The 72,089-nt window shown below is 45.5% G+C and overlaps 1 long non-coding RNA gene across 1 annotated transcript; it reads left to right on the top strand.

Moving 5' to 3' along the window:
* The first annotated feature begins 17,752 nt into the window (after positions 1-17,752).
* On the top strand, positions 17,753-47,566 carry LOC134980066 (uncharacterized). The gene is made up of 3 exons (XR_010190324.1): positions 17,753-18,055; positions 43,896-44,156; positions 47,158-47,566. It is a non-coding gene; the product is annotated as an uncharacterized LOC134980066 (long non-coding RNA).
* Positions 47,567-72,089: the final 24,523 nt, after the last annotated feature.

Genomic DNA, 72,089 nt, shown 5'->3' with positions numbered 1-72,089 from the left:
TGTGTAGTCTGTAGACAGTAGCTGTACTGTCGGTGCTTATGTCAGGAGCTAAACAGATACATGTCGGTGATTTATTTGTATGAAATTCGTATGGATTGAAATGCAATTTGTTCCAACTTTCTGACAATTCCTAATTAAAAAAAAAATATATATAATAAAAAAAATTAATAAATAATAATAGTAGTAATAATAATAATAATAATAATAATAATAGCAATAATAAAAGTAAGAATAATATTAATGCAGTGCTACTAACGGGTGGCATTCACGTGACCGCCGGTCAGCTGACTGACAGTCACATGACCTCCTCCACCAGCCCGACGGGTCACTGTCCCGATGGTTGGCATGCCGACCAACAGGGACTATTTCCACTCGTGGGTGTCCACGACACCCATAGAGTGGGAATAGAACCCGTGGCGAGTGCAGGTCGCCACCGAGCCCGCAAGGGGCTTGCTGCACTCGCCCCTCCCCGCCGGTATGCTGCCGGGATCCCGGCGTCGGTAAGCTGACCGGCGGTCAGGAGACCGCCGGTCAGCCGTACTACACCCCTACTAACAACAACAACAACAATACTACTACTACTACTACTACTACTACTACTACTACTACTACTAGTAGTAGTTAGTAGTAGTAATAATAATAATAATAATAATAATAATAATTATAATAGCAATAATAAAATTAATAATAATATTATTATTATTATTATTATTATTCTCTCAGCAATGAGAATATGGCCCATTTCAATCTGTATAAAATTATCTCTACTTCCATTTGTCCCATTTATTTTCTGAATTAATGTTAAACAAATGTTTATCTGCAGTGTTGTGTTTTATCAATGCCAGTCTATTACATATTTTAATTATAAACTTGTATTATTACTACATTGCCATCAGCGTACAGGTGTTTATTTTTAATTAGTGTGAAGACCTTTATTCCCTCTAACTCAAAGACTCTTACATTGTTCCCCCATTCAACCGAGCAACAGATTTGGGGATAAAGCATGCTATCTCTTGACTACAGCCACATAGTTTGCAGATAAGACAATCATGATAACCTGCAACCTCAGGGCATCAATGTTATAATGTCCCTGACACAGCCCCTACTATCCACCACCAGGAGCCATGGCTGCCTAAGAGGCCACAATTATAATAGGAGACGTGTGGAGACTCCATAGAGGGGGAAAAAGTGAGGCTGTACAGAGTGAAAGAACCATCCATACAATACATACCAGCTGCTACGCAGTCTGAGACAGAGAAAGTGAGCGCCTGAGTGTTGACTACAGCTCCCACAATCTCCACTGAGGCCAGTCTGAGGGTAGCAAACAGCCATTTAAAGACAGTCCTTCAGAGACTAGCTGCAGGAAATCAGAGTGCCTGAGAACTGGATTGCCGTCGCCAGTACAAACCGTTTCAGTGTAAGCTGTATCCACTGTCAGGAGGGGAATCTGTATCTCCTTTGAGTTTTGCTCTGGGTGATATAAAATCATTGAGAATATATATATATATATATATATATATATACACACACACACACACACACACACACACACACACACACACATACAGTAGGTCATCATTTTGTGGGAGAGACGTTGTTGCTTTCGGTACTGTATATATATAGATGTATCTATGTGTAATACCCTGAAGCTATTGCACCATGGAGATCCCCTTGTGATTTTTTTTTTTGTTTACATTGTGGAACTACAAGTCCCAGAGTAGATCGTGGGCTGAACTTTATGTGACCCTGTCAGATTGGGACAGGGATTTTGCCGCCAATTCTCTGGTCCTGTCACTTCTTAGCCAGCAACATAAATTTTTGGCGTCACGAACAGGATCAGAGAATCGCAGGCGGGCCTGTGCTCCAGACACAATGACTTGTTTGCCAACAGAGCTGTACCCAGTTCAAGGCTTATGTTAACCGATGTATAGTGTTAAGGTGTATACGTGAGGACACGTATAATTTTAGGGGGGAAGAATGTAATACCCTGAAGCTATTGCACCATGGAGATCCCCTTGTGATTTTTTTTTTGTTTACATTGTGGAACTACAAGTCCCAGAGTAGATCGTGGGCTGAACTTTATGTGACCCTGTCAGATTGGGACAGGGATTTTGCCGCCAATTCTCTGGTCCTGTCACTTCTTACCCAGCAACATAAAAAGTCTGGGAAACATGTCCCCAGCTGATTGGGTCCCCTGGGTTGTAGGGCAGAGTGACCAGGAGGTAGTCTGTTGCTGGGGCCCCAGCAGCCAGTCATCATAGAGGAGAGGGGAGGTGGAGGAGCACCAGGACCCTTAAAAGAAGCCTCACAGCACAGGAGAAAGAGACCTGGAGGAATGGGAATATGTACCTGGGGAAGTGGAGCCATGTAGTGTCCAGAGCCTGAAGACTGGAGTATGCAGCGCTGGGAGGATCGCTGCCAGAGGAGCCCTGGAGGAATGGGAAGATTACCTGGGGAAGGTGTCGCCATGTAGCCCCAGGAGCCGCCTGCCAGTGTGTGAGGACCGTCTGCGCAGAGAAGAAGCCGAGGGGAGAACCAGCGACCGGAGCACCAGTGCCAGAAGAATGCCGGAGACCCTGCCTGAGGAGAAGAGCTGGCCGCGTCAGTGCCAGCGGGGATGGAGTGCGGAGAAGAGCCGCCGCTGCTGAGAGACTGGAGCGCTGGGCCGGAGGAACCGCAGCCCGTCCAGCAGAGCAGTGATGACATCCGTCCCCTGGATTCCAAGGAGCGGCAGATGAGAAGCGCGCAGGCACCGCGAAGGACGACCCCGGGAAGAAGACCCCAGCGAGGACCCCTGGCGGCTGGAGTACGGCGAGGACCCGAGAAGACCCCAGCGTAGAGATGACGGCGCGGACCGGAGTCTGCTGCACAAGAGGAGTGAAGACCCGGAGACGGCGCGGCGGCAGCTGAAGAGGAGTAGACCGGACCGGAGACTGAGGAGGGAGACTCCAGACAGCCACGCTGAAGATGCGGAGGATCGGAGGTGGCAGAAGCGCCGCAGCGATGGGTGAGAACTTGCAAACAACCCTTCCGCTGCCAGAAACTCTGCCCCTGTTGTGCCCTCCGCTGCAAAAACTCTGCTAATAGGGGACATAGTATTTGAAAAAAGGTGTAGACACCCCTAAGATCCCCTGTGTCCGGTATTTAACCCCTTCCGCTGCATGAACTCTGCATTTGGGGAACATATTTACTAAGTGGGTAGGTTGCCCTTCATGAGTGCCCCGGTGAGACAATTAATAATAAAAGGGGTGGGCTCCCCTCATCACAGTACCCCCGCAAGTTTAGATAATTAGGAGTTGCGCTCCCCTCATTTGTATGTGCCCGGCTTAACCCCTTCTGCTGCAAAGACTCTGTAATCTGGGGGCAATATATTGTATTCCAGGGGAAGAGGCTCCCCACTAGTGCTGTGCCCCGCATATTTGTATTGGAATGTTGTAAAAGGGGGTAGACTGCCCTTATATATTTGTGAATGTATTTATCTGCTATTAAGGAATGCTGGTACTGATAGTTCTTTTTATGCAAGTTCCGCCCAGCAGTGTGAAAGCTAATGTTAATGCATTTATCTGCTATTAAGGAATGCTGGTACTGATAGTTCTTTTTATGCAAGCTCCGCCCAGCAGTGTGAAAGCTAATGTTAATGTATTTATCTGCTATTAAGGAATGCTGGTACTGATAGTTCTTTTTATGCAAGCTCCGCCCAGCAGTGTGAAAGTTAATGTTAAAGCATTTATCCGCTATTAAGGATTGCTGATACTGATAGTTTTTTTTATGCAAGCTTCGCCCAGCAGTGTAAAAGCTAATGTTAATGCATTTGTCTGCTATTAAGGAATGCTGGTACTGATAGTTCTTTTTTATGCAAGCTCCGCCCAGCAGTGTAAAAGCTAATGTTAATGCATTTATCTGCTATTAAGGAATGCTGGTACTGATAGTTCTTTTTATGCAAGCTCCGCCCAGCAGTGTGAAAGCTAATGTTAATGCATTTATCTGCTATTAAGGAATGCTGGTACTGATAGTTCTTTTTTTTTTATGCAAGCTCCGCCCAGCAGTGTGAAAGCTAATGTTAATGCATTTATCTGCTATTAAGGAATGCTGGTACTGATAGTTCTTTTTATGCAAGCTCCGCCCAGCAGTGTGAAAGCTAATGTTAATGCATTTATCTGCTATTAAGGAATGCTGGTACTGATAGTTCTTTTATTGCAAGCTCCGCCCAGCAGTGTGAAAGCTAATGTTAATGCATTTATCTGCTATTAAGGAATGCTGGTACTGATAGTTCTTTTTATGCAAGCTCCGCCCAGCAGTGTAAAAGCTAATGTTAATGCATTTGTCTGCTATTAAGGAATGCTGGTACTGATAGTTCTTTTTATGCAAGCTCCGCCCAGCAGTGTGAAAGCTAATGTTAATGCATTTATCTGCTATTAAGGAATGCTGGTACTGATAGTTCTTTTTTATGCAAGCTCCGCCCAGCCGTGTGAAAGTTAATGTTAATGCATTTATCTGCTATTAAGGCATGCTGGTACTGATAGTTCTTTTTATGCAAGCTCCGCCCAGCAGTGTGAAAGCTAATGTTAATGCATTTATCCGCTATTAAGGAATGCTGGTACTGATAGTTCTTTTTTATGCAAGCTCCGCCCAGCCGTGTGAAAGTTAATGTTAATGCATTTATCTGCTATTAAGGAATGCTGGTACTGATAGTTCTTTTTATGCAAGCTCCGCCCAGCAGTGTGAAAGCTAATGTTAATGCATTTATCCGCTATTAAGGAATGCTGGTACTGATAGTTCTTTTTATGCAAGCTCCGCCCAGCAGTGTGAAAGCTAATGTTAATGCATTTGTCTGCTACTAAGGAATGCTGGGACTGATAGTTCTTTTTATGCAAGCTCCGCCCAGCAGTGTGAAAGCTAATGTTGATGCAAGTTCTTTTTATGCAAGCTCCGCCCAGCAGTGTGAAAGCTAATGTTAATGCATTTATCTGCTATTAAGGAATGCTGGTACTGATAGTTCTTTTTATGCAAGTTCCGCCCAGCAGTGTGAAAGCTAATGTTAATGCATTTATCTGCTATTAAGGAATGCTGGTACTGATAGTTCTTTTTATGCAAGCTCCGCCCAGCAGTGTGAAAGCTAATGTTAATGCATTTATCTGCTATTAAGGAATGCTGGTACTGATAGTTCTTTTTTTTATGCAAGCTCCGCCCAGCAGTGTGAAAGCTAATGTTAATGCATTTATCCGCTACTAAGGAACGCTGGTTACCTGAGACTGTTGTTTACAAGCCATAACCAGCCTGCTTTAATTGTGCACAAGTTACCTGCTTACCTGCTACTTGTATTGATAACGCTGGTTACCTGAGACTGTTATTTAGAAGCCATAACCAGCCTGCTCTAATTGTGCACAAGTTCCTGCTTACCAGCTACCTGTGTTGCTGACGCTGGTTACTTGAGACTGTCGTTTAGTAGCCATAACCAGCCTGCTTTAATTGTGCACCAGTTTCTACTTACCTGTTACCTGTATTGCTGACGCTGGTTACCTGAGACTGCTATTTAGAAGCCATAACCAGCCTGCTTTAATTGTGCACAAGTTCATGCTTACCTGCTACCTGTATTGGAGACGCTGGTTACCTGAGACTGTTATTTAGAAGCCATAACCAGCCTGCTTTATTTGTGCACCAGTTCCTACTTACCTGCTACCTGTGTTGCTGACGCTGGTTACTTGAGACTGTCGTTTAGTAGCCATAACCAGCCTGCTTTAATTGTGCACCAGTTTCTACTTACCTGTTACCTGTATTGCCGACGCTGGTTACCTGAGACTTTAGTTTAGAAGCCATAACCAGCCTGCTTCAACTGTGCACCTGTTTCCTGTTTACCTGCCACTTGTAAATTTTGTTAGGATAATAAAATGGAGTTGGATACTATATTATGTTTGTGTTGTCATTGTGTCTGAGAGGTAAAGCAGGTCTGCCGCTCTGATCACCCGAACCTGATTCACACTAGCACCCCACAATTTAGTTCAAGTTTTCGGCACCGTAAATGTCATGTGTTTGTTTGTGGGTGGACATTACACATGGTCTTCTGATCTCGGCTGTGCGCAGGAACATGCAATCATTGGGAATGCATTGGTGCGCACACAGCCGCTGCTTTAGACAAGTAGGATATACAGTACAGTATGCCCACATTTTAGAAGCACAGTGTGATAGGACTGTAGTTAATATAGTTAAGTTTAGACATATATTCTATCTCAAGTATTTTATTAGGTCTGTGCTTCATTTATATGCACGGGTTACAATGTATAGATAGACAGTGTATAGATAGTCAATAGGACGATCCCATATGGTTGACATGCATTAGGGTGACAGTGTCAAAAGTTTGACAAGTAAATTGTATACACTGCTTAAGGTCAACAGCATCAAAAGGTCGACAGGTAAAAGGTAGACTTTGCTTAAGGGCGACAGGTACAAAAGATCAGATTTAAAAGACCGGCATGACAATAGTCAACACACATATGGTCGACACAATTTTTTTTTTTTGGGGGGGGGGGCTTTTGCATATTTTTCAACTTTTGTTTGATTTATCAACCACGTGGACTACAATTGGGAATAGGTACCTTTGTGGTGAGAATAGTGACACCCAGAAGAATGAAAAAGCTTATTTGTCAAACTTTTTTGTGTTGACCATTTCCATGTTGTCCCTGTCTACCTTTTATACTGCCTACCTTTTGACCCTGTTGACCTTTTGACTATGTCAAGCATGTTGGGTCATCCCGATGACTGTCTATCTAATTACTGTAGATCTTCCATATCAAAGCCTGTATGTACACCCCATGGGTCTGTAGGTTTGCATTGTTTAAAAGTAGAGATGAGCGCCTGAAATTTTTCGGGTTTTGTGTTTTGGTTTTGGGTTCGGTTCCGCGGCCGTGTTTTGGGTTCGAACGCGTTTTGGCAAAACCTCACCGAATTTTTTTTGTCGGATTCGGGTGTGTTTTGGATTCGGGTGTTTTTTTCAAAAAACACTAAAAAACAGCTTAAATCATAGAATTTGGGGGTCATTTTGATCCCAAAGTATTATTAACCTCAAAAACCATAATTTACACTCATTTTCAGTCTATTCTGAATACCTCACACCTCACAATATTATTTTTAGTCCTAAAATTTGCACCGAGGTCGCTGTGTGAGTAAGATAAGCGACCCTAGTGGCCGACACAAACACCGGGCCCATCTAGGAGTGGCACTGCAGTGTCACGCAGGATGTCCCTTCCAAAAAACCCTCCCCAAACAGCACATGACGCAAAGAAAAAAAGAGGCGCAATGAGGTAGCTGTGTGAGTAAGATTAGCGACCCTAGTGGCCGACACAAACACCGGGCCCATCTAGGAGTGGCACTGCAGTGTCACGCAGGATGGCCCTTCCAAAAAACCCTCCCCAAACAGCACATGACGCAAAGAAAAAAAGAGGCGCAATGAGGTAGCTGTGTGAGTAAGATTAGCGACCCTAGTGGCCGACACAAACACCGGGCCCATCTAGGAGTGGCACTGCAGTGTCACGCAGGATGTCCCTTCCAAAAAACCCTCCCCAAACAGCACATGACGCAAAGAAAAAAAGAGGCGCAATGAGGTAGCTGTGTGAGTAAGATTAGCGACCCTAGTGGCCGACACAAACACCGGGCCCATCTAGGAGTGGCACTGCAGTGTCACGCAGGATGTCCCTTCCAAAAAACCCTCCCCAAACAGCACATGACGCAAAGAAAAAAAGAGGCGCAATGAGGTAGCTGACTGTGTGAGTAAGATTAGCGACCCTAGTGGCCGACACAAACACCGGGCCCATTTAGGAGTGGCACTGCAGTGTCACGCAGGATGTCCCTTCCAAAAAACCCTCCCCAATCAGCACACGATGCAAAGAAAAAGAAAAGAAAAAAGAGGTGCAAGATGGAATTGTCCTTGGGCCCTCCCACCCACCCTTATGTTGTATAAACAAAACAGGACATGCACACTTTAACCAACCCATCATTTCAGTGACAGGGTCTGCCACACGACTGTGACTGATATGACGGGTTGGTTTGGACCCCCCCCCAAAAAGAAGCAATTAATCTCTCCTTGCACAAACTGGCTCTACAGAGGCAAGATGTCCACCTCATCATCACCCTCCGATATATCACCGTGTACATCCCCCTCCTCACAGATTATCAATTCGTCCCCACTGGAATCCACCATCTCAGCTCCCTGTGTACTTTGTGGAGGCAATTGCTGCTGGTCAATGTCTCCGCGGAGGAATTGATTATAATTCATTTTAATGAACATCATCTTCTCCACATTTTCTGGATGTAACCTCGTACGCCGATTGCTGACAAGGTGAGCGGCGGCACTAAACACTCTTTCGGAGTACACACTTGTGGGAGGGCAACTTAGGTAGAATAAAGCCAGTTTGTGCAAGGGCCTCCAAATTGCCTCTTTTTCCTGCCAGTATAAGTACGGACTGTGTGACGTGCCTACTTGGATGCGGTCACTCATATAATCCTCCACCATTCTATCAATGTTGAGAGAATCATATGCAGTGACAGTAGACGACATGTCCGTAATCATTGTCAGGTCCTTCAGTCCGGACCAGATGTTAGCATCAGCAGTCGCTCCAGACTGCCCTGCATCACCGCCAGCGGGTGGGCTCGGAATTCTGAGCCTTTTCCTCGCACCCCCAGTTGCGGGAGAATGTGAAGGAGGAGATGTTGACAGGTCGCGTTCCGCTTGACTTGACAATTTTGTCACCAGCAGGTCTTTCAACCCCAGCAGACTTGTGTCTGCCGGAAAGAGAGATCCAAGGTAGGCTTTAAATCTAGGATCGAGCACGGTGGCCAAAATGTAGTGCTCTGATTTCAACAGATTGACCACCCGTGAATCCTTGTTAAGCGAATTAAGGGCTCCATCCACAAGTCCCACATGCCTAGCGGAATCGCTCCGTGTTAGCTCCTCCTTCAATGTCTCCAGCTTCTTCTGCAAAAGCCTGATGAGGGGAATGACCTGACTCAGGCTGGCAGTGTCTGAACTGACTTCACATGTGGCAAGTTCAAAGGGCATCAGAACCTTGCACAACGTTGAAATCATTCTCCACTGCGCTTGAGACAGGTGCATTCCACCTACTATATCGTGCTCAATTGTATAGGCTTGAATGGCCTTTTGCTGCTCCTCCAACCTCTGAAGCATATAGAGGGTTGAATTCCACCTCGTTACCACTTCTTGCTTCAGATGATGGCAGGGCAGGTTCAGTAGTTTTTGGTGGTGCTCCAGTCTTCTGTACGTGGTGCCTGTACGCCGAAAGTGTCCCGCAATTCTTCTGGCCACCGACAGCATCTCTTGCACGCCCCTGTCGTTTTTTAAAAAATTCTGCACCACCAAATTCAAGGTATGTGCAAAACATGGGACGTGCTGGAATTTGCCCATATTTAATGCACACACAATATTGCTGGCGTTGTCCGATGCCACAAATCCACAGGAGAGTCCAATTGGGGTAAGCCATTCCGCGATGATCTTCCTCAGTTGCCGTAAGAGGTTTTCAGCTGTGTGCGTATTCTGGAAAGCGGTGATACAAAGCGTAGCCTGCCTAGGAAAGAGTTGGCGTTTGCGAGATGCTGCTACTGGTGCCGCCGCTGCTGTTCTTGCGGCGGGAGTCCATACATCTACCCAGTGGGCTGTCACAGTCATATAGTCCTGACCCTGCCCTGCTCCACTTGTCCACATGTCCGTGGTTAAGTGGACATTGGGTACAACTGCATTTTTTAGGACACTGGTGAGTCTTTTTCTGACGTCCGTGTACATTCTCGGTATCGCCTGCCTAGAGAAGTGGAACCTAGATGGTATTTGGTAACGGGGGCACACTGCCTCAATAAATTGTCTAGTTCCCTGTGAACTAACGGCGGATACCGGACGCACGTCTAACACCAACATAGTTGTCAAGGCCTCAGTTATCCGCTTTGCAGCAGGATGACTGCTGTGATATTTCATCTTCCTCGCAAAGGACTGTTGAACAGTCAATTGCTTACTGGAAGTAGTACAAGTGGGCTTACGACTTCCCCTCTGGGATGACCATCGACTCCCAGCAGCAACAACAGCAGCGCCAGCAGCAGTAGGCGTTACACGCAAGGATGCATCGGAGGAATCCCAGGCAGGATAGGAATCGTCAGAATTGCCAGTGACATGGCCTGCAGGACTATTGGCATTCCTGGGGAAGGAGGAAATTGACACTGAGGGAGTTGGTGGGGTGGTTTGCGTGAGCTTGGTTACAAGAGGAAGGGATTTACTGGTCAGTGGACTGCTTCCGCTGTCACCCAAAGTTTTTGAACTTGTCACTGACTTATTATGAATGCGCTGCAGGTGACGTATAAGGGAGGATGTTCCGAGGTGGTTAACGTCCTTACCCCTACTTATTACAGCTTGACAAAGGGAACACACGGCTTGACACCTGTTGTCCGCATTTCTGGTGAAATACCTCCACACCGAAGAGCTGATTTTTTTGGTATTTTCACCTGGCATGTCAACGGCCATATTCCTCCCACGGACAACAGGTGTCTCCCCGGGTGCCTGACTTAAACAAACCACCTCACCATCAGAATCCTCCTGGTCAATTTCCTCCCCAGCGCCAGCAACACCCATATCCTCCTCATCCTGGTGTACTTCAACACTGACATCTTCAATCTGACTATCAGGAACTGGACTGCGGGTGCTCCTTCCAGCACTTGCAGGGGGCGTGCAAATGGTGGAAGGCGCATGCTCTTCACGTCCAGTGTTGGGAAGGTCAGGCATCGCAACCGACACAATTGGACTCTCCTTGTGGATTTGGGATTTCGAAGAATGTTCAGTTCTTTGCTGTGCTGCTTTTGCCAGCTTGAGTCTTTTCATTTTTCTAGCGAGAGGCTGAGTGCTTCCATCCTCATGTGAAGCTGAACCACTAGCCATGAACATAGGCCAGGGCCTCAGCCGTTCCTTGCCACTCCGTGTCGTAAATGGCATATTGGCAAGTTTACGCTTCTCCTCCGACAATTTTATTTTAGGTTTTGGAGTCCTTTTTTTTCTGATATTTGGTGTTTTGGATTTGACATGCTCTGTACTATGACATTGGGCATCGGCCTTGGCAGACGACGTTGCTGGCATTTCATCGTCTCGGCCATGACTAGTGGCAGCAGCTTCAGCACGAGGTGGAAGTGGATCTTGATCTTTCCCTAATTTTGGAACCTCAACATTTTTGTTCTCCATATTTTAATAGGCACAACTAAAAGGCACCTCAGGTAAACAATGGAGATGGATACTAGTATACAATTATGGACTGCCTGCCGAGTGCAGACACAGAGGTAGCCACAGCCGTGAACTACCGTACTGTACTGTGTCTGCTGCTAATATAGACTGGTTGATAAAGAGATGTCTATGTAACTATGTATGTATAAAGAAGAAAGAAAAAAAACCACGGTTAGGTGGTATACAATTACGGACGGACTGCCTGCCGAGTGCAGACACAGAGGTAGCCACAGCCGTGAACTACCGTACTGTACTGTGTCTGCTGCTAATAATATAGACTGGTTGATAAAGAGATGTCTATGTAACTATGTATGTATAAAGAAGAAAGAAAAAAAAACCACGGTTAGGTGGTATACAATTATGGACGGACTGCCTGCCGAGTGCAGACACAGAGGTAGCCACAGCCGTGAACTACCGTACTGTACTGTGTCTGCTGCTAATATAGACTGGTTGATAAAGAGATGTCTATGTAACTATGTATGTATAAAGAAGAAAGAAAAAAAAACCACGGTTAGGTGGTATACAATTATGGACGGACTGCCTGCCGAGTGCAGACACAGAGGTAGCCACAGCCGTGAACTACCGTACTGTACTGTGTCTGCTGCTAATATAGACTGGTTGATAAAGAGATGTCTATGTAACTATGTATGTATAAAGAAGAAAGAAAAAAAAAACACGGTTAGGTGGTATACAATTATGGACGGACTGCCTGCCGAGTGCAGACACAGAGGTAGCCACAGCCGTGAACTACCGTACTGTACTGTGTCTGCTGCTAATATAGACTGGTTGATAAAGAGATGTCTATGTAACTATGTATGTATAAAGAAGAAAGAAAAAAAAACCACGGTTAGGTGGTATACAATTATGGACGGACTGCCTGCCGAGTGCAGACACAGAGGTAGCCACAGCCGTGAACTACCGTACTGTACTGTGTCTGCTGCTAATATAGACTGGTTGATAAAGAGATGTCTATGTAACTATGTATGTATAAAGAAGAAAGAAAAAAAAACCACGGTTAGGTGGTATACAATTATGGACGGACTGCCTGCCGAGTGCAGACACAGAGGTAGCGACAGCCGTGAACTACCGTACTGTACTGTGTCTGCTGCTAATATAGACTGGTTGATAAAGAGATGTCTATGTAACTATGTATGTATAAAGAAGAAAGAAAAAAAAACCACGGTTAGGTGGTATACAATTATGGACGGACTGCCTGCCGAGTGCAGACACAGAGGTAGCCACAGCCGTGAACTACCGTACTGTACTGTGTCTGCTGCTAATATAGACAGGTTGATAAAGAGATGTCGTAGTAGTATGTATGTATAAAGAAGAAAAAAAAACCACGGTTAGGTGGTATACAATTATGGACGGACTGCCTGCCGAGTGCAGACACAGAGGTAGCCACAGCCGTGAACTACCGTACTGTGTCTGCTGCGACTGGATGATAAATGATATAAAAAATATATATATATCACTACTGCAGCCGGACAGGTATATATTATATATTATATAATGACGGACCTGCTGGACACTGTCTGTCAGCAGAATGAGTTTTATTTTTATAGAATAAAAAAAACAACAACACACAAGTGAAGTCACACGACGAGTGTTTAACTTTTTCAGGCAATCACAATATAAGTATACTACTAACTATACTGGTGGTCAGTGTGGTCAGGTCACTGGTCAGTCACACTGGCAGTGGCACTCCTGCAGCAAAAGTGTGCACTGTTTAATTTTAATATAATATTATGTACTCCTGGCTCCTGCTATAACCTATAACTGGCACTGCAGTGCTCCCCAGTCTCCCCCACAATTATAAGCTGTGTGAGCTGAGCAGTCAGACAGATATATAATATATATAGATGATGCAGCACACTGGGCTGAGCCTGAGCAGTGCACACAGATATGGTATGTGACTGAGTCACTGTGTGTATCGCTTTTTTCAGGCAGAGAACGGATATATTAAATAAACTGCACTGTCTGGTGGTCACTCACTATATAATATTATGTACTCCTGGCTCCTGCTATAACCTATAACTGGCACTGCAGTGCTCCCCAGTCTCCCCCACAATTATAAGCTGTGTGAGCTGAGCAGTCAGACAGATATATAATATATATAGATGATGCAGCACACTGGGCTGAGCCTGAGCAGTGCACACAGATATGGTATGTGACTGAGTCACTGTGTGTATCGCTTTTTTCAGGCAGAGAACGGATATATTAAATAAACTGCACTGTCTGGTGGTCACTCACTAGTAAACTCTCTGCACTCTCTACACTTCTACAGTACTCCTCCTAGTCCTAAGCTCCAGTAAATCTCTCTCTCTTATAATCTAAATGGAGAGGACGCCAGCCACGTCCTCTCACTATCAATCTCAATGCACGTGTGAAAATGGCGGCGACGCGCGGCTCCTTATATAGAATCCGAGTCTCGCGAGAATCCGACAGCGTCATGATGACGTTCGGGCGCGCTCGGGTTAACCGAGCAAGGCGGGAGGATCCGAGTCTGCTCGGACCCGTGAAAAAAACCATGAAGTTCGGGCGGGTTCGGATTCAGAGAAACCGAACCCGCTCATCTCTATTTAAAAGAGTGGACGAAACTCCAGATAACCATAGTCCATTGTGTATTGAGTTGATCCACTGAATCCTAATCTTATATACTTTACAATTACTGTAGACAAAGCAATTACAAGTGCAATGTGATTGTGATGGAAGTGTTAGTTAATCCTCTATTCTACCCCACACATTTCACCACTAGTACCCTTTTTCCACCTACGATGCAGGTCGCAGCCGGGAGCCTGACATGGGTGCTACCCGGCTGCGACCCGCATCGGCCCCTTTCCCATCAGCAGTCACCATCCCGGCATATTGCCGGGTTGGTGACGCTGCTGGTGACGTGGCAGGGGCGGCGCTGGGAGATCACATGATCTCCCAGCACCGCCCTTCCATACAGTGTAAACGGGAGCCGTGTCGCATCGACAATGCTTCCGTTTACACTACCCCTTACCCGGATCATTCCCGTGTTCCACCCAGGTAGCTTCCTGGGTAGGATTCCTGGGTCACTTGATCTGGGTTTTTCCTGAGGGAGCCGTTTCCACTAGCAAAAAACACGGGTAAATGCGCGCCCCTGTGCATTTACCCGTGTTTTTTGAGCTAGTGGAAAAGGGGTATTATGTAACAAGTACCATGTGATAGACCCTAGAATTGCCATTACATACTTTTGTCATCCAAACATGTGTTTTCTAAAGGGCCCCACCTTCAAACTTATTCATTTTTTAAACGTGGACTGCAGGTCCCACTGGGGTATGTTGGTACTATTGGCTCTCCAAGTGCCATAATGCCCTAACAGCCATTAAAATTGGGCATGACATGGCTTGCTGTGACTTGTAGTTCATTAGCAACAAAACATATTTATTCTATTATTAATATTTTTTACCCCACACTCACCATCTGGGATGTAGTTGATTTGCCGGCTGTAAGGATACCGATGCTGAGATCCCGACCACTGACAATGCCGACAGCCAGAATGCTGGCTAACAGGGGCTATTCCCACTCCTGGGTGTCTCAATACCCATAGAGTGGGAATAAAACCTGTGGCGAGCGCATCGTGCCCGCAAGGGGCTCCATTGCGCTTGTCACCCCCACCGGCATTCTGATGGCTGGAATCCCGGAGTTGGTATGCTTACCTCCGAGATCCCAGCCACCAGCATCATAGCCACAACCCCACCACCCAAGGGTGTGAAAAAATTTCCAAATGTTATCAGTATGGGGCTGTCTTTTCGGGATGAGGGGAAGGGGGGGGGGGGCACATTTTCTTTGCCACAACCTTCTAAGATATACATGCTCATGTTGATTGGTTTGGACTATGGAGTGGGACCCCTATGTCTTGGCTGGTAACGACTAGTGCAGATAGTGGCAATTTCGGGGGACCCCATGCTTTGCCCCTATCAGTCTAAGCTTACAGTGCTGGTGCTGATTACAGTTTCAGGAGGGGGATGCACATTATTTTGAAGTTATTATTTTTTTTTTAGATCTCTGCTGCTATTAGTGATATATCGTTTGCAAAATGTCATGTGGGTAGCATGGTAACCACAGTCACATCATGATGTAGTGAGCCATTGGAGACTTCAATTCACCAATCCCACTCATTTCTCACCCTTCATGTACATGGAGGGACGGCTCTGACCAGAGGTGCAAGTACAATTTTTTTCTTAGCGGTACTGATAGTAAAAGTGGGTGTGGCCAAGTGTCATGGGGGTGTGGTCAAGCAAAACTGGGGGAGTGGCTACATGACAATAGGGACATGGCCACATTATGCCACACACTGTAATGCCCGTTACACATTATACCAAACACCGTAATGCCCATTACACATTATAACACACACCGTAATGCCTGTTACACATAATGCCAGACACAGTAATGCTCATTATACCACACACCGTAATGCCTATTACATATTATATCACACACTGTAATGCCTATTACATATTATTCCACAAACAGTTATGCCACTGACATCATTTTATATCCCACACACAAAAATGCCCCCTACAAATTATGCCCCACAGTAAGGCTTCTATTTACTTGCTGCCAGGGGTTTCATGGCAAAAGATGCAGCTTTCTGCATCTTCTCCTGGCACTTCTGGGTAACGCTATACATGCAGTGGCATAATTATACATTTTGCTCCCCCCCCATGGCATGTTAGTGCCGCTTACACGCATAATGCCCCCTGTAGTGCTGCTTACACACACAATGCCCCCTGCTGTGCTGCTTACACGCATAATGCTCCACTAGTGTCACTTACACACATAATGCCCCCTGCAGTGCCAATTACACACATACTGCCTCTAGTAAGACTTACCGCCCTACATGCTCATCACCAGGGTTTTTTTTGCTCAGTGCCAGGTATTACATGTTCATTGTCAGGGGTTTCTTGCTCATTGCCAGGGGTTGCATGCTCATTGAAAACAGAGACCCTGCGCCCAGCAGCTCCGGCGGTGGGCTGGTTTTACCACCACCATATTTCTTAATGGTACTCCGTACCACCCTACTTTCAGCACTGGCTCTGACTCAAACATCAAGTGACTCTTTGCGAACAAGGTAGTGCTGAATTGCAAATGCTTTCAAGTTGAGAGATTGTAGCCATACATCTTCCATACAGAGATATTTGCTCAGGGAAGACTGAGTTCTGGAAAGAAGTTTAACTTTATTGTGAATATTTTACAGTAAGTTAATTGAATTCAAGTGTCTAAATTAAACAAAGGCAATTGCAATTTCACTTCTGTCACAGCACTACTTTCACATATGAGCTGAATGGTAATTTTATGCAGGTGGATGATACTAAATTAAAAGCAGTTGAATCAGCATGCAGTGTTCTTTTCTTAGCTATTACATGGAATGCTGCTTACTGAGAGGTCACATGGTTGTAATTAGCACTGTCCCAACTGCGCTACAAGGAATGTTCCTATGTGATGAAATGTGCTGCAGATATCTCAATTTGATTTGCTGCAGGAGATATGTAACAATCTACTAACAGTATAAACTAAGAGCATAGTATGAATAATCGCTTTGGAAGTATTTTACCAATGAATGCATACCTCCCAACATGACCCTCTCCAGGAGGGACAGAATTCTCTGCTTCTGGACTTCCCACCTAATGTATGATTGCCCATACCTGTGGGAAAACACCTTTCTTATCTATTAACCTGTTCAGCACAGGTGATGGCAATTATAAATTAAAAGAAAAGTCCAGGAGCAGAGCATTCTGTCCCTCCTGGAGAGGGTCATGTTGGGAGGTATGTGAATGTTTGCATGCGGGCAAATGTGTTTCTGTACAACTCATACTTGCCTACCTGACCCACTCCATGAGGGCGAAAATGCTCTATTCCTGGACTTTCCTGGTAATGTATGATTGCCACCACCTGTGGTGAAACACCTTTCTTGTCAATTCAAAACTACAAAGAAAAAGCGCTGGGCTAAATGTGTATCAGCTGTCCCAACTTCCAAATGATCTTTAGAATTAATCAATTTTCCCTGCCTCTATTTAGGACTGCAGCTCTCAAGTTAATGGGTTGTTGATTCCCAATATCAGAAAAATCACAAAAAAAATAGAGAAAGCGCTGTCCAAAATATAGGCTTTTATTAAAATATATTAAAACCACCATACAGATAACATAAAACTATTAGAACACCTATTAATACAGTTTACTTATATACCTTACTGGAAATCTCCTGCTGTCATTAAATAATGCTCTGCACAACTGACACAGTAGTTTCCCTGACACCTACAATTGCTTATAATAGTTTTATGTTATCTGTATGGTGGTTTTAATATATTTTAATAAAAGCCTATATTTTGGACAGCGCTTTCTCTATTTTTTTTGTGACCTTTCTTATCAATTAACGAGCTCACCACAGGTGATGGCAATCATACATTACCCGGAGAGTCCAGGAACAGAGCATTTTCTCCCTCATGGAGAGGGTCAGGTAGGCAAGTATGGTACAACTATAGTACATTTCCATACAGTAGCAGTAATTTAAGTTACGTGCCTCTTAAGACTTACCCATCTTTAGTGTATAGATGCATCAGGAGCCAATATATCTTAATCATATGCAAACTGCACCCATCCAACCTAGATGCAGAATTTCTGATTGCTAACAAACATATTTCAAAAGGGATGCAGTCAGCATCTTGGCGGTCGAGATGCAGGCGGTCATGTGACCGACACTGGAGTTGTGACACCACTCGGAATCCCGGAGCCAGAACATTGATCACTGACATACTGAAGGTAAGAATTGATGGGGAGTTCAGGGTTAGGCATTAGAGGAAGGAAGGGGGGCGGGGGGGGGGGGGTGTTAGCTGTAGCCACCACCCCACCCCCCGAGCCCTAGCCACTACCTCCTGTGACTTAGCCCTGGCCACCACCCCCAGTGCTGGCCTCCTGCTCCTGCTATTGCTACAAAGCTAATTAGAAATTGGATACAGTTCCAAAGGGATCCTAAGATAGCAACATTTGTTGTAAGCCAATTCAATAGTTGTAACATCAACAGGAGAATTATCAGCCTGATATTATGTTCCCAATGTGAGATAGTTTGTCATCTGATTTTCAGACTGGAGTTATGCGCGACTTCACTCGTTTAAATGTTAAGGCCCATACACACTGGCCGATATATCGGTCATTCTATTGAACGGCCGATATATCGCGGGTCCGTCAGCCAGTGTGTACGGGCGAGGGCCCTCATTCCGAGTTGATCGCTTGCTAGCTACTTTTTGCAGCCGTGCAAACGCATAGTCGCCGCCCATGGGGGAGTGTATTTTGGCTTTGCAAGTGTGCAATCGCATGTGCAGCCGAGCGGTCCGAAGAAGTTTTTCGCAGTTTCTGAGTAGGTCTCAACTTACTCAGCCCTTGCGATGACTTCAGCCTTTCCGGTCCCGGAATGGACGTCAGACACCCGTCCTGCAAACGCCTGTACACGCCTGCGTTTTCCCTACCTCTCCCAGAAAATGGTCAGTTGACACCCATAAACACCCTCTTCCTGTCAATCTCCTTGCGATCGGCTGTGCGAATGGATTCGTCGCTAGAAGCATTGCACAGCAACGATGCTGTTTGTACCCGTATGATGAGCGTGCGCATTGCAGTGCATATGCATGCGCAGTAGTAACCTGATCGCTGCGCTGCAAACACGGCAGCGAGCGGTCAACTCGGAATGAGGGCCAATATGTCTGTGGACTCTGTCATTCACAGACATATCGTGTTGGCCCCGCAGCACAGCCGACGGCTACTATATCTACCGATATATTGGTGCATCGCTATGTGTGTACAAGTGGTCGGCCGACCACCCTTACACATGTTGCGGCAGCTGGTGGTGATTGACAGCTGAACTTCATGATGTTCATGACGTCAGTCCCCGATGAATCGGGCAGTCTGTATGCACAGCACACTGCCCGATCCGTCCATAGATATATCTGCCGATCTCTTACGTGCTTGTTGGAGTGAAGCTGGAAAAGAGAGGCAGCGTGGATGTAACACTCTGTTAACAGAAGCTGTAGCCATTTGCTTCCTACACAGACTCCTGGCGCTTCTTTGATTAGAGTATACACTCATTATATTAAATAGGTGGAGAACAGTCTCTGAGACATTAGAGTTACATTGTTGACTACTACTGTATGTACTGTCCAGGATGAATACAGGTTCCAGTGCTAAAAAATAGATGAATCAGTAGCACATAACTGCCAGAAATGGAAACACGGAAGCAAATGTTGCACAGTGTTGGGGGTGGCGTCATGGTGTTGTGGGGACAGTGTGGTGAAAATGAGGGTGGGTCGGGACCATTTTTGGGGCAGCCACGTGATGTCACACAAGGCCTCTGTGACAGGAAACATGGCCGTGGCCCGACTACCTTACTTAGTGATGCAATCACAATTGAATTGCGATCGCATTGTTGGCTTACTGGGTGGCCTTGCCCTGTGTTGGGCGGCCCCAGCATGTGACTGATAGCAGCTGCAGTTTTGCTATGTTGCGCTGCGGTGTTTGCTTTCAGCCTTGCAAAACCAAAGGTGGTAGGTGGCAATGGGGTAGAGTTTCGCTACTGGTTTGGGTCATGGCCATGGAAGTCCTGGGTTCTCCGTACAACGGACATTCTTTTGAAAATGTAATCGGAATGTATGTAGAGCTGGGGCCATAAGTTGAAATCCTATCAATGTATAAGTGAATCTGTTTTGTGCACTCTCTTATTACAGTTTTGTAGCCCTATTCTTCATGTGAAATATAAGTGAATAATTGCATGCTATTCATTCTCCCAGCTATACAGTAGTTCATTAGCTTAAATGGTGTCAGTGAATTAGCTGTCTGGTTATCACTGACTCATCAGTAAAACAGATAAAGTGACTGACACTGATGACTTTATTCAGTTAACAGTTCACATGCACATTTTCAAGAACAGGTTGACAACTAATTAATGCAGGTGACAGGGATTGTACCGCTAGAGTCTTATCTCCGGCCTGCAATCAATTTTCAATGCAGTTAATACTTTCTGACACTAGATGGCAAAGTTGCAATAGCAAACATTCATGCAGCTCTGAAAAATAAATAAATAAGTGACAGTTTGGGCAGTGGGCAGTGTAGCGTTTGAGGGTCAAGCAATAAAGCTGACTGGCAGTGGATAGGCGTTTCTGCCTACTGAAGATACCATAATTGGTTCCATCATTTCTATGTGACTACAAGATTTATTCCAAATTTGCAACAGCTACAGTAAATCCGTACTGTGTGTTTCCATTCTCTGGGAGCACGGTGTGTTGTTCCCAGAGTAAGCACAATTTGTGTAGACGCACTAAGCAGAAACAGCAAAAAAGCTGAAAACTGGCCTGTTGGATCAAAGTACATTAGCTGGTTGTACGGATTTCAAAGGAACAGGGATAAGTGTATAAAACATTAAAGGACTTTATAGTTGTCTGAACGAGGTGAGCGAGGTTGGGAGTGTTTTCTCTATTTGGAAATGGAAAGGTAATTTCTTCCTTCCTGGGCTCATTCCTGGAATAATACAGATGTCATTTCAAGTACGGTAGTTTTGGTATCGTACACAACACTGCAGAAAATTGTATAAAAAAGTATCAGGGCCAGAACCAAATATACAGTTCTAGAGAGTGGAAAAAAATCAGATGTACTGTAGCTGAAACTCTCTATACTTAGAGAAGTAGTAATATTTATAACTAGTGTAAAAATATATTTTAGCCCACCCGATTTTAACTGTTAATGGTGTGAACACACGGTGAGATTTTTTCTTTTGATTTTGACTATATAGTCAAAATCGCAAGAAAAGTTAGTGCAAATCGCAAGGTGTTATGCCACTTGCGATCCCGATTCGACCCCGGTGCGCGGTCCCGCCAGGTCGGTATTGCAAGAAAAGATAGACTGTGCAGGCAAGTGAATCCTTGCTAGATCGGTGTACTATCTAGTTCATCTCACATGTCAATTACATCTCACATAAGCCAAAATCGTAAGCACACATAGTCCATATCTTAAGAAAAGTTAGTCAAAATCAGTGGTGCTGGGCTCCGGGGAGTTCAGGGGAAATCGCAAAGTGAAAATTGGGTATAGCAAGGATCTCACCGTGTGTACACACTTGTGTAATAATAATGTAAACACATGGGAGACTTAAAGGGAAGGGAACAATTTAGTTTAAAATATTTTGTATATGTATTTGATAGTTTGATATATGTGTGTGTTACCATATTGCAGCAATACATAATAATGGTCTGCTATTATTTATCATGCCGGGGCTCCTCTGCAACTAACAGCATAAAATTGCTTCTGTTCCTGCCACCAGAAGCCTAGGACTGTCAGCAAAGGAAGTGTATTACCCCTTAGCTCTTAGCGCATGTGGCATCGTGACATCACACAGCAAGAGTCGGGGAACCCTGGAGCATTAAGGTGGGTGCTGGGCACTAACAGTCATCCTGCAAAGTAGAAGAGAGTGGCAGGCTGCCTCTCTAGGGTACCATCAAGGCAACAACCATTCCTTGCGCCCTGGGTGATGGCACCGGCACTCATTACAGTCCTGATTGTTATCAGGGTCACAAATGGGAGGGAAGGGGGGGGGCAGGCCTGCCATGTACGACCGGGTGTACCGGACGCTGTCCAAGCTGGGCTATGAGGGATTCCCAACCAGTGCCAGGAGAGGATAAAGGTAAATGGGGGGAGGCTTGGCCCTCATAGGTATCCCCGGCGGCCCACTAACAGTAGAGTCCTTCTCCTCACGCCAGGGCTTTATGTGCCCCCTCCCTCGCTCTGACGTGGACAGCTGGTGTCACTTTGATCTCTACCTTATACATATATTATACAGGGGTGTTACATATACAACTACCCCATATCATCTATACATGTATGCACAGGGGGTGTCACTCTTATCAGAACCAGAGTCAGCTTTATTATCCAGGTGTACTCACGTACTCTAGGAAATTTTGGCAGTACAATGCATCACCAAGCTGCAACATGAATGGGGAATACATAGCATAAGAAGGGGGGAAAACGCAGTATACATTAGAAACATTACACGTATGAGTTCATACTGCACATTGCAGACTCGACATATTAGACATATTATACATGTTAGACTTTTTAGATATTGTTCAGCTGGTGGACAGCTAGTGGGAAGAAGCTTTTAATGGATCTGGTCGACTTCGCGGGAATGGACCTGTAGCGTCTGCCTGATGGAAGCGATTCAAACAATTTGTGACCTGGGTGCTGCACATCTGCCACGATTTTCTCTGCTCGCTTCCTGACCCTTGGTATAATTCCTGGACGGGAGGGAGGTCAGCCCCAACAATCTTTTCAGCTGTCCTCACCACACTTTGCAGCCTCCGACTGTCACTCTTATTGGCAGCTCCATACCAGACTGTGATCGAGGAACATAGGACCGATTCTACCATCGCTGTGTAGAAGGTAAGCATCAGCTTCCATCTGTGGGGTATTGAATTTCCTGAGTTGCCTTATCTGTACCTAATATATTTATCAGGCAGGATATAGATTTCTTTTTGTGGGGGGGGGGCAGAGGTGGATTACTGCCGTGCACGGGGTGCCGAAAATCCTAGTTTCATCATGTTGTGTTACTAATGGGTCTATGCTGAAATAGATCTAAAGTTTCTAACATTATTAAGATCCTTTCCTTAAATATATAAATGATAAACTCAGAAATCTTTTTAGAATTTCTAAAAACTTGACATGGTCAACAAAGGATTGGTTGAAACTTCATATCCATCCACCACGTGTTAGAAACTACTTCACGGGGAGATTTATCAAGGCTTGGAAAGAGTTAAAGTGAACAGAGATAAAGTAGCAGCCAATCAGCATCTAACTGCCGTGTTACAGGCTATGGGGAATATTTATCAAAGCTTGCAGCTGTGTCAGAGTGAGACAGCAATACTAACCACTGTGCAGTACTAATTGAGTGTGATTACATTTTTTTTTTAGCTCATAGTGTTGATTTCTACACAGATGTACAGTGTGTGGGGATTATGTATGAATCATACACTCTATGAATCATGATGTGATGAAAGCTATGTTAAGCTATGTTATGTGGTTAAAGCTGTGTTGCTGAATCTAATAGGTTTTAATGTAACGGGATTGGATCATGCAGTGCTAATTATGCAGGTGCTTTGCACATTAGCGACTAGAGCAGGGGTCTGTCAGGCAGCGTAGGGCTGAGTTATGCCAGGTAACAACTGGCTCTGTTCTATTTTCATTAGAAATGGATTTTGCACTTTAACAGAATTAGCATAGATTTGGCTACATTTCATATCTGGCAGCCCACATTTTCACAAAACATACAACAAAGAGACATGTGATCAGTGTATATTTACCTACATTATTTACGAATATTTAAATTCATGTATCTGCATTGATGGTTATTTTACAATAAATTATATTTTTTTAAATGACAGCATTGTTTATTAGTGCATGCAAACACAGGCGTAACTGCCGGAGACAATGTAATCAGCTGCCGCCGGGCATCAGCGCTAAAGGGGGTCCTTCCTCCTTTGTCCCCCGTTACGTGTGTTGCCGGCAGCCAGCTATTCACCTGGGTCCCCCTCCCTGATCTGTCCTCATTAGTCACTTATGCAGAGGCAGCAGGTCCCAGAGGACAGAGGTAGCGGCTGCGGGTCCCAGCAGAGGGCAGAGGCAGTGGGTCCTGGTGGACTGAGGCAGCAGCCAGAGCCGGCCCTAACTAATATGATGCCCTAGGCAAGATTTTGGCTGGTGCCCCCTAGCACCGCCGCTAGTTCTGCTGGAGATGCCTGGCATGAATCAGCTGGCAGCTCTGCTAACCTCGAGCGCCTTTTGTTTATGAAAATGCATCTTATTTGCATTACTTTGTGGCTAGGATGCACAAGCAGCTTCTGCTGATTAAAATGATATGCAGCATGCCTATATTCTGTGTGCGACTGCGGCTGTATCTGCATACGAAATGCTACATTACAGTGATTTCCAGGAATACACTGTAACGTATACAGATACAGGCAGCCACAGTCACACACAGAATATAGGCATGCCGCATATCATTTTAATCAGCAGAAGCTGCTGGTGCCCCTAAGCATATCAAATGCCCTAGGCATTTGCCTAGTTTGCCTGTGCCTAAGGCCGGCTCTGGCAGCAGCTGCGGGTCCCGGCGGAGGGCAGAGTCAGTGGATCCTGGTGGACAGAGGCAGCAGATCATGGTGGACAGAGGCAGCGGCTGTGGGTTTCTGGTGGAGAGGCTGAGGCGAAGGGTCAAAAGGGACAGAGGCAGCGGCTGCGGATCCCGGGGGAGGACAGACACGGCAGGCCCCATGGGACAGAGGCAGAGGGGCTGTGGCCTTGTCCTGTGTGCTGTTAAAATAAAGAGGCACTGTTTTTTGTGCTGTAAAAATAAAGGGGTGGTGTGGCCCTGTCCTGTGTGCTGTAAAAATAAAGGGGCCCTGTCCTGTATTATGTAAAAATAAAGGGGCACTGTTCTGTGTGCTGTAAAAATAAAGTGGTGCAGTAAAAATAAAGTGGCACTGTCCTGTATGTTGTAAAAATAAAGGGGCACTGTTTTGTGTGCTTTAAAAATAATGGGGTGCTGTAAAACTAAAGGGGCACTGTTCCATGTGCTGTAAAAATAAAGGGGTGCTGTGGCCCTGTCCTGTCTGCTGTAAAAATAAAGGGGCACTGTTCTGTAAAAATAAAGGGGTGCTGTGGCCCTGTCCTATGTGCTGTAAAAATAAAGGTGTACTGTTCTGTGTGCTGTAAAAATAAAGTGGTGCAGTAAAAATAAAGGTGCATTGTTCTGTGTGCTGTAAAAATAAAGGGTTGCAGTAAAAATAAAGGGGCACTGTCCTGTGAAATTGATAAAAAAAATTTGGAGGACAAAATAGTGAAAGATCAGGAACCACTTCCTAGTACTAGTGATGAAGCTGCTGCCACCAGTCATGACATTGACAATGCAATTCCATCAATGTTGTCTGCTAAGGCTGATGCCCAGTGTCATAGAGGGCATGTAAAATCCAAGAAGGAAAAATGAATAACAAAAATAAAATTAAAAAAATGATCTACTGAGAAACGTATAATCGGCAATATGCCATTCACGACACAAAGTAGCAAGGAAAGGCTAAGGCCTTAGCCTATGTTCATAACTGGTGGTTCACCTTCTCATGAAGATGGAAGCCCTCCTCCCTCTCGAAAAATAAAAAAAATAAAGCTTGTTAAAGCAAAGGAAAAACAACTGTGCGTTCAGACTCAGAGATATCACAAATTCCCGGTTGCAATGTCTAGGCCTGACCTTCCCAAGACTGTTTGGGAAGATGAGGCTCCTTCCACCATTTGCAAGTGCTGGGAGGAGCCCCCACAGTCCAGTTGCTGATATTGAGATTGAGGATGTCACTGTAGAAGTACACCAGGATGAGGAGGATATTGGTGTAGCTTGCGCTAAGCAGGAAGTTTACCATGAGGATTCTGATGGTGATGTGGTTTGTTTTAATAAGGCACCAGTGGAGACAGTTGTTGTCCATGGGATGAAAAAGCCCATTGTCATGCCTGGGCAAAATACCAAAAAACCCACCTCTTCATTGTGTAATTATTTCTCCACAAATCCGGACAACAGGTGTCAAGCCATATGTTGCCTTTCTCAATCCATAATAAGTAAGGGTAAGGACATTAACCACCTAGGAACTTCCTCCCTTATACGTCACCTGGAGCGCATTCATCATAAGTCATTGTCAAGTTCAGAAACTTTGGGTAAGAGTGTAAGCAGTCCACTGACACCTAAATCCCTTTTTCCTGTTGTATTCAAGCTCCTGTAATCCACACCATCAACTCCCTCAATGTCAATTTCCTCCTCAGTCAGGAACGTAAGTAGTCCTGCATGCCATGTCACTGGCATGACTGACAAGTCCTCTTTAATCCGGAATTCCTCTGGAGGATCCTTGAGTGCTACGCCTACTCCTGCCGCTGCTGTTGTTGATGCTGCGAGTCGATCGTCATCCCAGAGAGGAAGTTGGAAGACCACTTGTACTGCTTTAACTAAGAAATTGACTGTCCAACAGTCCTTTGCGAGAAAGATGAAATATGACAGCAGTCACCTTGTTGCAAAACGGATTACCGAGGCCATTACAACTATGATGGTGTTAGACGTGCTTCCGGTATCCGATATTAGTGCAGTGGGATTTAGACAGTTGATGGACGTACTGTGTCCCCGGTACCAAATCCTATCTAGATTCCACTTCACTAGGTAAGCGATTCCCAGACTGTACAGGGACTTTAAGAAAAGTGTCCTCAGTGTCCTCAAAAATGCAGTTGTACCCACTGTACACTTAACCACGGACATGTGGACAAGTGGAGCAGGGTAAACTAAGGACTACATGACTGTGACAGCCCACTGGGTAGATGTATTGCCTTCTGCAGTAACAACAGCAGCAGCACCAGCAGCATCATCTCGCAAACGCCAACTCGTTTCTTGGCAGGCTACGCTGTGTATCACCGCTTTCTGTAAGAGGCATACTGCTGAGAACCTCTTACAGAAACTGAAGGACATTATCGCACAATGGTTTACCCTACTTAGACTCTCCTGGGGATTTGTGATATCGGACAACGCCACCAATATTGTGCGAGCAGTACATCTGGCAAATTCCAGCACGTCCCATGTTTTGCACACACAATGAATTTGGTGGTGCAGAATTTTTTTAAAAATTACAGGGGCATGCAGGAGATGTTGTCGGTGGCCCGAAAAATTGCGGGCCACTTTTGACATTCAGCGACTGCGTGCCGAAGACTAGAGTGCCAGCAAACACTCTTGAACCTTAGATGGTATCACAAATCCCAAGGAAAGTCCAAGTGTGTCGGCATTTGCGATGCCTGACCTTCCCAACACTGGATGGGAAGAGGTGGCTCCTTCCACCATTTGTACGCCCTCTGCAAGTGCTGGAAGGAGCACCCACAGTCCAGTTCCTGATATTCAAATTGAAGATGCCACTGTTGAAGTACACAAGGATGAGGATATGGGTGTTGCTGGCGCTGAGGAGGAAGTTGACGATGAGGATTCTGATGGTGATGTGGTTTGTTTCAGTCAGGCTTCGGGGGAGACACCTGTTGTCCGTGGGATGAAGAAGCCCATTGTGATTCCTGGGCAAACTACCAAAAAAGCCACCTCTTCGTTATGGAATTATTTCTCCACAAATCCGGACAACAGGTGTCAAGCCATCTGTTGCCTCTGTCAATCTGTAATAAGTAGGGGTAAGGATGTTAACCACCTAGGAACATCCTCCCTTATACGTCACCTGCTGCGCATTCATCAAAAGTCAGTGCCAAAATGTGAAACTTTGGGTAAGAGCGTAAGCAGTCCACTGACACCAAAATCCCTTCTTCCTTCTGTACCCAAGCTCCTGCAAGCCACACCACCAACTAACTCAATGTCAACTTCCTCCTCAGTCAGGAACGTCAGTAGTCCTGCAGGCCATGTCACTGTCAAGACTGAGGAGTCCTCTCCTAACCGGGATTCCTCCGTAGGATCCTTGAGTGGCACACCTGCTGTTGCTGCTGGGAGTCGACCGTCATCCCAGAGGGGAAGTCTGAAGACCACTTGTACTACTTCCAGTAAGCAATTGACTGTCCAACTGTCCTTTGTGAGGAAGATGAAATATGACAACAGTCATCCTTTTGCAAAGCGGATAACTGAGGCCTTGACAGCTATGTTGGTGTTAGACGTGCGTCCGGTATCCGCCATTAGTTCAGTGGGACTTAGAGATTTTCTTGAGGTACTGTGTCCCAGGTATCAAATACCATCTAGGTTCCACTTCTCTAGGCAGGCGATACCGAGAATGTACACAGACATCAGAAAAAGAGTCACCAGTGTCCTACAAAATGCGGTTGTTTCCACTTAACCACGGACATGTGGAACAAGGCAGACTAAGGACTATATATCTGTAACAGCTCACTGGGTAGATGTATGGTATCCCGCAGCAACAACAGCAGTGGCACCAGTAGCAGCATCTCGCAAACGCCAACTCGTTCCTAGGCAGGCTACGCTATGTATCACCGCTTTCCATAAGAGGCACACAGCTGACAACATCTTACGGAAACTGACGAACATCATCGCAGAATGGCTTACCCCAATTGGACTCTCCTGGGGATTTGTGATATCGGACAATGCCACCAATATTGTGCGTGCATTACATCTGGGCAAATTGAAGCATGTCCCATGTTTTGCACATACAATTAATTTGGTGGTGCAGAATTTTTTGAAAAATGACAGGGGTGTGCTGGAAATGCTGTCGGTGGCCCGAAAAATTGCGGGCCACTTTCGGCATTCTGCCACTGCGTGCCGAAGACTGGAGCGCCAGCAAACACTCCTGAACTTGCCCTGCCATCAACTGAAGCAAGAGGTGGAATCGAGGGGGAATTCAACATTCCATATGCTTCAGAGGATGGAGGAGCAGCAAAAGGCCATTCAAGCCTATACATCCACCTACGATATAGGCAAAGGAGGGGTAATGCACCTGACTCAAGTGCAGTGGAGAATGATTTCCATTTTGTGCAAGGTTCTCCAACCCTTCGAACTTGCCACACTTGAAGTCAGTTCAGACACTGCCAGCTTGAGTCAGGTCATTCCCCTCATCAGGCTTTTGCAGAAGCAGCTGGAGAAATTGAAGGAGGAGCTAAGACGGAGTGATTCCAAATCAGAGCACTACATTTTGGCCACAGTGCTCGATCCTAGGTTTAAAGCCTACGTTGTATCTCTCTTTCCAGCAGACACAAGTGTGCAGAGGTGCAAAGACCTGCTGGTGAGTAAATTGTCAACTGAAGCGGAACGTGACACGTCAACAGCTCGTCCTTCAATTTCTCCCGCCACTGGGGCTGCAAGGAAAAGGATAAGATTTCCTAGCCCATCCGCTGGCGGTGATGCAGGGCAGTCAGGAGCGAAAGCTGACATCTGGTCCGGACTGAAGGACCTGCCAACGATTACTGACATGTCTACTGTCACTGCATATGATTCTGTCACCATTGAAAGAATGGTGGAGGATTACATGAGTGACAGCATCCATGTAGGCATGTCAGACAGTCCGTATGTATACTGGCAGGAAAAAGAGGCAATTTGGATGCCCTTGCACAAACTGGCTTTGTTTTACCTAAGTTGCCCCCCCCCCCCTCCAGTGTATACTCTGAAAGAGTGTTTAGTGCAGCCGGTAACCTTGTCAGCGATCGGCGTAGGAGGTTACTTCCCCTAAATGTGGAGAAGATGATGTTCATCAAGATTAATTATAAATTCCTCCGGGAAGACCTTTACCAGCAATTGCCCCCAGAAAGTACACAGGGACCTGTGGTGGTGGATTCCAGTGGAGACGAATTAATACTCTGTGAGGAGGAGGATGTACACAGTGAAAGGAGTGAGGAATCGGAGGATGAGGATGAGGTCGACATCCTGACTCTGTAGAGACAGTTTGTGCAAGGAGAGATTGATTGCTTCTTTTTTGGTGGGGGCCCAAACAAACCAGTCATTTTAACCACAGTCGTGTGGCAGACCCTGTAGCTGAAATGATGGGTTTGTTAAAGTGTGCCTGTCCTGTTTATACAACATAAGGTTGGGTGGGAGAGCCCAAGGACAATTCCATCTTGCACCTCTTTTTTTTATTTATTTATCTTTGCATCATGTGCTGTTTGGGGGCTATTTTTTTAAGGGCCATCCTGTCTGACACTGCAGTGCCACTCCTATAGATAGGCCAGGTGTTTGTGCTGCACACTTGTGTCGCTTAGCTTAGTCATACAGCCACCTCTGTGCAACTTTTATGCCTAAAACAATATTGTGGGGTGTGTGGTGTTCAGAATAGACTGGAAATGAGTGGAAATGAATTTTATTGAGGTTAATAATACCATAGGATCAAAATGACCCCCAAATTATGTGATTTTAGCTGTTTTTATGTTTTTTTCAAAAATCATTCAGATCCAAAAGACGAAAGGGTGGTTTTGGCAAACCAAGCCAAAACCAATACACGAAACTGGAATTAGAACCAAAACTAAAACACGAAAAGTGCCAGCCGCACATCTCTCTCATATATATATATATATATATATATAATATATATACAAATAGAAAACCACAGCACTCACCACCTCAGAAGTGGGGCACAGCAATGCACTTACCATTTATAGGTTGGGGTGCACGTAACACAGCACTCGCCATACCAGAAGCGGGGTACACAACTGTACTTACCACTCATAGGGTGGGGTGCATGTAGCCCATGACCCCACCCTATGAGTGGTAAGTGCAGTTGTGTACCCCACTTCTGGGGTGGCAAATTCTGTTTTACGTGCACCCCACCCTATGAATGGTAAGTGCATTGCTGTGCCTCGCTTCTGAGGTGGTGAGTGCTGTGGTTTTCTATTTGTGTATATGACGGGGTTAATCTATGGTTACCTCTTATTAACCATGGCCACTAGTTTTCTCATGCACCCCTGTGTGGACTCTATTATCCTGAACCTGTCTCAGCTGTTCCTTAGCAATCTATCTAGCCAATGTAAGGTGACTAGGGTACCTTTAAAAGCCATAAAGTGTGTGGCGGGTGCACATTAAATCTAGCAGGCAGATGATGTGTGAAATAGTAGTTAAGTAGTCAGGTTTTAAGACTTTGTGATAGTGTAGGACCTGCATGAAGGTGGGGTACCTAGGCGATCGGCTTGCAGGCTTCTGTGCATTGGCCAATCCACTAACTAAACCCCCATCATTTATTTATTGAGTGTGGAGGATAAGTGAGCTTACTTTGTGGCGAGTGCTGTGTTTTCTGTCTGTGTGTGTGTATATATATATATATATATATATATATATATATATATATATATATAAATATAAAGGAAAATGAAGAACCAGGCGCCTGATGGTGCAGTAATTTCAGATTTTGATTTCTGTCACGACAACACTCATATAGGTATTAAGCGTACCAGATGAGGAAATTTTAGCATGCACATCAAAAAACTGTTGTCTTCTATTGCTCACAGCCTGGGGAGTCGGAAAACTTCCAAGAAGACGACACGTCACAGTGAGTCTTAAATCATCCAAAGCTCAGAGTGTGGTAGAGTCAGCTCACAGCACAGGAGTTTGTAACCCATGAGTTCTCCCCCTAGAGCCTCTGCAACTATAAAATATTCCGGCCAGTGTGCCAGATACTGCAAGTAGAAAGGGATCCCATAAGTTTCTGTGAGAGGATCCAAATTTATGTTGTTGAACCGAAACAGATCATCGCAGTTGTAGGCTCGTAAATTTCCTCATCTGGTACGCTTAATACCTATATGAGTGTTGTCGTGACAGAAATCAAAACCTGAAATTACTGCACCATCAGGCGCCTGTTCTTCATTTTCCTTTTCTAGATTCCTTCCACTATCACCTAGTGGCCTTTCGAAGGACGGAGCTGCCATCCATAGGTTCTCCTTTGGAATTCGGGTGCCATAACAGACAGACTACAGGAAAGACTTATTTAATATATATTTTGATAGTGGATAAAGGGGAAGTAGCGCACTGACCATTTTTTGATTCCTATATATATATATATATATATATATATATATACTTGCAGTTCAGTCGGCACTCTTAGATTAAATAAACACAACTGGCCTCCGTGCAGCGTTTTCAAAATATCAGATACAGTACTCCAAGATGAAACGGCACTGGACGCAAAGAACTTCTTTCTTGTCCATTTGTTGGAAGTGTTGCTGTTAACTTGAGGAAAGGGCTGCTGCCCTGAAACAGCTGTTGTTGTTGCAATACATCTCATTTTCATATTCTTTGCGTCCAGTGCCGTTTCATCTTGGAGTACTATATATATATATATATATATATATATATATATATATATATATATATATATATATAATAAATCTTGCTAATATTGCAGCTGCATCCCGGTGCATTCCAATCCCATATGCGATAAGTAATATGAATTCCAGCAGCGGCACTCAGTAGCGACCTGACGAAATGGTCGAAATGATCCTGAAACGTTGAAAAACCTTATTCTTACCTTATTTAAAAGTCATCGCTGAGTGCCACTGCTGAAACTCAGAAAATTAGAATATCGTGCAAAATGTAATTTATTTCAGTAATTCAACTTAAAAGGTGAAACTAATATAAAGACTCATTACATGCAAAGTGAGATATTTCAAGCATTTGTTATAATTTTGATGATTGTGGCTTACAGCTTAAGAAAACCCTAAAAACATGTTTCGTTCAGGTGAGCGGTCCTCCATCTGGCAGCGTTTGCCCCCTGTCCAGGCTCTCAGCTTTCATCGCTGCTCTCTCTCTTTTAAGGGCCCCCATTTTTCTCATATGGTGCATCTGGAACTGTGGGGCATGCAATGTGTATCTGACACTGTGGGCGCATATCATGTGTATCTGACACTGTGGGGGCATATCATGTGTATCTGACACTGTGGGGGCATATCATGTGTATCTGACACTGTGGGGGCATATCATGTGTATCTGACACTGTGGGGGCATATCATGTGTATCTGACACTGTGGGGGCATATCATGTGTATCTGACACTGTGGGGGCATATCATGTGTATCTGACACTGTGGGGGCATATCATGTGTATCTGACACTGTGGGGGCATATCATGTGTATCTGACACTGTGGGGGCATATCATGTGTATCTGGCACTGTGGGGGCATATCATGTGTATCTGGCACTGCTGGGGGGCATATCATGTGTATCTGGCACTGCTGGGGGGCATATCATGTGTATCTGGCACTGCTGGGGGGCATATTATGTGTATCTGGCACTGCTGGGGGGCATATGTGTATCTGGCACTGCTGGGGGTATATCATGTGTATCTGGTACTGCTGGGGGTCATATCATGTGTATCTGGCATTGCTGGGGGGGCATATAATGTGTATCTGGCACTGCTGGGGGGCATATAAGGATATAAGGTGTATCTGGCACTGCTGGAGGGCATATAAGGTGTATCTGTCACTGTTGGGGTCACATCATGTGTATCTGGCACTGCCCTAATGAGGTCTTTATGTGTATCTGGCCCTGTTGGGGATCATATCATGTGTATCTGACACTGTGGGGGCATATCATGTGCATCTGGCACTGCTGGGGGGCATATCATGTGTATCTGGCACTGCTGGGGGGCATATCATGTGTATCTGGCACTGCTGGGGGGCATATCATGTGTATCTGGCACTGCTGGGGGGCATATCATGTGTATCTGGCACTGCTGGGGGGCATATCATGTGTATCTGGCACTGCTGGGGGGCATATCATGTGTATCTGGCACTGCTGGGGGCATATCATGTGTATCTGGTACTGCTGGGGGTCATATCATGTGTATCTGGCATTGCTGGGGGGGCATATAATGTGTATCTGGAACTGCTGGGGGGCATATAAGGTGTATTTGTCACTGTTGGGGTCACATCATGTGTATCTGACACTGCCCTAATGAGGTCTTTATGTGTATCTGGCCCTGCTGGGGATCATATTATGTGTATCTGGCACTCCCCTACTGGGGTCATTATGTGTATCTGGCACTGCTGGGGGGCATATCATGTGTATCTGGCACTCCCCTACTGGGGTCATTATGTGTATCTGGCACTGCTGGGGGGCATATCATGTGTATCTGGCACTGTCCTACTGGGGTCATTATGTGTATCTGGCACTATACTGGAGACATTATGTGTAAGGAATACTACTGTGGCTGTTAGGTGTAAGGCTGCTAATTGTGTGTGTAGAGGGGGGGGCGTGAAAATATATTTAATTATAGTTTTATACTATGAAGCTGCGAGGCCGCGTTAACTTTTCCAGGAGCGTGAGCGCCTTTGGTGCTCGCATGGGGGAAGGGGGGGGGGGCGCTGTGAAATTTTCTCGCACAGGGTGCAAGTAGGCCTGGAGCTGGCCCTGCATGCACAGTCTAACTAAACCAGCACTACTGCTCCTCATGGAGTCCTGACCTGAATGACAGGTTACACTTGGCCACCCTCTACAGGAATGAATGGGGACACGCTGATTGATCATGACATTTCCCACACTCTGACCTATCAGCGTGCCACCATTAATTCCTATGCAGTGTATTCCCAAGTGACCTTTTACACGTGATGGCGCTCCATGAGGAGCAGTAGCACAGATTTTTTTGTTTTGCCAAGTGTTAGAATGTTACTTGAATCAAAGAGGATGTGACCTCTTCAGATTGTAAGTAATAAACTGGTGAATGAGGGTGGTGTTTGGGTGTTTTTTTTAAATTAATAACAGACTAAAATACTCCGTCCTGTGTTTTGATTAATGTATTTTAACAGGTGATCTACAGGTGCAAGTGGGCACTTACTGTTCGGGAATTTTGGCACTTGTGGTTCAGCAGTATCCCTTTTTTGGGGGATGAGAATATACCATTTCCCTGGGGATTACAGCCCTGGCTAACAAGTTTGGGGCTGTTTGCTGTTATGGCTGTGTACCCCATGCTGTGTACCCCATTACCAAAGCTTCAGCCCCCCTCAACAGGTTCAGTCTAGTGCTGGTTATTTGAAAATAAGGGAACCACACTCAGTTTTTTCACCCTATATCACAATACCAGTATACGCTCAGGGCATACTTGCTGTAACGTGGACTATTCAGGTATCTGGGTTACCAGGTGGTACTAGGTGATGCTCACACAATTACTCCTTGCCCAGCAGTCTTTTAGCCTCCTGCAATGCTAGGCTTCTCCTTTAGCAGCCACCTTTCCTGGGTGAATTAGGTCCACCCTGTATTAAGATGCCCCCAGGTCTTAAGTAAGGACAAGGTGACAATTGGAGGCTGGGCAAGAGTAAATGCAGTACAATGAGATGTCCACTGGACACAACCTTGATAACCCTGCTCAATACTCAGACAGAGACAATAAACACATTGTACAAATTGTAGGTGCAACAATACACAGGGTGATATACGATAAACACTGAATGAATATGAAATACAACAATGCACAGGGTGGTATAATAATAAACACAGATGATATGTAAATGCAACAATGCACAGGATGATATAAGCAACTTAACCAAATATAAATGCAACAATGCACAATGTGGTAAAAATAATGAAATAAATGCAAAGGCAAGAGCCTGTGTGGAAGTTCCACACAAAACCTGAATTCTAGGGAAGCTGGATCCAATCAGGAAAATGATCTAGACAGGGTTTCAGAATCTCAGGATTTCACAGGGCTGACAGGTTCTCACATGTAGCAGGAACTATCACCAGCAGATTAGGAGTGACCAGGAAGTAAATATATAGGGAGACACTCCCAAATTAAACTGCCAGAAAACCAAGCCTCCTGATGAGGGGATACAATGCAGCTGGACAGCTAGACACACAGAGGCAAACTACTAATTATACAGCAGCTCAGGCTGAACACAGGGATACATGCAGTAATCCAGCTGCTGGAGTGAAAAAGCACAGGTGTGCCGCTAGCGGCTTGTAACACTTGCCTACTCTCCCGGAATGACTGGGAGCTTCTTGTAAAATTGAGTGGAGCTCCCAGCCCCCTGGGAGAGTGGGCAAGTCTCCCAGCCGGATAGTAGAGCCCCCATTCCTGCAGCTGCAAAAGCTGGGTGGTTCGATAAAGTGCTTCATCATGGCCTGCCCCCTGCTGGTAATGTAGTACTACCCCTATTAAGCACCATGTTTGCAAGCAATGCCCCCCAATGCTACACCACCTTCCTGCCATACCGACATGGCAGCGGACCATTTATTAACATCAGCTAATGAAGCATGCACAGATCATAGTGATCTGTGCAGGGCTTTTACTCCACAGCAGATTGACCATGGCTTTGCCACCAGATCTTCGAAGAAATCAAGCAGTCATCGACGCTGGCTTTTAAATGACATACAAAACTGAGGCATAGTAAAAGCTGTATTTTTGCCTGAAATCTGATGTCAATACCCGTGACCGAAGCTAAAACCAAAGCATAGTAAATTTACCCCCAGGTGTGACTTCATGGACTAAAGGTTGTTAGGTCGACATAACTTAAGTAGACAGTCATTTACCTGTCGACCTAGTACATGTTGACCTCATGACCATGTCGACCTAGTGTCCCTGTCGACCTAATGCATGTCGACCTTTAGTAGTTGACCTAATGACTGTCGACCTAAGTTGAGTCGACCCAATGACCCATACCCCTAGGAATGACTTATTCCACCCAGTGTAATCCTACGTAGTGCATACAAGATGACGGCCTCACATAGTACCTCTCGTGGGTGGAACATATGAACTGTGGAAGTTTTGACCCAAACTGCCTGCATCAACCCTGCTATATACTTATTGGGCTTTCTTGGTTTCTGTTTTTATCATTTCTGTGTGATTTTCTAATTTCAGAATTTACCAAATCCTTGTAGAATGTAACTTGTTTCTAAACTTTGAGTCCTACGGGAGAAAAATGCTATATAAATAAAATAATAATTATTATTACATCATTTAGTGTGTACCCACTATGTCGCTGACAATGCGCACTTCCTCCAGCATCTTACTTCTGTAGCTGTGAATGCATTAGTGTACATTTCGGAATCAGGCCCTAAGGGGGTCATTCCGAGTTGATCGTAGCTGTGCTAAATTTAGCACAGCTACTATCTTCTTCCCTGACATTAAAACGCAGCGAGCGAACGGGTCAGAGTGACCCCCTAAATCCAATAAGAAAATCTTACCAGCTGCACAATATGCAGATGACCTGGCAGAGAGGAGATTTCAAATGAAAGTAGTAAGTGACTGAGCGTAATGAAAAATTCAAATAAAGGCTGAATAGCTTGAACAGAATTTTACTTCTGTCCAGCTTATAAAATAATGAGATGTATGTATTTATTATTATCTTTTATTTATATGGTGCTACAAGGGTTCAATAGCACCGTACATAGGCATAATGTTAAAAGAGGATTGTGCTACTGCGCAGACCCCAGTCTTCTCCTCCTCTAGGAAGTGTCATGCCTTATTCCAAGATGGCTACTGATATCCCCGCTGAACATGTTCGGTGCCCATCATGAGACTCTGGCCCTCACTCCGAGTAGATCGCTCGCTAGCTACTTTTTGCAGCCGTGCAAACGCATAGTCGCCGCCCATGGGGGAGTGTATTTTCGCTTTGCAAGTGTGCGATCGCATGTGCAGCCGAGCGGTACGAAAAAGTTTTTGCAGTTTCTGAGTAGGTCTGAACTTACTCGGCCCTTGCAATCACTTCAGCCTGTCCGGTCCCGGAATTGACGTCAGACACCCGCCCTGCAAACGCCTAGACACGCCTGCGTTTTCCCTACCACTCCCAGAAAACGGTCAGTGGACACCCATAAACGCCTTCCTCCTGTCAATCTCCTTGCAATCGGTTGTGCGAATGGATTCGTTGCTAGAAGCAAAGCACAGCAACGATGCTGTTTTGTACCCGTACGACGCACGTGCGCATTGCGTTGCATATGCAGTTTTGCAGTTTTTTTAACTGATCGCTGCGCTGTGAAAATCGACAGCGAGCGATCAACTCGGAATAACCCCCTCTGTGAGACTGTATACAATGCCATGGTGAGAGAGACAAGCCTTCTCCTTAACTCCCTGGCTAAAACTGTACCTGCAATAAAGCTGTTCCACTATCCGTTTACATTATACACTCACTGGCTGTGAGCTGTATGAAACCCTACTCCACTCAAGCTATGATCCATCACCAGTGTACAGTACATGTAACAGTGAGTATGGCTGTACCTGCTGTGTTTCAATAAACCTACACCACTGGTAACATACAGATGGAGCAACACTAATAGTGGCTCCGTCTCGGGCGTGCCTATCACCGAGAGCATCTCTGTCAGGCCAGGCACGCGATGGAGGCTCGCAACATTCACTTGAATGGAGAGCATCTCTGGGCGGGCACGCGCACCCGGACGAAGACGTTCAGAATGGAAGCGTCTCTGTGCACTCCTGGTGTGACTAGGCGGTTGGATTGCCTAGTCATGCTGGGAGTGCACGTTTGCGATGGAGCCGCCTCAGATGACCGTGGCTCCCTCTGTAACTGGGCTGTTCATAGTGTGAGTCATTTGCTGGAGAGTGCCTGTATAACTCTGAAATTTCAAAACACTTACGGACACATAATTTCCAACAGATAAAACATATAATAAGATTACATAGGTACAAGGTACTAATTTGATGGCTGGGAGGCTAGGTGAAGTCAGTTTGAATGTAGAAGGGCATTCCAGAAGTCAGCAATTGCACGGGAGAAATCCAGTAGGTAAGAGTGGAAAGAGGTTATCAGAAAGGAGGAGAGGAGTTGGTCGCTGATAGAGCGAAATGGGCCAGAGGAAGTGTATGGAGATAAGCTTGGTAATGTACAGTATGGAGAGGAAGTGTGGCTGAGGGCTGTATAGGGGAGAGAGAGCAGTTTGAATGGGAATCTGTGTAGAACAGGGAGTCAGTGGAGCGACTGATAGAAGGCAGAAGTGGGCAGACTAGAGAGTAAAATGAGGCAGGCATCAGAGTTGAAGATGGACTGAAAAGTGGCAAAGCTAGTGTGGGGTAGGTCCGAGAGAAGTTGTTGTAATCAAGGCTGGAGACGATAAGGGCATGGATGATATAGTTTAGTGTTTTCTAGTACGAAAAAGGGCAGGATCCTGGATACTGCATATTATATAGTGAAAACAGCATGGGGGAAAAATGATGGCAGAGTCATGGATTATACCCAGATAGCTGTCTTCGAGGAGAGTGAGTGAGAGAGAGAGAGAGAGAGCGCAAGGTTATGTCAATGGAAAGGGAAAGTGAAGACCATGGAGCAGGGGCATATCTAGAGAGGAGGGGACCCATGTGCAGTCTCCGGGTGTGGGTCCCCTCCTCTACCGTAGCCGGCAGCTGCAGCAATGATGTTAGCGCTCTGTCTTGGCACTAGAGACTCTGGCACAGTGCCAGAGTCTACAGCGCATGCGCAAGTCTCCAAATAAATGAACCAGTGAGGTTCTAGAATAAAATAAAGGATGTGTGAGTGAGATACAGTAGCATCAAATGGGCTCAGCATGTGAAAACTGACCTTAATATAAAATAGAAAAGCCCTGGGAATGGGGTACACTGATTATATTAAGATGACATAGTTCAAATTGACTGAAGGAGCATGTGATTTGAATGAATGGAACTGTACACTTGACACAAATTAAGTAAAAGGAACAGAGAGTAATATAGCACATAAACTCTGGGGCAATTCTGAATGTTTGTAAAAAAATTAATAGTACTGTAAAGTGCTTGAATCAAAAGAACAATGAGCCAGTTAGCTATTATGAAATTATGATGAACCAATAATGTATTAAAAACCAATTAGGCATGAATTAATGGAGTGTTAAAGTCAAAACATCCTTTTATACAGTATTTGTAAGATGCGACAAACTCCCACAAACTGTGCAATACTGAGCAGTTGGTATATGATGCAAACAAACCCAATCTTATATAGATTATGAGGATGATAAAGAAGGTACATACTGTACATGATATATAGAGAGAGCACCTGGGGCCTTACTCATGAGATCTTATAGTTTAGTGGGAAAGGTAATGCTAGTGGAACTTGCAGTGATGATTAGAACTGCAGAAGGAACACTCTCAGGAGCAGAATCAGGTCAAGACCTAATAGGCTATAGCAGTAGTTCCCAAACTAATACCCCTTTTCCACTAGCTCAAAAAACACGGGTAAATGCACGGGGGCGCGCATTTACCCGTGTTTTTGGCAAGTGGAAAAGGGTAAACCCGGATCAAGTGACCCGTGAATCCTACCCGGCTATTTACCTGGGTAGGACACGGGAATGATCCGGGTAGGGTGTAGTGTAAACGGGAGCCGTGTCGATGCGACACGGCTCCCGTTTACACTGTATGGATGGGCGGCGCTGGGAGATCATGTGATCTCCCTGCGCCGCCCCTGCCGTGTAGCTAGAAGCGTCACCAACCCGGCATATGCCGGGTTGTGACTGCTGATGGGAAAGGGACCGAGCACGGGTCGCAGCAGGGGGCAGCTCCCGTGTCAGGCTCCCGGCTGCGACCCGTGCTCGTAGGTGTAAAAGGGGTATCAGTGTCACAGGGCACTTGCAAGAGTGGCAATGGTTGGTGCGGTGGTCCAAGACCACACCACCACCACCACCACCACCTAAGGATGATAGGTTTGCACAGTTTCCTTAAATTTATCATTTTTGCACAATTTCTCAATAAGAAACATTTGTCTTAACACTGATACTCTAGGGCACCATGATTCAAGAAAGTTTGGGAACTATTGGGCTATAGTGACGAAGTGGCATTTAAATAAGTGAAAGGTTTGAGAAAATCTCCTCAGGTGGGGTAGGTAAGTTCTATATGTGGTCATATGTACCTTGGAGACAAGACAAGTGGTTAGCAGATATTAGGTCATGTACAGATTAGAAGAAAATCTATAAGGGTGAGAAGGAGAGAGTCCCCTGATGAGGTCAAAGAGGTATGGGAGCAGTGTTGGAGAGGGCGTGGAAGGTGTGTAGCATGAATTCAACTCAAGTGCAGATGATTGAAGCATGGATAGCTAGCTAAGGGAACGGAAGGATAGCAAGAGGTAGCAATAATCAAGGCGTGAGATAATAAAAGAATGGGTAAGGTTTGGGTACTGCAGGCCCGGCGACAGGGGGGGTCAAAGGGGACAGCTATACCGGACACCATGGTTCAGAAGGGCCCCGAGGCAGAGCGGAACAAAAAACGGGTGCTGGAGTGCCTGTAAATACTCTATAGTCATTGGCCGCTCCGCCCGCCTGCCAATTAAGAAAGAAAAAAACAACAACAGTGCACACCATTGATACCCCCCCCCCCCCCGGCCCCTTCTCACTTGGTCTGCTCCGGTGACCCTACCTCGATGCCGACGTCGCAATGAATGGTGCTGCACCGGCCCTTCTGCAGCTGCCGCAGAGGGGCAGAGCGTCTTGAGCCCAGGAAGATCGCCTCCCGCCAGGTGCATCTTCACAGCAGCAGCGTCACCCGCAGCCCCACCGCTGTCCCCTGGCTGAGGAGCAGAGCGTCCTGAGACCAGGAAGATCACCTCCCACCAGGGACACCTTCACTGCAGCACAAATTTGCCTACCTGACCCTTTCCATGAGGGAGAAAATGCTCTGTTCCTGGGTATTCCTGGTAATGTATGATTGCCATCACCTGTGGTGAGCTAGTTAATTGATAAGAAAGGTGTTTCACCACAGGTGATGGCAATCATACATTACTAGGAAAGTCCAGGAACAGAGCATTTTCTCCCTCATGGAGAGGGTCAGGTAGGCAAGTATGCTGCAGCAGCGCCACCCGCAGCCCCACCGCTGTCCCCTGGCTGTAGTGAATTCCTCCTGGGTCCTGGCACCCCATGTGTGTGTGTGTACGTTCGTTCGTACGTACGTACGTACGTACGTACGTACGTACGTACGTATATATATATATATATATACATATATATACATATATATATATATATATATATACATATGTGTCTGTGTATGCATATAATGTGTGTGTGTGTGTGTATATATATATATATATATATATATATTTATATGTGTGTGTTGAGAGGAATTGGTGGGGGGGGGCAAAGAATTACATGTACCGGGCCCCCAATTTTCTGTTGCCGGCCCTGGGGTACTGTCCACTGTCCAGAATGAGGAAAAGCACTGTATGGAAATATTTTGATTGAGAAGGTGACATGACAGCCCAAGAGAGTGGAGTATGGAGTATAACTAAGGGCAAAATTGAGGAGGACATTCGGACAGTGGGCAATGGAACCGGCAGAGTGTGATATACTGTAATAGATGGTGAAGGAGATCACTATGGGCATACTGACACATATAGGAGCGATAATGATGAGCTGTGGTTTGGATATGCTGAGATTTACAATAGGTAGCATCGGAGACCCAAATAATGAAGAAGGAGAGGAAGTTGGGCATATTGGATAAAGGGAAGTAGATAGTTAAGGGTAAGATATATATATATATATATATATATATATATTTTAATGTCTGCTTAGAAGTTGTAATGGAGGATGAAGGCGTGTATTAGTTCACCGAGCAAAGAGGAAAATATACTTACATTGTGCCAAGCCAGGCTTTTGAAAGGCTGATGCTGACTACAGCTTTTGCAAGGGAACCCAACACTGTTTGTCCCACATCAATTGCCAAAACAAGCCCAATCCAGCAAGATAATGACTGATGTCTCAAAAGCATCATGATATGCTTAAAGTTTATCACATGCTTCACTCAAATGTACTTAACACACTGCGCCGATTCGCATATACAGTATGTTAAGATAGGTGAGACTCATAATATACACCTAAGTGCTTCTTTTGTATCGCACTGTACATTTGCATTTTTGGTGCAATTACATTTAAACTTATCAACAAGCCCATAGGAAAGGAAAGGTGAGAGGTTTAGGGGTAAACTTGCTAAAGCTTCTAAAACAAAGAATTGGTGATGTTGCCCATAACAACTAATCAGATGCTGTCTATCATTTTCTACAAGGCAATAGAGAAATGATAGACAGTTTCTGATTGGTTGCTATGGGCAACATCACCAATTCTCTGTTTTATAAGCTTTAGTAAATTTACCCCTTAGAGATTAGAGTGAGTGGCTTGTTAGAAGCAGATCGAAGTCTGAATGGGTATACATTCGGAATGTAAACACTAGACTGTCGAGATGGGCAGAATGTCAACATTCACATTGTCAAAAATGATAGAATATCAACACAACTTACGGTGTCGGACTGAGGAATAAAGGGTAGGGGCCCAAGCTTAAGTTGCGTGGTTAGATACCAAAGAAGGTATGGCAAGTCATCACTGAGGGACTTGGCCAACCATTAGAGGGGACATGCAAAGACCAGGGCCTCTTTGTAAAGGAGGGGCTTTGATTTGCAGCAGGGCTATTCTTTGTGTAGTTTCCATAGAAATAAAACCAAACACCCAAGCTCATCCATGATCCTGCTCCACCAAGTTACTGACCCTCTAGTAGAATAACAATTTAAGTACACAGTCTGGAAACTCACCCCTAGAGGAAGGGGGTGGGCAACAGGCAGTGGATCCAACTGGGGATTTCCCCTGTACACCTGTGGTTCGGTCTGACCCTGATGACATAATGAAGTCATGTCATCTTGAATGTCAATTGCTGATATCCGATTTTAACATAGGGTTAAGGTTACGAAGTCTATTCAAAACTGCATGATTGATAAGTGATTATTGACATTCACAATGTTGACATTATGTCAACCTCCAGTTAATGTTGACATTCTGCATTTCAACATTCAGACCATATTAACATTCTGGTGTCGGAATTTTGAATATTGACATTCTGAGCATATACTTTTTACGTAACACTTGAATGAACTGTACATTAGATCTTAATTATAACTGAAATATACCATTTACTGTTTGAATAAATAGGTAAATTGGGTGTTTAAAGTGAACAAACATGAAAACTGTGTTCTCTAACTGCAGTTATAACTGGTCAACAAGATGTTCAAATGAAAAAGAGGGCAATGGAACTAATAATACACAAACACTTGGTAGATAAGCCAATGGGATGAAATGGCCTATAAATAATGCTGAGTTAAGAATTAATATAATGTGAGAGCTTTTATACACGGTGTACAAAAGAGCTGATATCAGAGTACTGTCTTCTTTTAATCTAACAGATTTGTTGTAATCTGCTGAGGTCTGCAGGAATGAAATGGAGGACTGCTGAAAGAAATGAACATGCATGAACAGCAGGAGTGAATCCAGCCACAGTAATGGATATATGGGAATGTTAAAGCAGAAAGAGTTTGGCATAGTAAATCTGCGCAGTTAGTGTATGGCAAGGGCATCCAAAAGTTTTTCTTGGAGTGCCATAGTAAGAACATGACTGTGGACGAGCATCACAAGATGTTTTTTTCAGTTTCCCTCCCAACAATTAGGTGAGGTTTCTTTGCTGATCCCCTGGTACTGCAGCCTGGAGCACCCCCTTTCCCACCCTGTGTGTCAGCCCAGAACCCCACCCCCTTATATGCCAGCCCAAAACACCACCTTATGTGCCAGACCAGAGCCCCCCTTATGTGCCAGCCCAGGGACTCTTTGTGTGCCAGATATGTCAAACTCCTTTTGTGTTCCAGTCCAGTTCCATGCTTATATGGCAGCCAGGAGCTCCTCTTATGTGTCAGCCCAGAGCTCCTCTTATGTGTCAGCCAAGGGCAACCCCTTGTGTTTCAACCCAGAGCCCCCTTTGTGTTCCTGCTCAGGTCGACCCTTACAGTATGTACCAGTCCAGATCCAGGACCAGCGACTGCTTAATTTAAGTAGTAAAACAATTAAAAGCCCCCTAAACCCTCCCCCCTCCTTTTACCCCATCACTTTGTCCAGTCCCTGTGGTCCATGCTGTATTGCCATCATTATGCGTGTCACTGCACTGGTGCTTTTCTGTATGTCCCTGCCACCGAAAAGTCAGGTAGCCCAGCAGGAAAAGCACCTGCTGGGCTCACTAACAGTCTTTTTTAAAGTCTTTTTTAAAGATCCCCTCTGCCAAGTTAAGGGTGTTGTAGGGGCCCTAGAGATATCAGTGTACTGGGCTCTTAGATTTCTGTTTCTGGCCTTGACCCAAACCCAGACCCCTAAACTTACCCTAATGCCTGCAGTAAAATTCTATATTTCTATGTATATAGTGTATTGTAAGAAAATACGGTGCATCCGGAAAGTATTCACATCGCTTCACTTTTTCCACATTTTGTTATCTTACAGCCATATTCCAAAATGGAATAAATTAATTTTTCTCCTCAAAATTCTACACACAATACCCCATAATGACGTGAAAAAAGTTTTTTTTTAGATTTTTGCAAATTTAGTAAAAATAAAAAACTAAGAAATCACATGTACATAAGTATTCACAGCCTTGACTCAATACTTTGTTGATGCACCTTTGGCAACAATTACAGCCTCAAGTTTTTTTGCATATGATACCACAAGCTTGGCACACCTATCTTTGGGCAGTTTCACCCATTACTCTTTGCAGCACCTCTCAAGCTCCGTCAGGTTGGATGGGATGCGTCGGTGCATATCCATTTTTAGATCTCTCCAGAGATGTTCAATCGGATTCAAGTCTGGGCTCTGACTGGGCCACTCAAGGACATTCATAGAGTTGTCCTCAAGCCACTCCTTTGATATCTTGGATGTGTGCCTAGGGTTGTTGTCCTGCTGAAAGATGAACCGTCGCCCCAGCCTGAGGTCAATAGCGCTCTGGAGCAGGTTTTCATCCAGGATGTCTCTGCACATTGCTGCATTCATCTTTCCCTCTAGTCTGACTAGTCTCCCAGTTACTGCTGCTGAAAAACATCCCCACAGCATGATGCTGCCACCACCATGCTTCACTGTAGGGTTGGTATTGGCCTGGTTATGAGCGGTGCCTGGTTTCCTCCAAACATGATGCCTGCCATTCATGCCAAAGATGTCAATCTTTGTCGCTTCAGACTAGATAATTTTGTTTCTTATGGTCTGAGAGTCCTTCAGGTGCTTTTTGGCAAACTCCAGGCGGGCTGCCATGTGCTTTTTACTAAGGAGTGGCTTCTGTCTGGCCACTCTACCATACAGGCCTGATTGGTGGATTGCTGCAGAGATGGTTGTCCTTCTGGAGGGTTCTCCTCTCTCTGCAGAAGGATTGCTGTAGCTCTGACAGAGTGACCACAAGGTTCTTGGTCATCTCCCTGACTAGGGCCTTCTCACCCGATTGCTCAGTTTAGACAGACGGCCAGCTCTAGGAAGAGTCCTGGTGGTTCCGAACTTCTTTCATTTACGGATGATGGAGGCCACTGTGCTCATTGGGATCTTTAAAGCAGCAGATATTTTTCTGTACCCTTCCACAGATTTGTGCCTCGAGACAATCCTGTCTCTGAGGTCTACAGACAATTCCTTTGACTTCATGCTTGGTTTGTGCTCAGACATGCACTGTCAAGAGTGGGACCTTATATAGACAGGTGTGTGACTTTCCAAATCATGTCCAATCAACTGAATTTACCACAAGTGGACTCCAATTAAGCTGTAGGAACATCTCAAGGATAATCAGTGGAAACAGGATGAACCTGAGATCAATTTTGAGCTTCATGGCAAAGGCTGTGAATACTTATGTACATGTGATTTCTTTGCTTTTTATTTTTAATAAAATTGCAAAAATCACAAAAAAAAACTTTTTTAACATTGTCATTATGGGCTATTGTGTGTAGAATTTTGAGGGAAAAAAATAATTTATTCTATTTTGGAATGAGGCGGTAACAACAAAATGTGGAAAAACTGTAGCGCTGTAAATACTTTGCAGATGTACTGTATCTGCGAATTCAACAGTATCGTAAGTGTGGTACTGTATATACTTGCACAACTTTGTGGGGTGAGAACCTCTCCCTTAATTGAATTCAGCCCTATAGAGGGATAGAGGATAGAGCGGATAGAGGATATTATCAAGAAATTACGGCCTATTGTAAATTCAGATGATAATTTACCCCTGTTGAAAAATAGTAGTCTACTCCCTAGTTTCCAAAGAGAAAGGAATATAGGGGATTCTGTCATTAAACTAGATGTCACTGGCCTAAACAGTACTCCAGTTCCACATTTTCTAACTAAAAAACCAGACTGTTATAAGTGCTTGGGATGTACAACCTGTGGATATTTATTAACAGGTGATACATTTTGTCATCCACATACAGGCAAAACATTTAAAATGAGATATAGTTTGACCTGTACTTCATCTTATGTCATATATATTATTTCCTACCCATGCGAGTTATATTATATAGGCAAAACTTGTTGTCAGTTTAAGGAAAGAATGAACTTATGTCGTTCAGCAATTAGAGCTGCTTTAATTTCTGGGTCTAGCGATCAAGCTGTCGCACGTCATTTTGCGTCTGCTAGACATAACCTATCCTCTATCCACTACAGAATGATTGACCATATACCGGCATCCATTCGTGGCGGGGACCGTGATCGACGTTTGCTGCAGTGTGAATCCAAATGGATATTTCTTTTGGACACTGTTTCACCTAAGGGGTTAAATGAATCCTTAGGCTTACAGTGCTTTTTATAAGTGTTTTGTGTTAAATAACAGCTAATGCTTATATAACCATTTATGATATTGTCATTATGCATATTATGCATCCTTTTGTCTTATTTATGTATTTCTTTTGATGTGTTGCACTTTCTTTGGACTTTGTATGTTTTTTGTCAGTTTGTTTCAATGTATCTAATTAGTTACCACTTACAGGTGTGATGCCTGCTTGGTAGCCTATTTAAATCTGTTTTGTTCAGTTGTGTCTTTATCTCCTGACGAAAGGGGTTCAGCCCCTGAAACGTAGAGAATAAATTTCTTCTATTTGCAAGTCTCCGAGTGCCGCCTGCTCCTTTTGGACATTTGCCTGTCTATACAGTATATATATATATACTAGGTGCTTCATCGCACCCTACGGGCGCTCTTCACACCGTCGCAAGGGGCTACGCCCCTTTAACGCTTGCATGCCTATATGGGGTTCAATATTTGTATTATATGGAGTATTACCTGCATTCCTTTGTTAGTGGTTAAATATTGCACAATGAAAGGGCGTGCGATGGTGAAGGAGGCGCAGCCCCTTGCGGCGGCGTGAACAGCACCTGCAGGGCACGATGTACAGAATGAGCGGGTGCGGGGGGGACTGCGGATGGGGGAGGGTGTCTGTAGATGCTGCAGGTGGAGGGGGGGCAGATGCGGGGGGGCCCGGATGGGGAAGGGTTGGGACATGCTGCTGGTGGGGGAGAGACAGAAGAGTGGGAGCTGTAGATGGGGGAGGGGTCCGGAGGCACTGCAGGTGGGGGAGGGGCAGGGGTGCCACGGGGGAGGGGCAGGTGCAGGGATGTTGCGGATGGGTGAAGGGTTCCGGAGGTGCTGTGGGATGGGAAGGGGCGGGGGTGCCGGGGGTGGTGTAGGGGGTCCGGAGGCACCGCCGTGGGGGAGAGGCAGGTGCGGCAGACGGGGAAGGGGGTCCGGAGGCGCTGCAGATGGTGGAGGGGCAGGTGCGGAGGTGCCGTGGGTGGGTGAGGGGGGGGACCCCGAATGGAGGAGGGTGTCTGCAGTTGCTGTGGGTGGAGGGGGGCAGGTGTGGGGGGAGACATATATGGGGGGTGGATGGTGGAGGGGGTCTGGAGGTGCTGTGGGTGGTGGGGGAGTGGGAGCCGCTGGTGGTGCAGGGGGTCTGGAGGCACAGCGTGTGGGGGAGGGGTGTAGTGTCGCATGTGGTGGAGGGGAAGGTGCGGAGGTGTGGTGCATTGGGGAGGGGTCTGGAGGCGCTGCGGGTACTGTACCTGCCAAAAAGGTAGTTGGAGGGTATGCAGTAACAGGGCCATGACAGGGGTGACGGGGCCAGGACAGGGGCGACGGGGCAAGGACAGGGGCGACGGGGCAAGGACAGGGGCGACGGGGCCAGGATAGTGGTGACGGGGCCAGGAGCGACGGGGCCAGGGTAGGGGTGGCAGGACCAGGATTTGGTTGACAGGGCCAGGATAGGGGTGACAGGGACATGACAGAACACAGGGCATGGGAGAGATTGGTATTAGGGACAAAACAGTGGTGACAGACAGATGTGTCTTACCGGAGTCACTGCTGCTGGCTGCTGCTGTTCCACTCCAACCTGTTTGGATCTGCTGCTGGTGGAGACTTGGCATGGTTGACTCTCTCAGGCTGGAGTCCTGCTTCCTCTGCCCGTTCGCATCCCTCTCCCCCACTCCTCAGTCACACACCGCGGACCTAGCGCGGCTGCCGGGCACTGTGGTAAGGGGAGACTGGGAGTGACTGGTTAGCCCCCAGGAGACGCTGCGGCTGGAGGGAGGAGGGGGTCATAGCATGCACGCGGCGCGGACCTCGCGGCTGCCGGGCACTGTGGTAAGGGGAGACTGGAAGTGACTGGTTAGCCCCCAGGAGACGCTGCGGCTGGAGGGAGGAGGGGGTCGGAGCCTGCAAGCAGCGCGGACTTCTGCTGCGCTGCCCGCCGGCTAAAGTGTGTGAGGGAGCTGGGCACACCTCACTGCGGGCGGCAGCGCCGCAGCTAGCGGTGGGGTTGCCGGGGCTGGAGATAACAGAGGCAGTACGGAACCTGCACAGCCGCAGGTGCCCCACAAAACTGCAGCTAAGAAGCATGGAGTGTGCCAGAAAGTGACGCTCCTCCACGTCAGAGAGATCCTGCTGAGTATGCTGATGTGGGGGGTCAAGTACACAGTGAGCCGGTGCCCGTCTGTCTGTATGGCATACCCCCTCACACACCCCCATACCTCCCAACTGTACCGATTTTCGCTGGACAGTCCCATTTTTTGGGGTCTGTCCCACTGTCCCACCCGCGGGCCGCAGTGTCCCGCGGTGGGGGGGGGGGGCAGTTGGGAAGCTCCTGTACTCGCTGTTCTGCTTAGCATGCACACAGCGTCTATTTAGTGGAGACAGAGGGAGAGGGGGCATCAGGGGGTACAGATTAAGGGTGGGCCCAGGGGGTACGTACCCCGGGCCTCACAGTTTTAGGGGCCCCCCCGGCTGGAGTAGCTCTGCCCCAGCTCTGATGCTCCCCCATCCTGCCAGCAACAGCAGCAGCATTGTGCTATAGTCAGCACACGCTGCTGCGTGTAGGCAGCTCTGTGGTGTTGCAGGGAGGCAGCAGCCTCCCTGCTGTCTTCTGCCTGTGCGGGTGTGTAGGGGGGAGCAACCACCCCCTCTGGATTTACCCCTAGCTGAGGGGCCAAAATCCCATAAAAAAAAAATCCAGGAATTTGCATAAGGGGGCGTGGCCACGAGGGCCGCAATTAGGCCACGCCCTCAAACCCACAGCAGGCACAGCAATGAGATAGGGTTCCTGTCTCAAGTGCGCTGGGCCCCCCGGACTCATAATCCGCCGCTGGGGGCATGCCAGCAGCTCACAGAGCGCTGGGCATGCCCCCTCACTGATGAAAACAGGGGCGTGGCTCGCGATCGCGGGTCCACCAACGAAGCCACGCCCCCTTTCCCGTTGGCCATGCCCCCTTTTTGCTGTGCGTGTGTCCCTCCTGCCTGAAGATAGTTGGGAGGTATGCACCCCTGCCTGTGCCATGGCCATACCATCTGCTCCTGCTCCAAGTCTCCTATAGATTTGCCCAGATCTGTGACTCATTTGACTAACTCCGCCCAGTGTTTTGACTCCACCCAGCGTTAGCAAATGAAGCACAAAGTCACAGATCTGGGCAATTATATAGGAGATATATATATATATATATATATATATATATATATGTATGTGTGTGTGTGTGTGTGTGTGTGTGTATATATATATATATATATATGTGTATTTATATATATATATATATATATATACACATATATATATATATATATATATATATATATACATACATACATACATACATACAGGGCTTAAAGTGGTCCCGGAGAGGTGGGGGAATTTAACTCATCCATGACCCCTCCCGCTTAGCGCGCCGAAGATGCGCGCAATGCAGAAAGGGGTGTGGCCTCACAACGAAGCGGCGTGGCCACACAACAGTATTTAAGTGAGGAGGTAGTCTGTCACTGATTAAAAAAAAATTAAGATTAATAAGTCACCTGGTCCCAACGGCATTCACCCAAAGCTTCTCATGGAGCTTCATTCTGAACTAGCAAGAAAGCTATTTTGGATCTTCAATGACTCACTTACATCAGTCATGGTTCCCAAAGACCAGCGTATAGTGGAAGTAGTGCCGATATTCAAAAAGGGAAGTAAAGCTGAACCGGGTAATTATAGACTAGTTAGTCTTACATCTATAGTGGGGAAAGTACTGGAAGGTAATCTAAGGGATAGTATACAGAAGTTCCTTGAAGCCAATAAGGTTACTAATAGGAACCTACACGGATTTGTGAAGGATAGATCATGTCAAACAAACTTACTAGACTTTATGAAGCATTTAGTGCAAACCTTGATCAGGGTAAAGAGGTGGATGTAATCTCTTTAGACTTTGCTAAAGCTTTCGACACAGTACCACACATGAGACTTATCTATAAGTTACAAGAACTAGGGCTAGGGAGCACAATATGCACTTGGGTCACAAATTGGTTAAATAATAGGGAGCAGCGCGTTGTGGTAAATGGAACTTTTTCAAATTAGACTGAAGTATTAAGTGGTGTGCCACAAGGGTCTGTACTTAGACCACTATTGTTCAACATTTTCATTAACGATCTAGCAGTAGATCTAGAGAGCATAGTGTCAACTTTTGCAGACTATACCAAATTGTGTAAGGTTATAAATACAAAGGGGGAAGATGAGTCTTTTCAGAACGACTTAGTTAAACTGGAAGCATGGGCAGCAAAGTGGAGTATGAGCTTCAATACAGATAAGTGTAAGGTAATGCACTTTGGTAGCAGGAACAAAAATAACACCTACATACTAAATGGGGTAAAATTAGGGATTCTGAACTGGAAAAAGACTTAGGAGTTCACATAGCAAATTATGCAGCAGTACCCAAAGTAGGATTGCGGCAAAGAAGGCTAACAAGGTATTAGCATGCATAAAGCGGGGAATTGATGCAAGGGATGAGAGTGTTATACTCCCATTATATAAGTCACTAGTGAGGCCACATCTTGAATACTGTGCACAATTTTGGGCACCATACTACAAAAAGGATATCTTGGAACTAGAAAAGGTTCAGAGGCGGGTGACCAAACTAATTTAGGGGATGGAGACGCTGGAATATGTGGAAAGGCTTGCAAGGCTAGGCATGTTTACACTGGAAAAGAGGAGACTAAGAGGGGACATGATCAACATTTACAAATATATAAGGGGACAATACACAGAGCTTGCGGGGGATCTTTTTTTGGTAAGATCAATACAGAGGACATGTGGGCACCCGCTTAGGTTAGAGGAGAGGAGATTTTGCACACAGAGGCGTAAAGGTTTTTTCACAGTAAGGACAATATATGTTAGGAATTTGCCTGAGAGAGTATTAATGGCGGACTCAGTCAACACTTTTAAGAATGGGCTAGAAAAATTACTAATGGATAAGTATATACAGGGTTATGGTACATAGTCACGCATTATAGTTATAAAAAAAAATTAGATTTATGGTAAGAACTTACCGTTCAATCTCTTTCTGCGAGGTACACTGGGCTCCACAGTGAATTACGTTGGAGTGTAGAGTAAGATCTTGATCCGAGGCAACCAACAGGCTGAAAGCTTTGACCTTCTTCCCAGAATGCCTAGCGCCGCCTCCTCTATAACCCCGCCTCCATGCACAGGAGCTCAGTTTTTGTTAACCAGTCCAATGCAGTAGCAGGCAAAAGAGACGACAACTGTTAGTAGCCACATACACCACATTCTCACGACAGGAGAAAGTGTCAGCGGCTAATGCCATACCAACCCAAAGAAGCTAAGTACGTCAGGGTGGGCGCCCTGTGGAGCCCAGTGTACCTCGCAGAAAGAGATTTAACAATGGTAAGTTCTTACCATAAATCTTGTTTTCTGCTACGGGGTACACTGGGCTCCACAAGGAATGACATTGGGGATGTCCTAAAGCAGTTCCTTATGGGAGGGGATGCACTGTAGCGGGCACAAGAACCCGGCGTCCTAAGGGAGGCGGATGTATCGAAGGCATAGAACCTTATGAACGTGTTCACTGAGGACCACGTAGCCTTGCACAATTGTTCAAGGGTTGCACCACGGCGGGCTGCCCAATAAGGTCCAACAGACCGAGTAGAATGGGCCTTTACAGTAGCAGGAGCTGGACGACCAGCCTGTACATAAGCATGTGCAATCACCATTCTAATCCATCTGGCCAGTGTCTGCTTGTGAGTAGGCCAGCCACGTTTGTGAAAACCAAACAGAACAAATGGAGAATCAGACTTCCTGATAGGAGCTTTCCTCTTCACGTAGATACGGAGAGCCCGTACCACATCCAAAGACCGATCTTTGGAAGACAATTCAGGAGAAGCAAAGGCCGGAACCACGGTATCCTGATTAAGGTGGAAAGAAGACATCACCTTAGGTAAATACCCGAGACGTGTTCTAAGAACCGCCCATTCACAGTGAAAAATCAGATAAGGTGACCTACAGGACAAGGCACCCAAATCCGACACTCGTCTAGCAGAGGCAATAGCAAGCAGAAACAACACTTTAAGAGAAAGCCACTTAAGGTTTGCTAATTCAAGGGGCTCAAAGGGAGACCCTTGCAGTGCCTCCAGAACCACCGACAAGTACCAAGGAGGTTGAATCCGCAATACACCCTGAGTGAACGTATGAACATCAGGTAAAGTCGCAATTTTTCTCTGGAACCAAACCAACAAGGCAGAAATATGAACTTTGAGGGAAGCCAGATGAAGGCCCAAGTCCAGGCCTTGTAAAAAGGCCAAAAGTTTGGCCGTACTAAACTTGGAAGCGTCATAATTGTTAGAGGCGCACCAAGCAAAGTATGAATTCCAGACCCTATGATAAATCTGAGCAGAAGTCGGTTTCCGGGCCTTCAACATGGTTTGAATGACTGCCTCAGAAAATCCTTGGGCCCTCAAGACGGAAGAGCCACGCCATCAAAGCCAGCCGGGCTAAATCCTGATATACACAGGGGCCCTGAACGAGGAGATCTGGGCACTGTGGAAGTAGAAGTAGACGCTCTATCGAGAGACCCTGAAGGTCTGAGAACCAATACTGTCTAGGACACGCGGGAGCGATCAGAAGAAGAATTCTTCCTTCTTGCTTGAACTTCCTTATTACTCTGGGCAGGAGTGACACCGGAGGGAACACATACGGCAGCCAAAAGTTCCATGGAATTGCTAGCGCATCCACGAACGCTGCTTGAGGATCCCTTGTCCTTGCTCCGAAGACCGGAACCTTGAGATTGTGTCGAGACACCATCAGGTCCACATCTGGGAGGCCTCACTTTTCCACGAGGAGTATAAACACTTCTGGATGGAGGCTCCACTCTCCGGCATGAACGTCCTGACGACTGAGGAAGTCCGCTTCCCAGTTTAGGACCCCCGGAATGAACACTGCTGATATGGCTGGCAGATGGCGCTCTGCCCACTGAAGAATTCTTGATACTTCCCTCATTGCCATGCTGCTTCGAGTGCTGCTTTGATGATTTATGTATGCCACTGTGGTGGCGTTGTCCGACTGTACTTGAACAGGTCTATTCTGTATTAAATGCTGGGCCAGGTACAGAGCATTGAACACCTCCCGCAGTTCCAGAATGTTTATCGGGAGGAGAGATTACTCCCTGGTCCACCGACCCTGAAGGGAGTGTTGCTCCAACACCGCGCCCCAACCTCTCAGACTGGCATCCGTCGTCAGAAGGACCCAGTTGGAGATCCAGAAGGGACGAACCTGCTCAATCGTTGGTCCTGAAGCCACCAGCTCAGTGACAGATAGACCTCCGGAGACAAGGAGATTATTTGAGACCTGATCCGGTGAGGCAGGCTGTCCCATTTGGCAAGAATCAGCTTCTGCAGAGGGCGGGAATGGAATTGAGTGTACTCCACCATGTCGAAAGCCGATACCATTAGACCTAGCACTTGCATCGCCAAGTGTATCGACACTAGCGGAGGAGATAGGAAGTATTGAATCCTGTCCTGAAGTTTCAGGACCTTCTCCTGAGACAAGAACAACAACTGGTTGTGAGTGTCCAACAATGCCCCCAGGCGCACCATGCTCTGAGCAGGGACCAGGGAAGACTTTTTCCCGTTGATGAGCCACCCGTGGGTTTGCAGAAACTGGGTAGTCAGATCCAGATGGCGAAGGAGAATTTCTGGGGAATTCGCCAGGATCAACAAGTCGTCTAGATACGGCAGGATCCTGATCCCTCGACGGCAGAGTATAGCCGTCATTACCGCCATGACCTTGGTGAAGACTCGCGGAGCCGTGGTCAAACCATAAGGTAATGCCCGAAATTGTTAATGGAGGTTGCCAACCGCAAACCTCAGGTACTGCTGATGCGTCATTGCAATAGGAATGTGCAGGTAAGCATCCTGTATGTCCAGGGAGACCATATAGTCCCCAGGTTCCAAGGCCAGAACAATAGAGCGAAGAGTTTCCATAAGAAACTTGGAGACCCTCACAAATTTGTTCAAGGACTTGAGGTTGAGAATGGGCCGGGAAGACCCATTCGAATTCAGGACTAGGAACAGCGGTGAATAGTACCCCTTGTCTCTCTGAGCCAGAGGCACCTGTACTACCACTCCTGTGTCTCGGAGGGACTGTACCACTGAATAAAGAGTATTTGCCTTCACCTGATCGAAGGGACGTCTGTCAGGCAAAATCGATGAGGGGGACGATTTTTGAAGGATATGGCGTAACCTCGAGTGACGACTTCCCGTACCCATGCGTCGGAAGTGGTCTTCAACCATTCCTGGGTATACCCTAGAAGTCGGCCCCTCAGAGGGAGGCCCGCCCCGTCATGCGGCAGGCTTGTCAGCTTTGGAAGCAGGCTGGTGGGCTGCCCAGGCCTGTTTGGGTTTGGGCTTATTGGGCTTGGAAGTGCAAACCTGTTTCGGGTACGCCTGACCTTTTGCTTTCCCTGAAGGACGAAAGGAAGTACTCTTAGCCTTCGGCACCGAAGGAGCAGTACTAGGCAGACATGCTGTTTTAGCCGAAGCTAAGTCAGCCACTATCTTGTTGAGGTCATCTCCAAAAAGAATGTCTCCCTTAAAAGGGAGTACCTCCAGGATTTTCTTATAGTCCAGATCCACAGACCAGGACCGCAACCAGAGAATCCGGCGAGCAAATATGGAAGTAGTAGAAGCCTTGGCCGCCAGAGTACCAGCATCAGAAGCCGCCTCCTTAATGTAATGAGAAGCTGTGACAATATATGACAGACATTGTCTGGCATGATCAGAAGCGTTGGAAGGCAGCTCCGCCTCCAGCTCCTGAGCCCACGCTTCAACAGCCTCTGCAGCCCATGTCGCTGCAATGGTGGGCTTATGCGCTGCACCAGTTAGGGTGTAAATCACCTTTAAACGACCCTCCACACACTTATCTGTCGGTTCCTTCAGCGAGTTCTTTGACCGGCAGAGCTGAGGATACCACCAGCCGCACCACTTGCGAATCCACTGGTGGGGGTGTCTCCCAATTTTTACTTATCTCCGCCACAAGGGGGTAGCGAGCCATCAACTTCTTGTAAGGCATAAATTTCTTTCCTGGATTTTCCCAGGATTCCTGATGTATGTCAACTAGATGGTCAGAATGAGTTAAAACCACTTTTTGACATTTAAACCTGTCCGGTTTCTTAGGGGCAACATCAGGCTCAGGTTCATCAGTAATTTGGAGAATTAGCCTGATAGCCTCCAGCAAGTCAGGGACATCCACCTGTGAGACAGACTCCCCCTCAGAAGCATTAGGGTCAGAATCTGTGGGGTCAGTATATACTCCGTCCTCATCAGATGAGGTGTCTGGTAGAGATGAGCGGGTTCGGTTTCTCTGAATCCGAACCCGCCAGAACTTCATGTTTTTTTTCACGGGTCCGAGCGACTCGGATCTTCCCGCCTTGCTCGGTTAACCCGAGCGCGCCCGAACGTCATCATGACGCTGTCGGATTCTCGCGAGGCTCGGATTCTATCGCGAGACTCGGATTCTATATAAGGAGCCGCGCGTCGCCGCCATTTTCACACGTGCATTGAGATTGATAGGGAGAGGACGTGGCTGGCGTCCTCTCCGTTTAGAATAGATTAGAGAGACACTTGATTTACTAATTTTGGGGAGCATTAGGAGTACTCAGTACAGTGCAGAGTTTTGCTGATAGTGACCAGTGACCACCAGTTTTATTTATAATCCGTTCTCTGCCTGAAAAAAGCGATACACAGCACACAGTGACTCAGTCACATACCATATCTGTGTGCACTGCTCAGGCTCAGGCCAGTGTGCTGCATCATCTATTATCTATATATAATATTATATATATCTGTCTGACTGCTCAGCTCACACAGCTTATAATTGTGGGGGAGACTGGGGAGCACTACTGCAGTGCCAGTTATAGGTTATAGCAGGAGCCAGGAGTACATAATATATTATATAGTGAGTGACCACCAGACACACAGTGCAGTTTATTTAATATATCCGTTCTCTGCCTGAAAAAAGCGATACACACAGTGACTCAGTCAGTCACATACCATATCTGTGTGCACTGCTCAGGCTCAGGCCAGTGTGCTGCATCATCTATATATATTATATATCTGTCTGACTGCTCAGCTCACACAGCTTATAATTGTGGGGGAGACTGGGGAGCACTACTGCAGTGCCAGTTATAGGTTATAGCAGGAGCCAGGAGTACATAATATTATATTAAAATTAAACAGTGCACACTTTTGCTGCAGGAGTGCCACTGCCAGTGTGACTAGTGACCAGTGACCTGACCACCAGTATATATAATATTAGTAGTATACTATCTCTTTATCAACCAGTCTATATATTAGCAGCAGACACAGTACAGTGCGGTAGTTCACGGCTGTGGCTACCTCTGTGTCGGCACTCGGCAGCCCGTCCATAATTGTATATACCACCTAACCGTGGTTTTTTTTCTTTCTTTATACATACATACTAGTTACGAGTATACTATCTCTTTATCAACCAGTCTATATTAGCAGCAGACACAGTACAGTGCGGTAGTTCACGGCTGTGGCTACCTCTGTGTCGGCACTCGGCAGCCCGTCCATAATTGTATATACCACCTAACCGTGGTTTTTTTTTCTTTCTTTATACATACATACTAGTTACGAGTATATACTATCTCTTTATCAACCAGTCTATATATTAGCAGCAGACACAGTACAGTGCGGTAGTTCACGGCTGTGGCTACCTCTGTGTCGGCACTCGGCAGCCCGTCCATAATTGTATATACCACCTAACCGTGGTTTTTTTTTCTTTCTTTATACATACATACTAGTTACGAGTATACTATCTCTTTATCAACCAGTCTATATTAGCAGCAGACACAGTACAGTGCGGTAGTTCACGGCTGTGGCTACCTCTGTGTCGGCACTCGGCAGCCCGTCCATAATTGTATATACCACCTAACCGTGGTTTTTTTTTCTTTCTTTATACATACATACTAGTTACGAGTATACTATCTCTTTATCAACCAGTCTATATTAGCAGCAGACGCAGTACAGTGCGGTAGTTCACGGCTGTGGCTACCTCTGTGTCGGCACTCGGCAGCCCGTCCATAATTGTATATACCACCTAACCGTGGTTTTTTTTTCTTTCTTTATACATACATACTAGTTACGAGTATACTATCTCTTTATCAACCAGTCTATATATTAGCAGCAGACACAGTACAGTGCGGTAGTTCACGGCTGTGGCTACCTCTGTGTCGGCACTCGGCAGCCCGTCCATAATTGTATATACCACCTAACCGTGGTTTTTTTTTCTTTCTTTATACATACATACTAGTTACGAGTATACTATCTCTTTATCAACCAGTCTATATTAGCAGCAGACACAGTACAGTGCGGTAGTTCACGGCTGTGGCTACCTCTGTGTCGGCACTCGGCAGCCCGTCCATAATTGTATATACCACCTAACCGTGGTTTTTTTTTCTTTCTTTATACATACATACTAGTTACGAGTATACTATCTCTTTATCAACCAGTCTATATATTAGCAGCAGACACAGTACAGTGCGGTAGTTCACGGCTGTGGCTACCTCTGTGTCGGCACTCGGCAGCCCGTCCATAATTGTATATACCACCTAACCGTGGTTTTTTTTTCTTTCTTTATACATACATACTAGTTACGAGTATACTATCTCTTTATCAACCAGTCTATATATTAGCAGCAGACACAGTACAGTGCGGTAGTTCACGGCTGTGGCTACCTCTGTGTCGGCACTCGGCAGCCCGTCCATAATTGTATATACCACCTAACCGTGGTTTTTTTTTCCTTTCTTTATACATACATACTAGTTACGAGTATACTATCTCTTTATCAACCAGTCTATATATTAGCAGCAGACACAGTACAGTGCGGTAGTTCACGGCTGTGGCTACCTCTGTGTCGGCACTCGGCAGCCCGTCCATAATTGTATATACCACCTAACCGTGGTTTTTTTTTCTTTCTTTATACATACATACTAGTTACGAGTATACTATCTCTTTATCAACCAGTCTATATTAGCAGCAGACACAGTACAGTGCGGTAGTTCACGGCTGTGGCTACCTCTGTGTCGGCACTCGGCAGCCCGTCCATAATTGTATATACCACCTAACCGTGGTTTTTTTTTCTTTCTTTATACATACATACTAGTTACGAGTATATACTATCTCTTTATCAACCAGTCTATATATTAGCAGCAGACACAGTACAGTGCGGTAGTTCACGGCTGTGGCTACCTCTGTGTCGGCACTCGGCAGCCCGTCCATAATTGTATATACCACCTAACCGTGGTTTTTTTTTCTTTCTTTATACATACATACTAGTTACGAGTATACTATCTCTTTATCAACCAGTCTATATTAGCAGCAGACACAGTACAGTGCGGTAGTTCACGGCTGTGGCTACCTCTGTGTCGGCACTCGGCAGCCCGTCCATAATTGTATATACCACCTAACCGTGGTTTTTTTTTCTTTCTTTATACATACATAATAGTTACGAGTATACTATCTCTTTATCAACCAGTCTATATTAGCAGCAGACACAGTACAGTGCGGTAGTTCACGGCTGTGGCTACCTCTGTGTCGGCACTCGGCAGCCCGTCCATAATTGTATATACCACCTAACCGTGGTTTTTTTTTCTTTCTTTATACATACATACTAGTTATGAGTATACTATCTCTTTATCAACCAGTCTATATATTAGCAGCAGACACAGTACAGTGCGGTAGTTCACGGCTGTGGCTACCTCTCTGTCGGCACTCGGCAGCCCGTCCATAATTGTATACTAGTATCCAATCCATCCATCTCCATTGTTTACCTGAGGTGCCTTTTAGTTGTGCCTATTAAAATATGGAGAACAAAAATGTTGAGGTTCCAAAATTAGGGAAAGATCAAGATCCACTTCCACCTCGTGCTGAAGCTGCTGCCACTAGTCATGGCCGAGACGATGAAATGCCAGCAACGTCGTCTGCCAAGGCCGATGCCCAATGTCATAGTACAGAGCATGTCAAATCCAAAACACCAAATATCAGTAAAAAAAGGACTCCAAAACCTAAAATAAAATTGTCGGAGGAGAAGCGTAAACTTGCCAATATGCCATTTACCACACGGAGTGGCAAGGAACGGCTGAGGCCCTGGCCTATGTTCATGGCTAGTGGTTCAGCTTCACATGAGGATGGAAGCACTCAGCCTCTCGCTAGAAAAATGAAAAGACTCAAGCTGGCAAAAGCAGCACAGCAAAGAACTGTGCATTCTTCGAAATCCCAAATCCACAAGGAGAGTCCAATTGTGTCGGTTGCGATGCCTGACCTTCCCAACACTGGACGTGAAGAGCATGCGCCTTCCACCATTTGCACGCCCCCTGCAAGTGCTGGAAGGAGCACCCGCAGTCCAGTTCCTGATAGTCAGATTGAAGATGTCAGTGTTGAAGTACACCAGGATGAGGAGGATATGGGTGTTGCTGGCGCTGGGGAGGAAATTGACCAGGAGGATTCTGATGGTGAGGTGGTTTGTTTAAGTCAGGCACCCGGGGAGACACCTGTTGTCCGTGGGAGGAATATGGCCGTTGACATGCCAGGTGAAAATACCAAAAAAATCAGCTCTTCGGTGTGGAGGTATTTCACCAGAAATGCGGACAACAGGTGTCAAGCCGTGTGTTCCCTTTGTCAAGCTGTAATAAGTAGGGGTAAGGACGTTAACCACCTCGGAACATCCTCCCTTATACGTCACCTGCAGCGCATTCATAATAAGTCAGTGACAAGTTCAAAAACTTTGGGTGACAGCGGAAGCAGTCCACTGACCAGTAAATCCCTTCCTCTTGTAACCAAGCTCACGCAAACCACCCCACCAACTCCCTCAGTGTCAATTTCCTCCTTCCCCAGGAATGCCAATAGTCCTGCAGGCCATGTCACTGGCAATTCTGACGAGTCCTCTCCTGCCTGGGATTCCTCCGATGCATCCTTGCGTGTAACGCCTACTGCTGCTGGCGCTGCTGTTGTTGCCGCTGGGAGTCGATGGTCATCCCAGAGGGGAAGTCGTAAGCCCACTTGTACTACTTCCAGTAAGCAATTGACTGTTCAACAGTCCTTTGCGAGGAAGATGAAATATCACAGCAGTCATCCTACTGCAAAGCGGATAACTGAGTCCTTGACAACTATGTTGGTGTTAGACGTGCGTCCGGTATCCGCCGTTAGTTCACAGGGAACTAGACAATTTATTGAGGCAGTGTGCCCCCGTTACCAAATACCATCTAGGTTCCACTTCTCTAGGCAGGCGATACCGAGAATGTACACGGACGTCAGAAAAAGACTCACCAGTGTCCTAAAAAATGCAGTTGTACCCAATGTCCACTTAACCACGGACATGTGGACAAGTGGAGCAGGGCAGGGTCAGGACTATATGACTGTGACAGCCCACTGGGTAGATGTATGGACTCCCGCCGCAAGAACAGCAGCGGCGGCACCAGTAGCAGCATCTCGCAAACGCCAACTCTTTCCTAGGCAGGCTACGCTTTGTATCACCGCTTTCCAGAATACGCACACAGCTGAAAACCTCTTACGGCAACTGAGGAAGATCATCGCGGAATGGCTTACCCCAATTGGACTCTCCTGTGGATTTGTGGCATCGGACAACGCCAGCAATATTGTGTGTGCATTAAATATGGGCAAATTCCAGCACGTCCCATGTTTTGCACATACCTTGAATTTGGTGGTGCAGAATTTTTTAAAAAACGACAGGGGCGTGCAAGAGATGCTGTCGGTGGCCAGAAAAATTGCGGGACACTTTCGGCGTACAGGCACCACGTACAGAAGACTGGAGCACCACCAAAAACTACTGAACCTGCCCTGCCATCATCTGAAGCAAGAAGTGGTAACGAGGTGGAATTCAACCCTCTATATGCTTCAGAGGTTGGAGGAGCAGCAAAAGGCCATTCAAGCCTATACAATTGAGCACGATATAGTAGGTGGAATGCACCTGTCTCAAGTGCAGTGGAGAATGATTTCAACGTTGTGCAAGGTTCTGATGCCCTTTGAACTTGCCACACGTGAAGTCAGTTCAGACACTGCCAGCCTGAGTCAGGTCATTCCCCTCATCAGGCTTTTGCAGAAGAAGCTGGAGGCATTGAAGAAGGAGCTAAAAGGGAGCGATTCCGCTAGGCATGTGGGACTTGTGGATGCAGCCCTTAATTCGCTTAACAAGGATTCACGGGTGGTCAATCTGTTGAAATCAGAGCACTACATTTTGGCCACCGTGCTCGATCCTAGATTTAAAGCCTACCTTGGATCTCTCTTTCCGGCAGACACAGGTCTGCTGGGGTTGAAAGACCTGCTGGTGACAAAATTGTCAAGTCAAGCGGAACGCGACCTGTCAACATCTCCTCCTTCACATTCTCCCGCAACTGGGGGTGCGAGGAAAAGGCTCAGAATTCCGAGCCCACCCGCTGGCGGTGATGCAGGGCAGTCTGGAGCGACTGCTGATGCTGACATCTGGTCCGGACTGAAGGACCTGACAACGATTACGGACATGTCGTCTACTGTCACTGCATATGATTCTCTCAACATTGATAGAATGGTGGAGGATTATATGAGTGACCGCATCCAAGTAGGCACGTCACACAGTCCGTACTTATACTGGCAGGAAAAAGAGGCAATTTGGAGGCCCTTGCACAAACTGGCTTTATTCTACCTAAGTTGCCCTCCCACAAGTGTGTACTCCGAAAGAGTGTTTAGTGCCGCCGCTCACCTTGTCAGCAATCGGCGTACGAGGTTACATCCAGAAAATGTGGAGAAGATGATGTTCATTAAAATGAATTATAATCAATTCCTCCGCGGAGACATTGACCAGCAGCAATTGCCTCCACAAAGTACACAGGGAGCTGAGATGGTGGATTCCAGTGGGGACGAATTGATAATCTGTGAGGAGGGGGATGTACACGGTGATATATCGGAGGGTGAAGATGAGGTGGACATCTTGCCTCTGTAGAGCCAGTTTGTGCAAGGAGAGATTAATTGCTTCTTTTTTGGGGGGGGTCCAAACCAACCCGTCATATCAGTCACAGTCGTGTGGCAGACCCTGTCACTGAAATGATGGGTTGGTTAAAGTGTGCATGTCCTGTTTTGTTTATACAACATAAGGGTGGGTGGGAGGGCCCAAGGACAATTCCATCTTGCACCTCTTTTTTCTTTTCTTTTTCTTTGCATCATGTGCTGATTGGGGAGGGTTTTTTGGAAGGGACATCCTGCGTGACACTGCAGTGCCACTCCTAGATGGGCCCGGTGTTTGTGTCGGCCACTAGGGTCGCTTATCTTACTCACACAGTCAGCTACCTCATTGCGCCTCTTTTTTTCTTTGCGTCATGTGCTGTTTGGGGAGGGTTTTTTGGAAGGGACATCCTGCGTGACACTGCAGTGCCACTCCTAGATGGGCCCGGTGTTTGTGTCGGCCACTAGGGTCGCTAATCTTACTCACACAGCTACCTCATTGCGCCTCTTTTTTTCTTTGCGTCATGTGCTGTTTGGGGAGGGTTTTTTGGAAGGGACATCCTGCGTGACACTGCAGTGCCACTCCTAGATGGGCCCGGTGTTTGTGTCGGCCACTAGGGTCGCTAATCTTACTCACACAGCTACCTCATTGCGCCTCTTTTTTTCTTTGCGTCATGTGCTGTTTGGGGAGGGTTTTTTGGAAGGGCCATCCTGCGTGACACTGCAGTGCCACTCCTAGATGGGCCCGGTGTTTGTGTCGGCCACTAGGGTCGCTAATCTTACTCACACAGCTACCTCATTGCGCCTCTTTTTTTCTTTGCATCATGTGCTGTTTGGGGAGGGTTTTTTGGAAGGGACATCCTGCGTGACACTGCAGTGCCACTCCTAGATGGGCCCGGTGTTTGTGTCGGCCACTAGGGTCGCTTATCTTACTCACACAGCGACCTCGGTGCAAATTTTAGGACTAAAAATAATATTGTGAGGTGTGAGGTATTCAGAATAGACTGAAAATGAGTGTAAATTATGGTTTTTGAGGTTAATAATACTTTGGGATCAAAATGACCCCCAAATTCTATGATTTAAGCTGTTTTTTAGTGTTTTTTGAAAAAAACACCCGAATCCAAAACACACCCGAATCCGACAAAAAAAATTCGGTGAGGTTTTGCCAAAACGCGTTCGAACCCAAAACACGGCCGCGGAACCGAACCCAAAACCAAAACACAAAACCCGAAAAATTTCAGGCGCTCATCTCTAGTGTCTGGGACATTGGTGGATTGTGAGGAAGTAATAGCCCGCTTAGAGGACCTCTTGGTCTTAGGTGGGTGAGGGTTAGACTTTTGTGTAGTCAGTGATTGGTTTAATTGCTGTAACTGAGCGGACAGCTGATCTGCCCATGGCGGGTTAACCGCAGGGACCATAAGCGGTTGTACCGGCACAGGAGGTCCCATAGGGAGCGCAAGTCTAGTTACTAGCGTATTTAAAAGCGTGTAGAAAGTTGCCCAAGGTGGGTCATTATGAACCCCCATTGCAACTGTCCCACTGTGGGTTAGGGAACCCCTGGAACCAGAACCCTCAGCTGCTATGTTTTCCTCAAATGTGTCTGCAGCGTCACCACCACACAATGTGGGATCAGCCCCAGCCCCGTCGCCCCTTGTAGCTGACATCTGAAAGCTCAATACAAGGCGACCTAGTACAATATCAGCAGCACTGTACCTGACAAGAAACTCCTGTGCAGTGTATTAGCACAAACAGGGAATTCAAGAGATATATGTGACTAAAATTCACAGAAAAAAATACCCAAAAAGTATATCTTGTGAAACACCTATATCATAGAATAAACCTGACACACTTAGCCCCCTCAGGTTATAGAATATAGGGATAGCAATCTGAGTGAGAGACACGAAATGGAGGTCACACAGCAGCTATATGCACACACACTTAGTCACAGTTTACAATACAGAAATTATGACATGCAATAAAACTGCACTGCACTACAGAGTAATACTAAGTATAGCTATACAGTCAATAGATATAACAATGCACAGTGAAGACTGGATGTATATCACAGGGTACTTGTACTAAATAACCCTGACTAAATGCACTCTTTCTTAACTAACACTGTCAGCAGACATGTAGAATATTTAAGTGTCCTGTAAAATGCACAGCGCTGACATGCAGGCGACTTTACAGAGGAGGATTTGCCCAAGCAGTCCCAGAATCAGCTCAGCTTGTCCTAATGGCACCCAAACGCTGACAGGGAGTGAGGGAGAGAGAGATATGCAGCTCCAGGGCGGGAACATTTACTCTAAATGGCGCCCTGGGGCTGGGGGAGGGGCTACAGGTCAAAGCCTTATCTCCCTGCTGGACTTCACCAGCGGGTACTATGGGCTTAGAATAAACATTTTTTTAGGAGAAACCGACCTGTGCCCTTGCCCTGGTGGTCTACTGGGGTACCTGTACTGCCACAGTGTCCATGTCAGCGTGCGCCGCCCGCCTCCCACCGGCCACGGGGGATCGCAATTTAAAGCGGGTTCTGCGGAGGGGACCCACTTACACCCTCCCTGAAGTGCGGCCACGCGATCCAGGAGAACAGCGGCGGTGTGTGTGTGACTAACAGGAAGAAACCGGAGCCTCCACTGTAAGTACCCGGCGACCAGGGCGCGGGAGTATAAAGCGCCGCTGAGGGAGGTGAAAAGGGTAGTTTTGAAGAACTGTACTACTCTACCATGCAACCTAACAAGCTGGTTGCCGCTGTTGAACTGTTCGTGGGTGCACTACAAGACCCCACTATAGGAAGGATGTATATGTGGAAAAATAGTTCAGCGCTCCCTTAGCTTGTGCAGGTTGAAATTCAATATGTTGTAAAAAAATGGGTATACAAATAAATGATTAGAATAAATTAATGAATATAAAGACAACGTTGTTATTTCAAATGTTGTCTGTATTTTATTTATAAATAAATACAGGTTAAGTATCCCATATCCAAATATCCGAAATACGGAATATTCCGAAATACGGACTTTTTTGAGTAAGAGTGAGATAGTGAAACTTTTGTTTTTTGATGACTCAATGTACACAAACTTTGTTTAATACACAAAGTTATTAAAAACATTGAATTAAATGACCTTCAGGCTGTGTATAAGGTGTATATGAAATATAAATGATTTGTGAGAGTGTACACACACTTTGTTTAATGCACAATGTTATACATTTTTTTTGCTAAAATGACCTTCAGGCTGTGTGTATAAGGTGTATATGAAATATAAATGCATTCTGTGCTTAGAGTTAGGTCCCATCGCCATGATATCTCATTATGGTATGCAATTATTCCAAAATACAGAAAAATCCGATATCCAAAATACTTCTGGTCCCAAGCATTTTGGATAAGGGATACTCAACCTGTAGTATTTTTTTTTTTTTAAAAAGGGGATGAATATATACTGGTATATAACTAACAAACATGTAACACTTAAGACAGAACAAACATATAGGACTGTTTCCTGTGGGTACACTAAATAGCGGTTTACCCCACTTGGATAAAGAATTTCCTCTGGGCTAGAGTGTGAGCACTGTCTCTGTAAAGTAAGTACTTATTAAGCAGGTGCTTGTTTTGCAAGTGCTGCTGAATCTCAGCCTGGTGGATGCAGGGGTTATGGCAGTGTGAACAGATAAGAGTTCTCCTACCGTATCCAATGTACAGTTCTTTGAACTTGGTCCCAGTTTGGAAGGTGCTGTATCTTCCTTGCTGTGGCTTCAGCGATGCAGCAATGGTGCTGTCTGCCGGTAGACACCCGTCCGTGTGGCTACGTTGTTTCTTGCTTCCGGGCGCTGTACGGAGCGGGATTGATTTCTCCGCGATCTACGTGTTTCACCTGGTAAGGCTTTGTCAGGATTGCAGTGAAGTCAATTTGCAGCCCAGCGCTGTTTAAATCGCTCCCACGGTCTCAGTTTACTTCCGCCCTCAAAATGAATGGTGGTGGTGGCTTCCTTGCCCTTATTCTTTCCAATTATTTCAATAGGAGTGTTTTGGACATAAATGACATCACACACAAAAGTGAACACATACCTATCATGTATAGAAATTATTATTTACAACAGTGCATTAAAAATCCTCTATAGTCTCATGCTTGCGAGTTTTTCACGCTAATTTGGATCATAATTTAAAATGACAAATAGTGAGTGACAATTAATATATGGACTTGTAATAAGAATTCATAGATGTGTAAATTAGTATATGAACTTATAATGAGAATTCATAGGATATGTGGGTACCACAATCTATACATCGGGTTACCCCAATTATATGTTGAACGCTTGAACAATGATAGTGACCAAGGTAGGTTCATGTACCGATAATATATATAAAATATTTCGAACTGATCCAAAAAAATATTATTTGACTAAAAATGCTCTACAAATTATCTAATAAATTAGGATATATATATTTATGTATCATATGGATGTGTTACTAAATAACGCTTGTTATCACTCTGGTACCCTAATGTGTTCCATAACATTATGGACTATCATAACTGCAAGGTAAACTTAATTATCACACTATGTGATTATTACAGTAGTGTATAGATGAATGATTCTTCTTATGCTGGTTTTGCTATTGCTTCTTATGCTGGTTTTATTGCTTCAAGAAGGGTATGATTTCCATATCAATATCGAGCCCCCTAGGGGTCAAGGTGCCCAATTCGTATATCATCCTTGTTTCTTCTTTTGATAGGATATCTTCCATATTACCTCCTCTCCATGGTCTTAGCATTTGTTTCAGTCCAATAAATTGTAATAGGCTCTGATCCGAATTGTGTGCTTCCTTAAAGTGTAAAGGTACACTATGATTATCACGTCCATTTTTATGTTGCACAGATGTTCCTGGATACGTATGTGAAGTTTTCTTTTCGTCTTTCCAACATACTGCAGGCCACATGGGCACCATAGCATGTAGATGACTCCAGTAGTATGATAGCTTATTCTCCCCTTAATTTTAAACGTTTTCTTATTGGAAAAGGAATTGATTTCCTTAATTACTTTTATGGAGTTCTGTCTGGTCTTTTTGCAGGCTGTACAAACTCCACGTTGAGAAAAGCCTTGATTCTTTTGTGTTTGTTCAATTTTTGTTGTTGTGAAATGGCTCCTTATCAAAGTTGTCTTCAGAGTGGGTGACCTTCTGTAGACTAATCATCTGTTCTAAGTATATGCCAGTGTTGTTTGATGCTTGTTTCCAGAAGTTTATTTTGCGCAGAATAGTCTGATATAAATAATACATCCTTCTGTTCCTTCAATTCTTTTGCTTTGTATTTCAGTAGCTCTCCTCTTTCTATTTTACTGATCCTTTCCTTCTCTCTTTCAAGGTGCACTGTGTTGTATTGTTTATCCTTGAAGTTTTCCATCATATTCTTAGCTTGTTTTTCAAAATCAATGTCCCTGGAGCAATTTCTCTGAATTCTTCTGAATTGACCCCCTGGGATGTTGGTTATCCATTTCTTGTGATGATTACTCCGTGCGTTCAAGTAGCTATTGCAGTCTGTGGGTTTGGTGAATGTTTTCGTCTCCAGTTGGTTATTACTCGAAAAAATCGTTAGGTCCAAAAAATTGATAGATTCTCTACTTATATTGTATGTAAATTCCAAATTTACTGTGTTTTCGTTTAATTGATTCAAGAATATTTCAAAATCCTCCTGTGTACCTTTCCAAATGATGATTACATCATCAATGAACCTCGCCCAGAGCTTCAATTTGTTTTCCAGTGAAGTGTTGGTCCATATTCTGCTTTTTTCCTAATCCACTAGAAACAGGTTAGCATACGAGGGCGCAAATTTGCTACCCATAGTTGTTCCCTTTACCTGAACATAAAAGTCATCCCCAAATTGAAAATAATTATGTTGCAATATAAATTGCATTGATTTCACCAGAAATTGTATTTGTTCAATTTTGAGGTCTGTATCTTCCTTTATTCTTCTCATCATGCGTCTGCATCCATCTTCATGTTGTATACATGTGTATAAAGATTTATGGTCACAAGTTGCCATGATAAGGTCTTCTTCCCACTCTATTTCTTTTATCATATTGATTACATGTGTTGTGTCTTTTATATAGCCTCTCTGTTTCGTCACTACTGGTTGTAGGTATTTATCCACATATCCTGAAAGATTGGATGTCAGAGAGCCTATGCTCGCAATGATTGGTATTTCGGGTGGATTTTCTATGTCTTCATGAATCTTCGGTAGGTGGTAAAACACCGGCGTAATGTTTTGTTTTTTTGTTTCAGATAATCATATTCTTTCGTATTAAGTATGCCACTATCGATGCCTTCTTTCAATAATGAGGTGAGTTTTTCTGTATATTATATTGTAGGGTTTGCTTTTAATTTTTGATATGTTGTTGCATCTTTTAACTGATTTCTTGCTTCATTTTCATACATAGTCTTGTTCATGATTACCACTCCTCCACCCTTGTCCGCTGCTTTTATGACTATGTCCGGGTTCTTACTGAGAGATTTTAAAGCTTCCTTTTCTTCTTTGGTGATGATCCATTTGTTCTTAGGAATTTTCTCTGTCATCTTTTCTATGTCCACTTCGACCAACCTTTGAAATGTTTTAATTGAGTGGCTTTTAAGCTGCTGTGGAAAAAATGAGGAAGGTTCTTTCAGTCCTGAGTGGACAAAATCATCTTCTTGTTGATCTACTTGGCTTGATTTAATATGATTTTTGTGGAATTTTTTCAAGGTAAGTTTCCTAACAAATTTTGAAGATCAATAAAAGTGCTGAATTTGTTAAGTTTCTTTGTAGAAGCAAACTTTAACCTTTTCTGTAGAATCTTTACTTCAATGTCACTAAGTTTGTATGTACTTAGGTTGAAGATGCCTTCTGTTGATGTCTTATGGCAGGCTTTTTCAACCAGTGTGCTGTGGCACACTAGTGTGCCGCGACCAGTTGCAAGGTGTGCCGCGGAGTCAGAGTCACTGCCTGCACCTTCAGAGAAAACTGTGGCCCAGTCTCTTCTTAGAGGAACAGTCATGCCCCGGGGTGTGACCGATGCATTGAAGACGCGGCAGTGTGACATCATAGGTCACGGCCGCATCGTCTCACCACCCTGCCAGCTCACCCGCCTGCATACACATCTTCCAGTTCCTGCCCGCGTCCACAACTTTCCCTGTCCACCCACATCCACACCTACCCGACCAGCCGCTGCTCAGTATTCGCAGCACTCCACTATGAACAACCCCCGCCACTGAGAGACAGGGAGAAGGACAGCTGACAGGAAGGGGCTAATATTTGTTATTTTTTTTATCCTGTGGGGAGCAAAAGTATTTATGGGGGGAACAATGTGACTAATTCACGTAGGGAGCAATAAGATTTATGTGGGGAGCAATGTGATTAATTTATGTGGGGAGCAACATGATTTATGTGGGGAGCAATGTGATTGATTTTTGTGGAGAGCAATAGGATTTATGTAGGGAGCAACGTGATTTATGTGGGGGGCAATGTGATTGTTTTTTCTGTGTAGGCCAATGTATGTGTGGATAATTTTTTACTCTGAGGGCCAATGTGTGTGTTTTTTTTCTGTGGGAAACTGATGGTGTGCCTTGCCAATTTTAAAATAATGTTTGGTGTGCCGCGAGTTAAAAAAGGTTGAAAATCACTGTCTTATGGCATTTTTCTTTTTCTTAAATAAATAAGAGTGGCACTGCGCTATAACTCAGGAATAAGTTAAAACTGTAAGTGCTGCTGTAGGGAGTGGGGCTACTACCAAGCTCCACTAAATGCCGACACGGAAACACAAAAACTTTCCCCAGCGCACAATACAGTATAGGTAGGAAAAACTGACAACAATATTTTGACTTCACCTCAATCTTTTATTGGATATATAAAAAAAACCCAAAAAAAAACCAAGGGTTAAAATTCACAGTGAAGAATCCACTTCCTTCAATCTTTTGTTTCATTTAAATAAAGGAATTGAATTTTATACTAAAAAGGATTAAAATAAAGTGACTGCCTATTACCGGTAAACAACCACAAATACAAACACAAAAAAAATGATCCATATAAAACTGTTTATTTATAGTCAGTACCCCCATTGTGTAGATGAATAATACCGCTTTTTTATTTAATATTGAAAATAACATTATTTTTTAGAAAGAATAAGATATGTATATTTTAAAAGAAACACTGTCCCCTCTTTTTAAATTATAAATTATTCCTTAAATATTGTAATGTAGTTCAGGTTGATAGCCTCTTATTATGAGCACTGTTGTATGTTGTTTTTTTTTTTTTTTGTGGTGGTGGCTTTATTGTTTTGTCTGAGATGAACCATTTTAAAGATATTAAGGGTACACCCGTGTGGAGCAGGAAGTGTATTATGCAGTGGAACGCTTTTAGAGGAAGAGGAAGATCCGACTTGGAACGCATTTGGAACGCATACAGGAAAAGGAAATTGCAGCCTGGCGTCCTATATAACTGATGAGGGGAGACGGAGCGATTACTCTGCATTCCTGACGAAGCCTCCCGTAGGTGAAACGCGTCGATTCCAGAGATCATCGATCCCGAGCACGCTGAGTAGCGCTACAAGCAGCGTGTACGGGACTTCCGCCGGCGGAAGTCCAGCTCATCAGCGCTGAGGACCGGACGACCAGGGAGAACTTTCCCTTTGGAGAACTGTCCTGGGACAATTTATATAAGGTAACTCCTTTTCAAGAAAGGATCCCTTTTATCCAGCGTGTAAACAGTGGTTATAGGGACGTGACTTATCAATTGGGCGAAGTACAGCTATCTGTAAC

Source organism: Pseudophryne corroboree, chromosome 12, assembly GCF_028390025.1.
Source record: "Pseudophryne corroboree isolate aPseCor3 chromosome 12, aPseCor3.hap2, whole genome shotgun sequence".
Classification (NCBI taxonomy): Eukaryota; Metazoa; Chordata; class Amphibia; order Anura; family Myobatrachidae; genus Pseudophryne; species Pseudophryne corroboree.
The sequence above is the reverse complement of the archived record's forward strand: the minus strand, read 5'-3'. Positions and strand labels throughout refer to the sequence as shown.